General features: G+C 31.7%; 1 protein-coding gene and 1 pseudogene across 1 annotated transcript; both read left to right on the forward strand.

Annotated features, from left to right (window-relative positions):
• The first annotated feature begins 12586 nt into the window (after positions 1-12586).
• On the forward strand, positions 12587-45885 carry LOC118188455 (cathepsin L-like peptidase; annotated as a pseudogene).
• Positions 45886-57571: 11686 nt separating this feature from the next.
• Positions 57572-70522, forward strand: LOC118188458 (cathepsin L-like peptidase). Its single transcript, XM_085817913.1, has 9 exons — positions 57572-57727; positions 58988-59098; positions 60288-60437; positions 62078-62227; positions 62346-62469; positions 63249-63349; positions 64231-64391; positions 68580-68690; positions 70231-70522. The coding sequence occupies exons 2-9, from the start codon at positions 58988-58990 to the stop codon at positions 70328-70330; spliced, it is 1008 nt and encodes a 335-aa protein (XP_085674039.1). The 5' UTR covers positions 57572-57727; the 3' UTR covers positions 70331-70522.
• Positions 70523-72089: the final 1567 nt, after the last annotated feature.

The raw sequence follows: 72089 nt of genomic DNA on the forward strand, positions 1-72089 counted from the left end.
GACTTCCTTCAAAGAAGGTTCACTTTGATCTAAATGAGAGATGATTACTGCTCCTAAAAGAAACGGACTGAATTTTAGTCCGAAGACTAATCTTCAATGGCGAAATTTTCTTATTTCCTTTTGTTCCGAGTTTTCCCACCACAGGAATCTTAGGAAATCACGATCATTTCTTTGAACAGGTATTTGAAGAAAAGCCCTTCTAATATCTGAGATAATCCCTATTTTTCCTTGCCTAAATTCAATCAATCTAGGTATCAATTTAATTAAATTTTGACCTTTTGCTAAACAGTCATTAAATGACAAAAAATCCTTTTGCCTGCATGAGGCTTCAAATACAAGGATGTTTTTGTAAGAATTTATATTTAATTATAATTTTTTATGAGAGATTGCTGAGTTTTTTAGTTTAAATACTAAATTATAATGTATCATATTTACTCGCGTAATAGTTGCATTTTTTGCCAATTTTTAATTCTGTCTAGGTGCGACTATTATGCAGGGAAATCTACTACACAGTATTGTACACTTTTGATGATTTTTTTCTGCTTCAAAATGGGGATGCGACTCTACGCGAGCAAACACGGTATATTTAATCCTTGAAAATGAGTGAGAGTGTTAGTTCCTAGTTTCGGATGTGCATAAAATAAATGCATTAGAATTATATTAGTCTTTTCGTATGATAGATCTTTTCAGTGAACACACTTAAAAATCTTTTTGAGCTACGTAATTTGAAAAGTAAAAATTCTGCAATTTGCAAAATTAAAAAATAATATTTATATTTTGAATATATAAGGTGTATATAGATAGTATTTTTTAATCACTTTCTACTATAAAATAAAGAAAACTCTATTACAAAAAGGTATTAATTTCACAGCTTAAGTAATACTGTGGATTCAGTTGTGCAAATGTATAACATTTTCTTTTTGATATTTACATTGTAATATACAAAACAGTGTTAATCTAAGGTTCATGCTATCCATGGGTTAACAGTCAGTTACGAAAAATTAAATTTTGAGAGGTACAAAATTATATATTAATTTTGAACTGGGTGGAATATTAACATAACTACCCTCACATAATTTAAGTGCCAACTGTATTTATATGTTCAAGATACTTAAGTGTATCATTTTCTAAAACCATCTTCTTGTGCTTGCTAGGCTGATAAAATTCAGGCTTAAAAATATGTATAGTGATTATATTTTTCCGTTCAGTGCTGAAGAAAAATTTTTGTAAACGTAATTTAATGTATTTCCTGTTGTGGTGTAGAGAGTTATTATTGCAATAAATGATTCATGAAATTTCAAAAAAATACTGAAAATAATTCTAAAAATAAAATAATACTATATGAATTCAAATAGAAACCTTTAAAATTTTACTTATAAAGTTATAAATTTTCAGTGCGTGTCATTCTGGTTTTATGACGTATATTGAAATGGATATTCAATTTCTGCCAGCATATATATCGCAACTCATTCTACAGCGTTTAATTATAAATACTTGGGCATCTGGAGTTCTTGCCTTTACATAGGCAAATATTATTCTAACTGTCAATATCAAGTCGCAATATTCTGGTGACTTGTTGGATTATATTGCTGCATTGCAGTTCTTTGAAATAATTTTACATAGTAACGAAATTATAAATGTTGCATATTTTCAAAACTCAAAATACTTCCTCACTGTTTTGATAAGTGAACACTTATTGGCTACATGAAATAAACACAAGAATGTCTGTACAGGCAAATATTTAAGATATTTTCTGTTGTCACATAAATATGTGTATGATTCATAATTTAAAATTATTGAACTTTGAAATTAACTAAATCATTTGCATAGTTGGGGAAAGAGTTTCATAATTTTTATATTTTTTATTGCAGATTCAGACTGCCGTTTGTGAGTGCTTTAGTGTATCGTGCTCGTATCTAATCCTGCAAGTTGTAAGCATGTTTTTGCAACAATTTGTGTATTGATCAATTATAACAAAAATTTATATGAAGTCCCAACTGAACAACTACAGAGATGGTGTACAGGCCATCTATTTAAAGTCAGAATAATTCCTGTATTAAATTCAGACTATATAAAATTCAGACTGCAGAACACAGTCGAAGCAATTTGTAGAAGAGGAACAGTCAAATAAGATTAACAGCTTCTGTCTTTCACAGTATTGCTCAAAGTCACATAAATTTCACAGTATTAAAAACACATTAATAAATTAAGTTGAAATAAATAACGGGATGTAATTTAAAAGACAGAAATAATTTAATGTAAGAGATTTAGATTTAAAAATTTGCACGCACAAATGATTTATCAGATTTTAATATGGTTTTATTTCATAAATAACTTTGATTTTGAAGTACATTTAAACCTATAAACATGTGTGGATACTGAAAAAGTGATGGATATATAAGAATATTACAATTTTCAGTAAGTTTTCTTATTGAATAATAAATTCTTACACTCTTATGCTATAAGACTAGGGTCTAGTTTGCATTAAAATTTCTTTGTTAAATAAAAGAATTTAAGTAATTTCTGCAGCCTTTTTGTCAATACATTAAAGATTTTTTAACTAATTATACGTTCTCGCTTGCAATTAGAACCATCATTAAATCCCTATTTTATCTAATCATTTCCTGAACATTATCATGTATACAGATTGAACCCGTCTTTGTAACTGATAATTATTACTTGCAAATTATTCTCTTGCTGGTGAACTATTAACAACCCTTTCTATTGCTGAGTTAGGGTTAACAACCTTCGCTCTGGTTACTGCCTGCCTTACGGAAATCGGCGTAAAATCCTGGTACCTGGGCTGGCTGTGCGCATGCACGAACGTAGGTGGTGTGAATAGCCTCTTGGCTATTCGCACCGTCGGTGCGTTTAGCCACTGCGCCGTTTGTAGTGAATTGACGCGAAATCGCAAAACGAAAAGAATAGTCCTTCAGGGACAAATCCCTTTGGACTATTAAAAAAAAAATGACGAATTCAGTGCCGGCGAAATTAATTTAAATAAATTGAAAATTCAAAATGTGTTGCCCCACTGCTATTTAAGCATTAAACAAATCAGCACTCCCTATAGAGTTCTATACCTATGAGTTGATGCACTTTGTTGATTATTTTTTTGCCTTGTTTAATTATTAACGCAAACTGCTACTGCACAATGCGCACCAATCATTACGCTATAAAACATTGACTATATTTATTATAGAAACAAGCAAATTAACAGAAAATAATTTGAGTCGTAGAATCGAAATATAGAAAAAATTAGCATGCTATTTCAGGAAAAGTCCGATTTTTTTGTCAAAATACCAATGTTTGAGTAATGCTATATATAAATATAATATATATCCCAAGCCATGCTTTCTAGATGTAAAAAACGCAGTTTGAATTTCATCAATCGGCCCAGTAGAACGGGAGATATAGAACTGTCCCATTTTGTTTTTCGCAGTGTACAAACTTCATAAGGCAAAATCCTATCGTATGCTTTGACTCAGGCCCTCTAATTTCACGGGGAATCACCGCTAGCAAAATACTAAAGCCGATTCAGGTAATCTAAGGCTAGGCGTAAAGAGTACGGAGAAAGATCTGAAGTCGTTGCCAAAAAGCTCCCTCTTAACTTTAAGAACTTTGTTCTAATACAGGCATAGCCAAACTGCGCTCTTTGGTCCGAGCAGCATGAGATCGTTTGAGTTCTTAAATCCAACTCTCTTGCAACAAACATTTTTATTTTTTAAATATATCTGAAGTAATACAAAATATATTTTGAAACAAAATTTTTTTCAAAGAAATGCTTCTTTGTCAATCCGTAACTTAATTTACTAAATTACAAAATGTATATAATAATTTAAATGATTTCAAATTGATCATTACTAACCATTGCAACAACAAACAAAATGACGGATAATTTTGTTTTTGTGAATTTGCTCGATGGGCATATTGTCTTTAGTGCAAACAACAATTATTTGAATATAAATACCAAAATCATCTGATATAAAAGCACAAAATATATCTGCGATAACCACTTGGAAGTAGCACTCTATTTTATTTTCTAAATTTATTTTATTACAGGCAATTTTCCTAACAGTCGCTTATGATGCTCATCAACTACGATCCAGTGCCTCGGAAGACTGTTATTCGTAGGTTTCTACTCTTACTCAATTCTCAAATGACTTGCAGCCACTGATGCAATCTCTTTCAGGGACGGAAAGTGCTGTCCATGTAGGGCTGTTTTGATTTGGGGAAGAATTTGAAGTCTGATGGATTTATGTACAGGCTTTGAAACAGGACAGATAAGACTTCCTACTCGCACTTGATCAGCAGATCTGTTAAAACCTTCCTATGTACAGTTTTGCATTAAAGTTCAAAATAAGTTGTCCACCCCTCAGAAAATTAAGCCGCTTTTTATATACTTTTTCTGCTCAGGGTTCGCAGTAACATGCTATGCTTACACTTTTCCCATATAGGGTACTTTCATGGTAATTAGTCGGTAATCCTAAATAGAATTCTGTATTTACTTCAATTATGATTATCATTTTAGGGTCGCGAGGAGAATGGACTGTTTCTTTGTATTGGCAGCGATTTCAAATTTGGCTCAAAGTTTCTAATCTAAATAAAAATTTTATCAATAATTATTTTCGAGACAGATGTCTTTCACTTCAGCATGAACTCTTATTTCAATAAAATTGCATCGAGAAGTTAAGGATTCGTTAGGTACAAACTACATTTTTTCCTACGAAACGTTCCTCTGAATGCAGTATACTACTGACAATAAAATTTTTGTAGCTTATAGCATTCCTTCTAATGTTCGATGAATTTCTTCATTTCTAGCCAGCCAAAGGAGTCAGAACTGACATTTTTTGTCACTGTGGCTTTCGATTTCCTTGTAAGAATAGTTCAACAGAACTCTTAAAAAGTGATCATGACAAGTTTCAGGCAATACGCTGGGAAATGTTTTGGAATTTTACCACGCGGACTTTCAGTTTTAAATTGCGATATTTGATTTTCTACAGTCACCGTATGCAGATGCTTGTAGACTGCCTTTCAAGCACTTGGTCACTTCTAAGAGTCATACGTCGAAAAACTCAAGTAGGCACTTGCTTTTACCTTTTTCAAATGCAAATAATATAAGTAAATGTATACAACTTCTCAATTCATTAAATATTATCAGGTGTTAAAACATGATTTCGTGTAGGGAATGCAATTATTAAAAACTTATTGAAAGATTCGTAGCTGGTCCAACAACGAAACAATTTATGCTGAAATATATGAATAATTCTATATAAAAGAAAAAAAAATTACATGAATTATGAACAAAGAGCAGAATTCTTTCTTCAACTAATATGTAAGATCTGTTGAACAGCCATAATGTCTCGGGACCTTTAGTTTATATTAGCATTGGAAACTATTTCTTTCAATAAGCTTTGAAACGCGGTGGACTCCAAAAGAATATTAGTAATATTTGCATCCACCCAACAACACGAACCTATGCAATACCTTATGTTAAATTTTTCATCTGACAATACATCAGAAAATTCCATGATTAGTAAAAGCTTGATTCAGATATCTATCTGAATACTTCTTCCGTGAAAACATTTGTCCAGAATATGAGTGTGGAGCTTATTTTACTTACCTGATAATCCCATTTATTCTGATTTTTTGTTACACTTAGCCCACGAAACTTCTCTCTTTTTTTTGCTTTTTAGTATCCTAGCTAAAATAGAGCTCTTTGAAAGCTAGAATACTGAAGAACAGTATAGCGATTATTCGCTGAGTTCTTGTTGCATAAGAAACAACTCCAAAGAAGGCTTAAAATACCCTTTTATTCTAACTCATATAGATTAACAGTTGTCCTCCCCTCGGGCGTACAAGAAACTCCCATTTGGCTTTAAAACTAATAAATAAAATTAATCAGCCGAAGCTGTACAAAGTTTTTAAAGCGAGTTGGCTTTTATCTAAAAATCGCAGGCTTATATTAGCATGCACGTAATAAATACGGCCGTAAAATAACATGCTTTAACTAATAGCAACCACGTGGCTGAAAGGTACAGCCCGCTATCTTACTGAAGTGACTCAAACCTCAGCTTAAATATTAGTTTCTACCCTATTTGCATCAAGCCTGAATTAAAAACTCATTCTGATAGGAAAACGTGGGTGGGAAAATGAGAGCGTACAGGAAAGGTTTGTTAAAAATAAAAATAACTATTACCAAAACATTTGGAGTTTTTATGATAAAATTAATATTAGGGGCCCAAATAATTCTGATGAAATTTGAGAAAACTCGACAATATTTAAATTCAAACTCTTTTCAAAAGAAGTAAAACGATGTTAATTTTTTCATATCGGAAGTTAAGTATAACTTCTTCTACACTATCCATTTTATTTATAGAGGATGTAAGCAATCTTTTAATTTCAGACTTCTCTATCGGAACATTCAGCATTTTCACGTTGCTTAAAAGCAAGTGAAAACACCATTGTACGTTGCTTCGGAGCCTAACTACCAATTAAATTTATTTTCATTTACATTAACATTAAGTTTATTTTCATTTACATTAACATCAACAGCCCATTTCGCTTCTTTGTTATCCGAATGAAGATTTAAATTTCCAACATAAAATTCTAAATTTTCCTCAGAGTACTGGTTTAGTACGTTTTTTTTAAATTTTTGCTTAGACCGATAGCTTGATTTTTTTTTTTTTCATTTCATAGCTTTTACATTGATTTACTAAAAGATTTATCTTTTTACATCTATGAAAAATTTTTCCACACGAAAGACTGTTTCGATATTCATGAAATGTCCACATTTAGAACAAAATTTGTTTCTCAATATTGAACTCTTTAGTTATATTCTTGTTACGTTTTATTTGGGTGGAACCCCGTGCTTACAAGGTTATCTTTTACTATTTTCATTTGATAGGAATTAGTTACTTCTGAGATCTACAAAATGAAGAACATTTTGTAATGCCATTTCTTTTTCATGCAGTAATCTTGATCTCGCTGCATTGTCTCTAATACCGTAAACAATTTTATCTTTTATGAAACAATCTGTTATTTGAGCAAACTCACATGATTTAGCTTTGTTTCAAAGGTCAATTACATAATCATTTACGGTTTCTGACGCAGTTTGATTCTTGGTAAAAAGTAAATGACTCGTATGTAATATGTTTCTTAATATATAGTAATCTGCAAATTTTTTCCTTAATGTCATTTATTGAAATTTCTTACTATCTTCTTCATGAAATATATGATATATTTCAAAATTCGATTTTTTGAAACATATATTTCAAAACTTCGAATTCCTGTTGGAGAAAGAAAAGTAATAACGTTTACCTTTCCGTTTTATGATATAAGCGCTAGCTACTTCATAAATTTCAAACGACTGAAGCCTTCTTTTCCAATTGAAAGTAAAATTACGTCGACTCTGGTGGTTTCAATTTAAAAAAGAAAGCTCTGCTAACACCATGTGAAATAAAGAGTTATAACTTTAAAAATGTATTTATTTGTGTAACGCAGAATTATAAATGTAATACGGAACTACTAAGCTGATTTAAATTTCAAAATGTATTCTTTTTACATATTTTCAATCGGTTGCAATTTGCAGATTAGTAAGCTCTAAATTCTCAAATGTTACGTAAAGGGCTTCGAAAAAATATATAATCCATTTTTTAAGTTGGAACGGTGATTTAAAAAAAATGTTGTAGGAAACAAGAATCCTTAAAAGACAAAATGAGAGGAAAGGTGATGCTGTACAATATTAATCACAGAGAATGATTACAGTGCAGGGAATTTAAAAAAATTACTGTTACGGTAAATTATTTGGTTTCTCAAGGTTTTCCTAAAACAGGTTTTTATTATTTAGGTACATTTTTTTTAAATTATGATCCTCAAATAAACCTGAAGTTAAATTTTTAATATTAATTACCTTAAATTGAAAATAATTTAAATGCGAATGAAGATTTAATGTTTATCTACTTAAATTTAACTTCGACAAGAAATGAATCTCTGAGCCACTGATTTTGATGTTGTATTTCCTATTTCAAAATATTTTTCAAATAATGCTGTAGTTATTGGAATAAATAAAAGCTTCACTTGAATTTCTGAATATACGTGAAAATATCTATAAAACTTAAAATTACTGGTCTGAAGATGAAAAAAAATTATAAGTACCTATATGTGGTCATGTTACTGAAAATTATCGTTTGAGGGCACTTTTAAGAAGATATCTTCCCCAAAATATGCCAAAAATATAGTATTGAGGATAAAAGTTAAACATTTTACTTTAATGTAATAATAATAACAAGATGCGAGTTCTATAAATAAAATAATTTAACTAGTTAATGAGTTTTGCTAGGAAAATAATCAAGCTATTTATAATAAAACTTTCCACGTGTTTAGCTGTAAAATCTATTTTACTGTCTTTAATGCGTCACCATTTCATCATATCTAGCCTGAACCGTCTGTGATAGTTCGGCGGCGACGAGCTGTATGAGTTGGGAAACAGAATCTTGTTCACATTCTATCGTAATTTCTCAACACAGGGCGATAACGTGATCATCGAACGAGATGTATGAATCAGGATACTACTCACATACAGTTCGTCAAAAGTTATTGATCGAAATAATACTTGACTGCTTCTTACTGACAAAGAAATTATTAAAGAATTATTAAAGATAAAAATCTGATGTGTACACCACAGGACTTACTTGTACGGAATATTAAATTATACGCATTTTTTCTTGCATTTCGTTTAAACTTATTGGATTGAATTAAATCTACTTCGCCGACAGCGCATAAACCACAATAGAATAAATGCATTCTTTAAAATTCACTTTGTTTACCATAGCGACACTCTGGCGCTAGGTTTATTTAACAGTATTATATTTCATTCATATTATAACTCATAATGCACAAAATGTATATCATTTAAAGAATAGAATTATCTAACCGTTGCCACATGTTGTATTCAAATACTATAACAAAGCTAGAACTATGTATAAAAGAAATGAAACAAACAAAACGAAAAAGAACAGTTTTCACAGACGATTGAGTATTTCTCATTTAATTAATTCAGTTCTTACTTCGCGAGAAGGCAAAAATACATAAAAACTCAAATTATCTATATTAAAAATTACGAAGTAAATCTCAAACACTTATTTCCTCGAAAAAATTCCAGAAAGAATTAAGCATGATTTAATTGGCAATAATAAATGAATGCGTTATCTTTGTTGTTGCGAAGCTAAGTTTCTCTAGATTGGCAACAAATCCACTAGTCTCCTGTTTCAAATGTAAACATCAATGGCCGCCATTAAAAACAGGCTTAGCGGCAATTAAACAACTTTAAAATTGCTGATAATTCTAAAAATATTGCACACATATTTACTAAAGGCATAAAATCCTTAACCGAAAGATAAAAACAACATAATTCAATCATTTTTAAAGCAAAAAAATGTACAATTTACAAACATATAAGAGTAAAGAAACTGAGATCACTGAGCCGGGTAATAGAGTGGATATATTTATAAATATATTTATATACGTTTGGTGCGGCCGATTGCAACCAAAATACGAGGTGCACATCTACATGTTATAGCCTACATACAAAATTGCAAAGTTCTGAGGCTACTCGTTTTTGAGTTATGCGAGATACGTACGTACGTACACACGCCACGAAAAATTCTCTTCAGAATTAATTTTAAAGCAGTTTTATAATTCTTTCGAAGGAAAAGAGTATTTTATTCTGTCCTTGCGTACAGATATCACGCAAAAATATTGTTAAATTGCATTCAATAGAGGTCAAAATGGATATTTTCGTTGAAATATGTTGCCTGATACTTTTCGCGATTACAATACTTCCTTTTTACTTCGTACAAGGAAGTAAAAAAGAAAGAAATTATTAAAGAATTGACAAAGAAATTATTAAAGAATTAAAAACAGTTTTTAAGAAAGCTTTATTTCCTATAAATTACTATATCTGATGATACTTGACTGATCTCAAAATATTAAATTCAAATTTATAAGAATTTTAATTTGATGGAAACGTGTTCTCCGCAGTTTTGCGAATCATTTTTAGTATGGCGTGTTGTCACCTTTGATAGTATTGAAAATTCCACATCTTGCGTTTATGGAATTTATGAAACTATTAACTAAACTGTCACTTCACTCATTTGAGAGGTGTCAATGTCAGATACAGAAGAATCATTAGAGGCATTTAGTGCTCAGCAGTTCAACAGCTTAATGCAGTGGTACCCAACCTTTGGCCTATCGCGAGCACATTTTGGCCTATCGCGAGCACATTTCCAAAACATCAACATTTTCTTTAAACATATTTCCAATCTTATGTGATATTAATTTCTGAAATATTAATTTCAGCAAATGGGTTTGAGTTGAATAATAATATTGGTTCAACTTTATGGAGATCAGAGAAGCGGAGTTCAAAATTATTTTTCAGTGCATTTAGGTTTTCCGGCTATTTCTCTGTGAAATTTTTTCGTTTATCTGATTTATCCACAAATTTAACTTTATCTGAAAAGCAGTTACAGTCCCAGTCAATTGAAAAAGGATTTTTTCCTTACCCTGGAGATCTTCGTTCAGTTTGTTCAGTTTAGCTGTTATATCCGTGAGAAGATACAGATCGGATATTATTATCGTCCAATTCTTCATAACTTTCGTTTCCGGGTTCCAAAAACTGCTTTATTGGCGAAAGAAGTTCCACAAATCGTTGAAGTACTTTTCCCCTGCTGAGCCATCTAACATCGGAATGAAGCAATAAGATCCATGTTCGCTATCAAGTTCATCAGTCAGCAATCAGTTATTTAATAACGTCTTGCAAGATATCTCTTATGACTATAAATGCTTACCATAATTTAACAATTAAGAAATATAAATAAATGGTTATTTTAAAAATATTTTTTGTTCATAGTACCTAATAGGGCTGGCGAGCACAAGGTTGAGCACCGCTAGCTTAAGGTATCTCGCCCATGCTTAGTAGAACAGCTGGTGAGTAGGCTGACAGTTCCATTTGAAAGATATTTTCTATTTTCAATTATTCTGACAAAGTAACGAACGTGGATGAGTATTTCATCCATTAACAAAACATCTGGGTCAACAGCATCCCTGCGAAGCCTGGCATTGGGCTCCTCGACCATGGCCACAAACCTGTGACCAGTAGAGATGCACGATCCGCTCTGGAACCGATTGATTCCCTTTACTGAACGAATGATCAGCGCTCCGGCGAAAACGGAACAGCAGTTCTTTAACAGTTCACCGAGTTCGCTATTGTTGGGAAGCGTGCCAAAAAATTTAATTACTCTTAATGTAAACACTAGCCTTCTTTCCTTTATTAATTACGGGAAACGTCTCTGACGTATTTTTTTATGTCTGAATGTGTGTTATGTATGTATATATGTTTGCTTTCGGTTTTCTTGTATTCCATCTAGTATTTAAAATATAAAATATAAATAATACATAATACGTAAATTAATTATAAGGCAAATAGATACAAATATCTGCGAAAACTTATATCAATAATAAAATTTTCTTAATCATGGATATTTTTGTCTAGCGCAATCAGAAATATTCACAGAAATTAAGTTCAGGGTACTAATATTATTCTGGTTCCCATTTTACTATTTTGACTGATGCTTATTTGAAGATCATTAGCAAGAGAATATTTTATATCTGAGTTTCACTCTAGAAAATACAAGAAGGAATATGTCTAGTCACACTCATCTGAACTTTTTCCAGAAAATGGTAGGAAATAACAGATAGCATACAAAAATTAATTTTAATGTTTCATAGATCAGACTTTTGATTCGAACAGTACACGAGTTCATAATACTTGCAAAAATTCTGATAATCTAGTTCAAAGAAATAATATACAATGAAACTTTGTACAGTTTTTTTTTTAAATTCATCGATGACTTCGCTGCGATAGGATATATGGAAATTGTACACATGCATTCACTAACAAATTTAAATACTGGCAGGGCATTTAAAAGCAAACTAAATTGAAATTCACACATAAAAGCAATAACAGATAATTTTTCTTGCAAAATTACATTTTTAAAAAGCATGGTGGACTTCTAACAAAAACTCATAACATCAACTTACATACGTACAAACAGCATATTACGTACAACAGCATATTACGTACAAAAACCTTTAAATTGGCCTTAATTATTGAGAACCTTTTAAAACAGCAAATGCCCGAGTCTATAAAAATTGTAGGTTTTACAAAATCAGGAATTGAAGTTTGTTACTGAAGTCAACATGTGTAACTATTGACAAACGTAAACCTATTACATCTATCACAGAAGAAATAACTACTTTTTACAAGAAAAAAGATTCGAATTCGAGAACCATTTTGGTTTTATATCCATGCAGAACTAGAAATTAAAAATCTAAGCATGGTTTCATTATGATAGTCCAAAAGATTGGAAAAGATCATGAATTATTAGATAAGGTTCAGGAAAATATGAAATTGTTAAATCCTTGGGCACTTCAAACTGAAGTAAACTGATGCATAATGAGTTCAAGAAAAAATACCGTCCCAGATGCTTTACGATATAGTACTGAATATTTGGAATGCGACTAATTACAAATGGTTGAGCTGTATTCTGACATTTGCATGATAGCGCATTCAGGAGATTTTTCGAAGCCTTGTTTTAATGTATGTGAAGGTGAATATAAAAAGGCGTTCGATGAAAAGATGAAGGAAATTCGAATTGCATGGAAACAGGTATTGGCTTGAAACCAAAAATTTGAGATTAAACCGCCACTGACGACCAGCAGTCCTGTCTATGAGCTCATTTGCGTCTCCTATATAAAACTAAAATTTTCCATTTCAGGAATTCCTTTCTCTTAGAACTAAATAACTAAATAGAGACATCATCCTTGTTATGGTCACTTAGGATTAATTTTTAGGAACCCCTTATTAGGAAAGATTAAATAAGACGCGATTTATGTCTAAAGAATGAACTATTTGTGTTACAGAGTATTTTTGCCATTACCTAGCATGCTCTAAGGTCTCTCATCACTCTTCTTTAAGCTACAATATTAACTCATCGAAACTAAATAATTTATCAAACATATTTTAAATCAGAAAAAAAGCAGAGTTGTAGGGCAGAGTTAAGACAAAACGGCGTAAGGATACGTGGATATTTCTAAAAGGCCAGATTGTAAAGCATGTATTGTTTGGCTATAACCTTCTGGGAAAACACCTTCGTACTGGTATTTATAACCATCCATATGGCCACCTTTGCAGTGTAATGAAATTATGAATTTTACATGAAAGTGTAAAGTATTTTATCATGAGCAATATGAAATTCGGGCCAATCTCATCGATTTAAAAATAAGCATGCATATTTAAACATAACATTTGTTACTCTCTTTGAACCTGTAATTTAGCTAAAACCCGTTTTTAAAAACATAAATATTTGATTTGGGAAACAGTACTCTTTTATTTCTTCCGTAGTATCCTTCGTATTTACATTTTTTACATTTTTATGTGATTTTGTTTAGTTTTATTTCTATCAGGATGTTTTTAGTGTAATATCGTTTTATACTACCTATACTATTAAAATCTGTGTGCGTCCCTTTCTTTGTATTTTTGTTTGTAGTATCATCTCCTCCGGAACGGCGTGAGTTGAGTTTCGAGAGAGGTACCCCCAGTATTCCAAAATTCCAAAAATTTGTGGGAAGCGTTTTCGACCAGTCTCATCTTCGTACGACTTTAGTAAGCTGAGATATTAATTAAAACTCTGAAAACACTTATTTTAGCACTAATTTTTCCGAATGGCAACAGTCTCGGGAGTCACTGGAGGTAAAAATGCTTTATTTCGAAAAGTTTGTCACTCATCGCTTTCACATCATAGAGTTTGTTAATACGTTTGTAAGCTTTACAAAATATGAAATAAAAATAGCATTATCAAACATTAAATAATTTATTATTATAAAAAAAATCTGAAAGGTTTCAGATTTTAAATTACGTCCAAAGGCGCGTTTTTTTTTAATGTTTTGTGTGTTACCTTTATTTATTAAATATCATGTTCTACGTATTCAAAATTCAGTTCAACAGCAATATCGCAAAACAATTTTAAAATGAGCATATCTTCAGAATTTCCGATACACATTTTCGCGCGCTGGAGATAAAAAGGTTTCCTTCCCCCGTAGAGTGTTGCCATTGCTCGCTTTTAAATTGTTGAGTTTGTTAATAAAAAAATTCGTTAAAGTTTACAAAAAATGTAATAGATAATAAAACAAATTCCTAATTCTAAATTTGGGCTTCCAGATGCCCATATTCAGGTGGAAAAGTACGTTATTCAAAATTGGATGGCTCTAGGCACCGTTGTTTTATCACAATGCTAGACACATTTCATAATACAGGGTTATAATATAATACAGGGTGATAATATTTGGGGGCAACAATTTAAATAATGGTAATTGAATAATCTCGGATATTTATAGTGAATCGGAATTTGTGTGTGAAGTGAATCGGATATTTATAGTGAATCGGAATTTGTGTGTGAAGTGAATCGGATATTTATAGTGAACCAACGCAAAATGCCAAAATGAAAATCATAGTCCTTCAGGGAAAAGTGGCCGCTTTAGACTAATAATGTCATATTCTGATAGTGAAAAAAGCACGCGATTACATGTGACGTCATTGTATGTCAAAAATGTTTCGTTAATGTCAGTATTTTAAACAAATAGCTGCTGTTGGTAACTTTTTTTGTTTCAGGTTAGGATAATTGATACAGTATGTTCAATTATCCCTAACATTAAGGCGTTCTATTATCCTAAGTTAATTCTTTTATTGATATTGAGAAAAAGCTGTTATATTACATAAAATTTAAATCATGACGCCATATGTATACGCATTAACCTGAAGTGTCGAAAATTTTTGTTTCCTGATTTGGTAACAAAAAATCATTTACGATTTAGATGCTGCTCGAGATCAGTAAAATACTTCTTACAATTAGCAAAAGGCTTCTCAATTAGGATATTTTACCTTGGTTGTTGCTTAATTAAGCTTGGTTGTTGCTTGGAAAGAATAGACTAGTTTCATACATCTTGAAATGCTTTTATGCATTCTCCTTCAAGGTGCACATAGAACTTATAAATTTTGCTTTGGCAGCAGCTCGCTCATCTGGCGGGATTGCCCGATAGTCAGTATTGAAATAAAAAACTTCTTTTGAATCATTCACGCACGTATTATTTTTATTTAATCAACATTTAACAGTCAAATGAAGATTGGTCACATACACAAAATTAACAAACGAAATAACTTATTTCTAATACAACGCCTACTTCTTTATATTTTCACTGCACTTCAAAAGCTGTACACAATTACCAGGACGACAAGAAAACCAACATCAAGTTACAAAGGCGTTTGAACATAAATAATATTTAAATGAGCGAAAATCAAATTAATTGCTATAAAATTCATGAAATCAAATGCATATTATCTGAGTAGCCGTCAGATGAATGTATTAGAAATTTGTTTTTATTCAAATTACTCAAAAAATATTTATTTACGTAACATTTCCCAAAATTATTTCAATTCAACACCCTGAAAAGTTTGCATTAACTGATATAAAAGAAATTCAAAGCAACACATCGGAAGTTGCATCATCAATGATGACTTATTCCAATAAAGCCGGCCAAAGGGCTTCTAGATAAGAATGTTTAGTTTGGATTGTAGATTATTAAGAATGCATTATTGTGAGATTAGTTTTCTCAAGACAGAACTGTTATCAGATAATGTAACTAATAAAATATTTGTTTTTACAATTTTTCTCTGATTTTTGAAAAGCATTAAACAAAACAGTCTGTGCAACAGATTATTCAATTACCATTATTTCGCTTTTGGATCGCGTCGAATTTAGATCTTCTTAGGAAGTATATTCTTCAAGGTAAGCTCACTCAGAAATTATTTGAAAAAATGCATGATTATTCAAAAAGTGATTAGATGTCACACTTAGAGAATCAATTTTAAAAATATTTAATTTCCATAGTTAATACCTTTTCTGTTGATTTATTTCATAGAATATTCCTGTGTGGAGATATAAGATTTTATTTGAGTGAAATTACATTTAATAAGTTTTCTTCTTATGAGAAATAATATATAGACTATTACATCATAATTAAAAAGCTTGTTTTTAGCTTTTTTAAATGAATACTTATTTGATGACTTCAGCTTCAGATTCAGATCAGGACGCTTCAGCTTAAATGAAAGTATACGCATATTTAAGATTAGAAAATTAAGAATGGTATAAGGATTTATATTTACATTATTAATCTTCCATTATGAACATGCCCTCCCCGGGTTCATTAAACAATGCTGAATAAGCCAAATACTATTATTTAACAGGATGCAAAATTACAAAAATCCGATAAATATGAGTTACCTTGACATAATTTTCGAAAACGTTTAAGATAAGATTATTAAAAATTGCTGACAATTGTACTGAACTACACAGAATTAGTAATACATATAATTTTCCGCAAAATTTATTATAAAATATTAAAAAACCACTAATATACTTTGCACCGCGATTTGCGATTTTCAAAACTTAAGCATTAATACAGTAAGGAAAAAAAAATTAAGCAAGAAAGCAGTCTTGGAAAATTACTTTCTTCTAAAATTTTCTGATCTAGACAAATATTTCGGAGATAATTTGGACTCCAGTGTTGCAGAGATCGTCAAATTTATCTTCCCGTGTTAACTTTCTTTAAGCTACAACATTTAACTCCTCGAAGCAAAATTTGATTCATGTGCAATTAATTGATTACCTTTAAAACCGTACTGTTTTGATCTCTTAGTTTCAACTGAACTTATGTAATAAGTGCTTCAAAATATTGCTTTATGATTAATCTGTAATGATTAAATAAGACAAAAAAAGCAACTTTAGATTGACGCAGATTTTCAATAAAATTTATCGATTTGAAAGAGATTTGACAGCCTTCTAAATCGATGAGTTTTATTCAAAACCTACTCCAGTCTAAGACTGTTTATTTTATATCTAGGATATTAAGTTTTTAGTAACAGTTAAGACTTCAGTCGATTCTTTTGTTTGTAACGTAATCCCTCAGTCCAGACCATAGCACAAATTTCAAGGCAAGCAACAGAATTTAAACTGAAAGAACCTTAAACGGCATGACTTGCATCACAAACTTAGCAGAGCAGTTGCTCCCAACATCTGCTTGCCTGTTAAGAGTGGACCGAACACTAGTAGTTTGGTTTGGAACACTAGTAGTATTTCTCATCCAATTAATTCAGTTCTCACTTCCCGACAAAGCAAAAATACATAACATCTAATATCTATATTAAAAATATTAAAATTTGCGAAGTAAATCTTAAACACTTATTTCCTCGAATACATTCCAGAATGGATTAAACATGATTTAATTCGCAATAATAAAAGAAGGTGTTATTTTTGTTGTTGTGAAGCTTAGTTTCTCTAGATTGGCAACAAATCCGCTATTTTGCCAAGTTTGAAATGTAAACAAACATGTTCACCATCGCAAAAATAATTAGGCTTAGTTGCACTTAAACATCTTTTAAATTGTTGATAACTCCACAAACATTGCATGCAGATTTACTAAAGGCATAAAAACCTTAACCGGAAGCTAAGAACAACATAATTCAATCATTTTTAAAGCAAAAAGTGCACAACTTACAAACATATAAGAGTAAAGAAACCGAGATCACTGAGCCGGGTAACAGAGTGTATAAATATATATATAAATATAATACCTATATACGTTTAGTTCAGCCTATTGTAACCAAAATACGAGATGCACATCTACATGTTATAGTAGTCCTATATACAAAATTGCAACATTCTGAGGCTACTCGTTTTTGAGTTATGCGAAATACATACGTACGTACATAAGTGCAGACGCCCCGAAAAATTCTCTTCAGAACTCATTTTAAAGCAATTTTATAATTTTTTTGAGGAAAAGTCTTTTATTCTTTTAGTCTTTTATTCTGTCCTTACGTACAGATGTCACGCAAAAACATCGTTACATTTCATTCGATAGCGGTCAAAATGGATATTTTCGTTGAAATATGCTGCCTGAAACTTTTAGCGATTACAATACTTTTTACTTCGTACAAGGAAGGAATAAAAACTAAACACTAACTAAAATTTGAATGAACAACTAATTAAATAGATACTTTTTGTAGAATAAAGAAGGTCTTTTTGTTGTAGGAGGATTAAAAACGCAGTTTCAGTATGCAAAACTAAAATGCTCATAGTTTAACATTAGAATATATATTTTCTGAAAAACATTCATCCATATTTTCTACTGCTATGAAATCTCTTTAGTAGCTGATTTTACTTTATTTTGGTTATTATTTCAAAACGTTGAGCTGCATGTGTAATCAAAAAATTAAACTCTTGGAAACGAATTTACGACATGTTAAACTGAGGTTAATCGCAATGAAATACTGGCATAATTATATTCTATAATTTCTGAGGATTACTCCAAAAGCCGCAATCGATTACACCAAATGCAAATGTTAGTTATAAATTTCCAGAATCGTAATGTACACTGCGGGGAAAAAAAAAAAAAAAAAAAAAAGGACAGTTCTATGTCTCCCGTTTTACTGGGTCGATTGACGAGAAACAACTTGCATTTTTCATGTCTCGAAAGCGCGACTTAGGCTATATATCAGATTTATATATAGTTTTTTCTAATATAGGTATTTTGACCCAAAATCGGACCCTTTTCTGAAATAACATACAAATTTCTTTCCATATTTCGATTCTACGACTCAAATTACCAAGTTTTGTAAAAATCACACAAGTAGTTTTTAAAAATTAGCTCTCAAAATTTCAGCCCCTCAATGTTAATTGAGTTGGCATATATTTATTAATCTCTCTTTTTTATTAAATTTATTTGATACTTCCTTTCACATTTCGAAATTTAGGTCCATTCCAAATAAAATTCACCCATTTTTTATTTATTTTTAAAATTTGTATTTTTAAAAAGTTTTATAAATTTTTCAAAATTATTTTTGAATTATAATCTATAAAATTTTTACCATCATTTTAAAGTAGATGCATACCTGCAAAAAAAAATTACAGTTTTTTATTCAACATTTCCGAAGATATACGTGAATTTATATATTGGTGCGCTTTGAAATTTGGCATATTTGTTGAAAGTGATAAAACATCAAATGTGTAAAAAAAAAGGTAGAAACGAGGTGCATATTTTTCCTCTCCGGCATAATGGAAGGGAAAGGAAAATTGGTTGCTGCATATTAAGAAGTTCGGCAAGTGGCGAATTCTTGGTGGCAAGTGGCGAATTCTCGGCGAAAACTGAAAAAAAAAAAAAAAAAAAAAAAAAAAAAAAAATGGTGCCAAGATAAATTTCTCTGTAAATTTCGCACCAAATTTTACAAAATTTAATATCTAGGCATAGTTTCAGTCGTAGAATCGAAATATGGAAAAATTGGTATGTTATTTCGGAAAAAGTCCTATTTTGTGGCAAAATACCTATGTTAGAACAACGCTATATGTAAATCTAATATATGTCCTAAGTCGCGCTTTGGAGACATGAAAAACGCAATTTGAATTTTGTCAATCGGCCCAGTAGAACGGGAGATGTAAAACTCTCCCTCTTTTTTTTTTTTGGCAATGTTCCTGTTTTCGTAAACAAATCTATTTTTAATGTACAATTTTATGTAGTTATCTATAAATAGGAACATGAATGAATTACTATTAAAACTTGACAAAGTCAGATTATGATGTTTTTATTATTTTTTTAAAGTTATGTATAGTAAAATAAAACTATTTAAAATATTTTAAGGAATATGTTGTAGAACTCTATAATTTTTAGTAATAGTTACGTTAATTTGTTAGCCTTTTCTATCTTCTCTTATCCTCCTCCAGTTTTCTCGCCAGTATGTAAATCAGTTAGGGTAAACGAGAGTGTATTTGAACTGAAGAGCAGTGAAAAGCTTAGTTAGAACGTGGTTTCGGAATTATAAGCAAACGTCGTTAGTTCTAACACCAGTTAACTTTAAATCTCGGCTTGGCATTTTTGCCGTCGAAATTATTATCCTGTCGGAGTAGGTTTCTGACTCAACCTGTTAGGTTAAATTGCATTGTGTAATCTTGCATTCCTCTTTGCCTTTGAACTTAGTTGTTAAATTATCTTTTAAGACCCTTACCGCAAGTGATCGGTGACTGCGTAAGCGCTAAGTCCGTGCCGTCTAAGCTATTGTGTTTAATAAGATGGCTTTTACAACCTTCTTCTGTTGTATTCATCTTCGAGGCTTTGCGAAAGTCGTAGCTTAGATTTTGAAGTAGATCTAGTTACATTGTATGTTAGCGAAGAGGGCTAGATCCCACAACATATAAATTGTAAACATTTTATCATATAAAATATTCAGTTAAAAAAATACAATATAAAATAATCAGATAAGATAAAAACGAAACTTTTAATTTGAAAATTCGTCCGAATACCAAATACACCAAACTAAAATATACTTTTATTTAAAACTCATAAAATCATTAATGAATTAAAAAAGGAGAAAAATAATTTATCCCATAGTATAATGATAATTAAGGTATTAAATATCTCTCTTTATAGAATTCATCTACAATTTTGTATCATGAATAATAAAAGCGGGAGAAATGTATAAAGGTAATGGCTTTTGACAAAACAATTCGATATTTAGGCCCCGACTAGTTTATTTTTCGTGACATGAAACTGTAGACAAATTTTGCAAAGAGAATTTTGTAACGTTTCTTCCCATTACACTATAGGATAAATTATTTTTCTCTTTTCAGTTCATCAGTGACTCTATGAGTTTAAAATAAAAGCTTATTTTATGTAAAAACACTTCACACTTCTTTATGTTTTAAATCTTAGTGACCCATCAATCAGATTTTTCAATTGAAAAATAATTTTTCAGCAATGAATAATTACTCTTTTACTTTCAACAAATCTGTTGCATAAAATGAAAAAAAACAAATCCAGGGATTTTGCCAAAAAATCTGAAATTATGTCGAAATCTCCTATAAATTTCATTTAAAGATATTTCCTGCTGTACGTACCAATGTAGTAAACATTTAAATTCTGAGAGTTTTAGTTTATTCATTAAACAAAATTATGCATAAAAAACGGGTTCAGTATTAAATTTGAAAGAATCTAAATCAAATTTTGAAAACTGGGCTTCACCAAATTTGACCTAGATAGTTTGTCAACAAATAACTAAAAAAAATCGATGACAAACTTTTACCATAGAAACAAACACTATGAGTGAATTAAATATATGCTTATTAAAAAGTGTTTACCTTTCAAAATGAAAGAAAAAATAAAAATATAAATTAAAAAAAAATATTAAAAAAATCTGAAAGGTTTCAGATTTTAAATTACGTCCAAAGGGGCGTTTTTTTAACGTTTTGTGTATTACCTTTATTTATTAAATATCATGTTCTTTGCACGTAAACCATAAAATTCAGTTCAACAGCAATGTCGCAAAGTAATTTTAAAATGAGTATATCCTTAGAATTTCTGATACACACTTTATTTTTTTATCAAAAAATTATTATAAAAACGTTCATTTTTTTCCAATAGAGAGTTGCCATTGCTCGCTTTTAAATCGTTGAGTTTGTTAAACAAAATTCTTATACGTTATATTTATAATAACGAATAAGTTTTTTATAGTAAGTTTTACAAAACATGAAATCGATAATAAAACAAATTCCAAATTTCAAATTTGGCCTTTCAGTTGCCCATATTCGCAGTAGGATTACGTCATTCAAACTTGGATGGCTCTAGGCACCGTTGTTTTGTCACAATGCGAGAAACATACATACATTTATGCAGATTCTGCATTAGTTATTTTTTTACTTCCTTGTACGAAGTAAATAGGAAGTATTGTAATCGCGAAAAGTTTCAGGCAGCATATTTCAACGAAAATATCCATTTTGACCGCTATCGAATGCAATTTAACGATGTTTTTGCGTGATATCTGTAAGTAAGGACAGAATAAAATACTCTTTTCCTTTAAAAAAATTATAAAACTGCTTTAAAATTAATTCTGAACAGAATTTTTCGTGGCGTCTGTACGAATGTATGTACGTACGTGCGTACGTATCTCGCAAAACTCAAAAACGAGTAGCCTCAGAACGTTGAAATTTTGTATGTAGGACTGCTATAACATGTAGATGTGCACCTCGTATTTTGGTTGCGATCGACCGCACCAAACGTATATAAATATATATATATATATATCCACTTTGTTACCCGGCTCAGTGATCTCAGTTTCTTTACTCTTATATGTTTGTAAATTGTACATTTTTTGCTTTAAAAATGATTGAATTATGTTTTTTTTATCTTCCGGTTAAGAATTTTATGCCTTTAGTAAATCTGTGTGCAATATTTTTAGAATTATCAGCAATTTTAAAGTTGTTTAATTGCCGCTAAGCCTGTTTTTAATGGCGGCCATTGATGTTTACATTTGAAACAGCAGACTAGTGGATTTGTTGCCAATCTAGAGAAACTTAGCTTCGCAACAATAAAGATAACGCATTCATTTATTATTGCCAATTAAATCATGCTTAATTCTTTCTGGAATTTTTTCGTGGAAATAAGTGTTTGAGATTTACTTCGTAATTTTTAATATAGATATTTTGAGTTTTTATGTATTTTTGCCTTCTCGCGAAGTGAGAACTGAATTAATTCAATGAGAAATACTTAATCGTCTGTAAAAAACTGTTTCTTTTTTGTTTTGTTTGCTTAATTTCTTTTATACATCATTCTAGCTTTATTATAGTATTTGAATAGAACATGTGGCAACGATTACATAATTCTATTCCTTAAATGATATAAATTTTGTGCATTATGAGTTATAATATGAACGAAATATATACGTTAACTGTTATATAATTGTTGGATTATAATTAATTGGATTATATAACAGTTATATAATTATTATATAATTATTGGATTATATAACAATTAACTTAACTTCCGTTATAGAATTATTTTATAAGTTAACTGTTATATAATTATTAATACTGTTAAGTTAATCTAGCGCCAGAGTGTCGCTATGGTAAGCAAATACTAGAGTGAATTTTAAAGAATGCATTTATTCTATTGTGGTTTATGCGCTGTCGGCGAAGTTATTGTTGATGAGATGTAAATAGGCTACCACATTTGGTGCTTTAACGCGCATTGGGTGATACCTCCCAGTTAACAGAAAAGCACCACTAATTTTCCTAAAATTACTAATGATATATATAAACATTGAAGGGCCGGTGCGGATCGTGCTAGGCATTCTCTGCAACTGGATCTCTAGAAGAACAACATAAGAAGAAAACCGGAGACCTTGTTTCCTTAAGTGAACAGAACCTTGTGGATTGCTCGAAGTCTGAAGGTATGAAGGAGACTCTTGAATAACTGCATTTCATTTATAAAATTAGAGTTGATTTTTGAAGACCAGAGGAGGGATACTAAATCCCTTCTCTGAAATACATTAGCAAACATTCGAAATATGTTCCAAAATTTACATTAGCTAAAAATATCATTTATTATTAGAGCCTTCCAATAAAACAGGCTTTTACAAATAAAGACAAGGAAATTTTAATTTTCATTTTTTCTCAAAAATATATGTATCAATCTCATCAACTAATATACAACAAACAAAGAATTAAATTCTAATATTCAATAGAAAAAAAGTTAAATATGGAATTTTTGATTTTCAATGGCAACTTTCTGACGAAATTTTACCATTCTAATAATTTCGATGTTTCATTAAAACACTTCCTCGGATTTTCAGTAAAACTGCAGTTTGCACAGTTGATCCCACACCTTAAAAAAATCTGATGTGGACACCACATGAATTCCATGTATAACCTATTTAATTATGCAAATTTTTTGCTGCATATTATTTAAACTTATTTCCCCGAATTTCATTACAGATAGTTCAGGTCGCACTTCGTGGACAGAAAAAACACAAAAAAACTCAAAACATCTTCATTAAAAATTGTAATATACAGAAAAATCTAAAACACCAAATAGAGTTAAAAACAGTTAAAAAATTTTACAATTAAAATTAAAGTTTAAATTAATTCAAATTAGGCAGAAAACCAGATTTTTTTCGGTGCACAAAACTTTACTCGGCAAAAAGACACTGAAGTTGGTGCAGAAACTGACTTCATTCACTACGCTACTAAGTTTCATATGTAAATAAATGGCGAGTTGTTAGGCTTAGTGGAACTTAAACAACTTTTAAGTTGTTGATAATTCCATAACTATTGCTTGCAGATTAATTAAAGGCATAAAAACCTTAACCGGAAGACAAGAACAACATAATTCAATCATTTTTAAAGCAAAACAGTGCACAATTTACCAACATATAAGGAAACAAAACTGAGCTCACGAAGCTGAATATTAGAATATATATATTTATATACTTTACTAAAAAAGAAGGCGCACAGCTACATGTTACAGGAGTCCTGTGTACAAAATTTCAACGTTCTGAGGCTACTCGTTTTTGAGTTTTCGAGATACATATATACGTACGTACGTATAGACATCGCAAAAAAAAAAAAAAAAAAAAAAAAAAAAAACTCTTCTGAATCCTTTTTAAATCCTTTTTGCAACCCGTTTTGAGGAAAAGAGCCTTTATTCTGTCCTTACGTACAGATGTCACGCAAAAACATTGCATTCGATAGAGGTCAAAATGCATATTTTCGTTGTAATATGATACCAGAAAATTTTCGCGATTACAATACTTCCTTTACTTCGTACAAGGAAGTAAAAAGGGATAATATTCTATCCTAGTACAAGAAGAGGGAACATTATAGCTTCTAGTGTGTCAAAAATAAATTTATGTGGATGAGAAATTTCCAGCGATTTTGTTATTGCGAGGGAAATCCAAAATTCTAATGATAACAGAAAAAATTTTAGAAGGAACGGAAGACATTTAATGCAAATGGCTCGCATGCATAGGAGTAAATGTACTAAAAATGCCAAATGTTGTAAAAATACTTGGTGATCAGAAATAATTAAATATTAAATCGAATTATAAATTAAATTATACCTGCTTTGTGTCCACAGTAGCCAAAGGATAAAGATTCACAATTCAATTACTTACCCTTTCGTGTAGTGCCAATGACGTTTACAATCGAATCAATTTTTATTTTCTAATGGTAAGTATAGCAATTGGTACTTATCATAAGAGTGAAAAAAAAATAGTTAATCTGCTAATCAGAAAAAGAGGTTTTTTGCAAGATCGTCGTTCTAAATCGTAACTGCATGCATCGTCTTAAATAATTTTCTTTTCGGCACCTGATGAACGGAAATTTAACTAGAATTCAATATGGATGGGTAATGACCATGATTTGCTGTGTCGCTCTGTACAGTCAAGTATAAGTCAATCTCTTGCCTCTTGTCTTGATGTAACATGGAGCAAAAACTTGCATTCCTTATTCTTCGAAACACACGAAAAGGTTTTTCCGCTGCCACGAAGTAGAATAAGTAATTGAAGTAAAAATGTTAGCCTTGCTCTCACAGTAACCACTAAGTATCTACTGCAGCCACTCCGTTAGTGTCAGCTGTTTTACCGCTCGGCAGCCAGTCGTATTGCATCTCTGAAATTTATAATTACGTTAATTTTGCTAATTGCAACTAGAGTAAAAAATGACTACTTTTCATTTTTTTACTGTACCTCATCTATGTTATATATTCAATCCTTAATCAGCGTAAATATTATCATTAAATAGTGTATTGTTTGTGTCCGCTAATATAACGACTGTATGAAACATTTTTCCATAGTAAAATGATTTCCAGAATTTCTTGTATACTGACCTAATTATTCAAAGATTACAATTCAATTAGTTCTATTTAATTTTCATGTTCAGTTACTGTGTATTGAAAGGCAAAATATATTCTTTCACTTGTTATCTCTTCATTCAATATATATATGTATATATTTATATGCTATTGTTGCATTAGTGGATCATATCAGTACCAAGAGTTGATATTTTTCAAATTTTCAAAATTCTCAGGTATTGCGCTATGTTTGAATCTTGTTATTTTTACACGTTTTCAATGTTTATCTGTCCAATATTAGGAGTTTATTCTTTTACTGTTTATTTTCAAATTCAGTAGATTTATATATCTATTTTTTTCAGAAAAACTGAAAATGACCTGGCTTGTTAATCAACGCTTACCCGAAAATATATACTGAGTTAATGTTTTTTAGATACTGATTTTCATTCTGTGTCTAACGTATCATATGTCCATTCAGATTAGAAATCCAAATAATATCCTTGATATAAGATAAACTGAATGCTGTCAGAAGTACATAAATATTGTAAGTAATATCAAAAACACTCGAAGATCGAAAAGAAAATTACTACTATTTTGATCTATCAATTGTTCTTGGCAAACACATTATTTGCCTTTGCCGTTATCTGTTATTCAATAACGAAGAATATGTATGTATGTTTCTGTTATTAAATAATGAAGAATCTATCTGTATGTGTACATGTATGTAGCCTCCTACTGCGAAAAAACGGCGGCACGTAGAGTCATCAAATTTTAAACGCACTTCACCCAGACATGGTGTTTCGCCTAAAATATGTGCCCCTCACAGTACGAACTTTGATTTTTTTTTATTTTACACTATTTATTTAATTATTTTTCACTTTGCCCCTCACAGTTCGAACTTTGATTTTTTTTTTATTTTACACTATTTATTTAATTATTTTCCACTTTGTACGAATTTTATGAACTTCTAATTAATAAATTAAGTGATTAAAAAGTAATATGTTGCCCTTCGAAAAAGCGTACGACGTTTGTCTTTCAAATTTAATAAAATAACTTAGAGATTTAAAAGAAATATATTGCTATTGCCTGACATAAAATACTTTTATCTTCCACTCCTAAGTTTGTTACCATTATGTGAAGCATAGGATATTTAATTAGTCTTTCAAATTTAATCTCTCTTTTATTGATTATTAAATTAAGCGATAAGAAGCAAAAAATGTAGATTCAAAAATCTATTAATAACCGGACTCATGAAATTACACTGGCTAGACTCCTTAAAATCAGTATATATATTTTCTTTTTTATAATAACTATTTTAGGCTACTGGATTCGCAAGCAGCTAGTAATAACAAGGAAGAAGGGGCAAATTGAATTCACCTGATTTTAAAATATAAACATTTTATAATGCAGAAAAGTATTAAGTAAAGGAGTGAAAGATGTTTCTGTTTTAGTTTCCGAACAAATTTCTTATATTACAAAAATTGCATTAATTTTCATATATATTGTAATATTTTAGCAATAAATTCCTGAACTTAAAGCGATCAAGCGCTTAAAGTCTTATGACAGTACATGAGCAACACTATATTTGTACGTAAGGCTTTATAAAAAAGTCTTATAACCATATTAATTACCAAGGCTTTGTTATGTGGGAGTAAGATAAAAAGGTACGAAAACACTGTATTTTCTCAATAGCACTATTATTGCTTTGTCCATAGTTGGAAAATTAATTATAGTTAAAAATTGTAGATATTTTTGGAGATAGATGATTTTTAAAAATATTTTAGAAAATGTTTTGCTCTTCCAAATAAATGTTTTTACATAACATTTGGAATTAATTAATAAGTAAAAACAATCTTTTGTACAGAGTTTGAATTTTTTTCTCCCTTCAAGTCATTTTCTTTAAATAACTTATTTTACAAAGCATATGTACTAAAAAAATTAAGCTGCAATGTAATTTTAAATCCTATTAGCGTACATTAACTTAACCAAATGCGTAATAAGTTTTGGGAATCTATATATGAAGCGAAATGCGTATTTTTTAGGCAATCTGGGATGCCGAGGTGGCATTATGGAACTAGCTTTCGAGTACATAAAGCAAAATGATGGAATTGATACTGAAGTGTCTTATCCGTACACTGCTGAGGTAAGATTCAAAACTTCTCATAAAATTAACAATCGTTTACAGATACCTAAGGAAAAATATATTTTAATTTGTAAGCAGTCAAAGAATTTCCACTTTGAATCAAACATTTTGCGCCTTCCTATATTCTACGGAATTCGATATTAGGGCATTATGGGAAGCAGATGTCTTTGAAATTTGAAATTTGAATGCAGTCCTCTTTATACCATTTTATACAAACTGCTTCTTTTTGTTTGTTTGTTGGGATCAAAACTTGACATTAATTTTTGACCTTTTTCTACCGAAACGAATTTCTTGAGTTTTGCACACGAACATATTGGCAATAAAATTTTTCAATGAGTTTTTTTAAATTCATTATAATTTTTTTTAAATTTAAGTGTAAGTAATTTTTTAAAATTTAAATTAAGTGGCTTTTATAATATTTTTCGGCATATAACTTTATTTAGTGATCAAATTAATAGGCGTAGAATTTTGGTCTTTACACTAACGTTATGTACATTTTATATTTAATACCTTTTAAATAATAATACTCTTTCTTATATTTTTATACCTCCTTGTTCATACCATTTGGAATGATATGCAGGTTACTGGAATATGGCAAAATTGACGAGGGAAGGAATGTCTTCGTGGAAGGCCTTTCTAAGGAAAACTGAATCGTATTCAAGTTACACGCGCAATGGAATACAAAAATTAACGTTTGAGTATTAAATCGAAATTCTTCCTCGAGTATTGTATGTTATTTAATAAATCCGTATGAACAAATGCTTTTCATATTTGAATAGATATATAATCATTCATGCTTTAAGCTAAACAGAAATTAAGGTTAAATTATGCGAAACAGAGAAGAGCGTAACAGAAAATTTCAACAAAATTTGAAGTTTGACAGTTAGTTCATTTTAATGAGTTGAGCAATCCTGTTTAAAATGCATGCTTATTAAAAAAATTGTGTTTTGAAGCAGTTTTTATGTATAAAATGTTAAATAAATCATGGAATGAAGCATTATTTATAACGAAATTAATTTCAATGTCAAAGATATTTATAAACTGAAATTCAAAATTTATTTTTGGTTTATCATTTGGAAAGATTCCTTCCGAATTATTTTATGTAAGATGAAAAATGCATTTTTATGTCTTTCAGGAGGGAATATGTCATTTCAAGAAAGCCAGCATAGGTGCTACCTGCACTGGATATGTTAGTGTTCTTTAAGCAGATGAAAGGGCTTTGAAGAAAGCAGTTGCAACTATTGGCCCCATTTCTGTTGCTATTGATGCAAGTCCACATAGCTTCTTGCTCTATAAGTAAGTAATATTTCTAGAAAATTAATCGAAACTATCTCATTCAGTATCCATTCTTAAATTTATGAAGAGTCTTCTTCCATCATTGAAATTAACTGTCGATCTTTCTAAAATTCTTCCTCTAAAATGTTTCCTTAACTTCCTGAAAATACCATATTACTTACCTTAAATTTGATATTAGAAATTTACACTAGTCGGAAATAGTGATGATTAATAAGTCTTTTGTTGGCTGAAATCTTCTCGTAATTTAAATAATGACGAGTTTAAACTTTAATTGAAATATTTTTCAGTAATTGTATTTTGAAATATTCCTTATCTTCCGAATAATCTAAATAATCATATCAAAAGTAATAATTCTTTTCATTCTTAACCTTCTAGAAAATTCTGTGCAAGGTGCTTTTGACAAGGATATTCATAAAAGAATAATAAACTATTCTTAACGTATACTTTATCACTGATTTCCAAATTCATGATGGCTAAGGCAATAAGGGAAAAATAACAGCAAAAAGTGTCAATAACCAGACGTTAAATTACATCAATTTATTTAATTTCAGTTCAACAACGTTGACCAGGTATCTCATTTATAGCGTGTTTCGTTTATAAATTTAGTGTCATAAAATATAATTCTAGTCGTACACTCAGGCTAGGTTACTTATTTCATTCTAGGTTAATAAAATACACTTGACAGTTTCAGCAATTTTTATCTAAACGCCTGATGTAAACAACAGTCCTTCCAATTTCTAATTTTTTTCGTTTGCAAGATTTTTAATTAAATTTTTATTATTATGCAATTAGACAAATGGAATTTCTAAATAAAATTGAAATTAATTATAAGGCCAAACCCAACTTGGCTTAATCAAATATAGTAATCTCAGAACACTAAATGAATACAATAGAAATAAAACAGCTAAACTTTTTACTATTAACTTCGGCTCCTAGTATAGAATTAAAACTAACAGAAATTTGCTTTTGCTACTCGCGGGGATGAAAGAGAACACGGCATCATCTTATTTCCATTTGACAAGTTCAAATTATATTTTAGCTCACGAGTCGACTAGTTTTAGATACAAACTGCTACTTATTGGAAAAAACAAAGGAAAACTCACCAACTGATAGAAATATCACTCATGTCGATCATAAGGGAAAGAGTTTTCTTCTTACTGCCTACCGAAGTTGCCAGTCCTTTCCGTTGTTATGTATTGATCTGGTTTCAAGGAAAATTAAGATTGCTTATTCTATTCCATGACAGAAAAGACAAGCATTAACGGATAAGCTGCAGACGACGGCAAACAGATAAATAACAAAATTGTGAATGAAGAATCTTTTTGCCTTCTGTGTCTGTAGTAGAAAGTCAATGCTTTCTACTACCTTAATGAACCAAATCGTTTTTGAGCCGAGTGTCTCACTTAGAGGAATCGACGCTCCTAAGAAAAGGCTTCGTACTGGGCGCGATTGCCAAACTAGCCAAAAGAGCTAAAATTGGAGAAGTTGAAATTTATAGTATAAAAATTAGTATATGGAGACGAGATAAGCAGTAGCGTTAGAAAAAATATTCCTTTTATTAAGCATGACACAATTTTATTGTTTAAATGGTCCTGGATGTGCTAAAATGTAAGCAGAATGTCTGCAAGGCTATTATGTTTTAAAAGACGTTTTTAAGAGACGTGAGTCTTAAGAAACGACTGCTGTATTTCCGCTCTGTGAAGGAGAGCAGAATAAAATATGTTAGTCGCATTTCTCAGAGCTAAGAAGTAAAGCGCGATGCATAATTTTAATACTTGGATGCTTCTAACTAGTTTGGAACATAAATATTTGACATACTTGCAAAAAGATGTAAGGTTTGGTTGTGTTGGAAGTCGGTTTTATTTAATAAATAGGTCAAGAAGATAGCAAGGAGTGGTAAAAGGGGGGAGAGAAGAAGGGGAAAAGGTTAAGTGAGCTTCCCGGAGAGAGTTTGGCAAAATGAAGAAGAAGCGTCAGAAAAAAAGGTTGTGTGACATAATAGGAAGATAAAGAGTGTTGAACACAGTATTAAGAACACAGTATAATTCTCGAGATGCAAGAGCCAGACTAATTAGGAGAAACGCGAATGATAACTGGTAAAAAGGTATGTAGTATGAAAGGAACAGAGACCGAAGCAGGAATGTGATGACCCACAAGAATGTCCGAAATCAAGGAAAAATTACTGAAGGTGTGATGTGGCAGGCCAGCCCGGCTCTCCTGGCAGACTCTGTGATCGTCGTAATGTGATCTTTATTGGCTGTGCTTACTAAAGGTGTATCGGCTTCGTGTATGATGATCAGATAAATTTATATATTAGTTAGGAATTTTAAAATGGTGTTTGAGACTGTAATTTAGGCATGAAGAACAATGCAATGTGTAAATCCCCTGCAACGACTGTGCGATGATCTGTGTTCCTTTTCTACTATGTGCTGAGTGTGATGAAATTGAGATTACATTACCCTTTGAATGATGATCAACAGAAATGCTGGTCGAAACTATTATTTAATGTGTGATGATAGAAAAAAACGTGAGCACGTCTATTCTAGATGCCTAAATGTGTAATGTCTAAGAATGAACTCAAATTTTAAATCCTGACTACGTCAAGTTATTTTTTTATACGACTGTTAACGAGTTTGGGAGGGGGTATTATATCGCACCAAGGATTAGTATATCTGTATCTGAGTAAATTTAAGGGTCATCGTTCGAATACTTTTTTATTATCTTACATCTTTCTAAAAAATGTAAAGATATTGATCTATGCATAGTGAATATGAACTTAAAGAAAATATAAAAAATGAATATTTATGTAGATATGCTTATACGTTTCTCTCACTTTTAAACTTTTATTCAAAACTATTTAACCATTTATGCTCCAAATTACTTTATTTTAAAAAAAAGATTTTGAAACTTTTTTATTATATTTCTTTACGAATGAGAAACATCTGACATTAAATTTTCAAAAAAAGCTTTTGAATAATATCAAGATTTGATTAATAAGTTTTGAAACATATTTTCATTGTTTCTTTAGAATTGAAAACTGGGGCTTTAAAAGTTCCTTTGGGATATAACTGAGCGATTTTGTTGATGGGACTTTAATGTCCCTTCGGGAAAATGCTTAATATCAAGAGCTGTGCATATTACCTTAATAATTTGACTAATGACTTGTGGATCACTATTCAAAATTAATTTCACTAGCGTCCGTATTTTAAGGTATATTTAATTAGAAATAATTCTAAAATGTTTTTTAAGGAGGCTAGGTGTAAGAGAATTATTTCCACTCGGTTTGAAAAGTAGATTACAATTACTAATAGAAATTTATTTTTTATTTTAATCGTACTCCAAGTGTATGATTATAAAAACATCAAGTTCGTCTATTTCATTGAAGAAGCTTAATTTTACACAGTTTTGAACCCCGCATGATATATAATTTGCATCATTAATTAATAGGTATGTTCACAGGACTTGACATTTTCATCGACACATTTTTTTGAACTATGGAAAATTAATTGCTTTCCTTTTAATCTGCAATGTATTTCTAACATCTTAATGGCTTGATGATGGCGCATTATTTAGCTCATTTACATAACCTTAGTTATTCTGCGATTACCGGTCTATTCTATATTTTTTATTTTTAGCTTTATGTAAAATAATTATATCTTATTTATATAGTCTATCTGTTCGGTTAGGTTAGGTTATTTGAATATGACTAAGTCACGAGGAATATCTGCCGAAAAGAAGGAATACCTAAGAGGAGGACTTTCTGTAGGAAACTGGCTCGTATTCACATTACACACTCCGAAATCGACGAAAACAAACGATACTACTAGCCCATTTGCTTGGTCTCAAACCCAAAGCAGATCGAACTATTAATATTCAGTGCACTAAACTATTCGGTCACTATTGGGGCTTCTGTCTGATCGGAGCAAATGAAACAGTAAGAATACAGGATAGATTTTTAGCATAAGCAAAAAACGTGATAATTAAAATACACCTTGGATAATATTTGTATTTACTGAACACACTAAGTAGGCAAATTTCATTTAGCTTTCAGAGTACTGAAGTTCCGACAGCTTAAACAAAAATTAAATTGTCTAACCTAGACAAATATCATTGCATTATGAGTGCGGTGTTTATTTCTTCATCTGTTTGATTTTTAAAACTTCCTCAAGAATTTATTCATGTTATATCGTGTTTTTCAACTTTTAAGATGTCTTAAATATTACAGTCATTATTAGAGCTCAAACGTGTTAATCGAAATTTAGCTTTCCTTTTAAGTTTTTTAGCCCAAACAGCGTCTGCCCAGAAGGGCTACTAATGCCGTTTTGGCATTTTGCGTCAAATCGCTACAAACGTCATATCACTTTTCAAATTATTGTCAGGTGATGTTAGAACCCTGCATTATATTTAAAGAAATTAAATAATGATGAATTTGCATTAATGTAGGTTTGTTTCTCGCATTGTGATAATACAATGGTACCTGAAGCCGTCAAATTTTGAATAACGTAATACTGCACCCGAATATGGGCATCTGGGAGAATTTGGATTTTTTTTTTTATTATCGATTTCATATTTTATAAAATTTTAATGAATTTTTGATTAACAAACTCAACGATTTCAAAGCGAGCAATGGCAACAGTGTACCAAAGAAAAACATTTTTATATCCAACGCGCGATACTAATAAAGGTTAACACACAAAAATGTTAAAAGAAGGCCCCTTTGGGCATAATATAAAATTTGAAAACTGCCTAAAAGATTTTTTTTTTTTACTTTTGTTTATTAATTGTTAATTCATATTTATCTAGAGCGAATGAGAGAGTAAACATAAGGATTGTGATACAGAAAAGAAGACTAAAAAACCACCTGTTTTACGTTTAAAAAAATTACGTTCAGAAAAGTTAATTTCAGTTAATTAATTTTAACATTTCTCTTTGTATGACCACATCTTTGCAGATCATAAAAAACAAAGTTACGTTTCAGATTTTTAATCAGTATTGCTGTGCAGTATTATTAACAACTTGCAACATAATTTGACTATATCAATGCATGCTCAAAGAATGATGATTATTTCACAGAGGGGGCATTTATGATGAGCCAAAATGTAACAGTACATTTCTGTACCATGGCGTGCTAAATGTTAGATATGGATCTGAGGATGGTGGTGATTATTGGCTTGTTAAAAACAGGTAAGTTTCGAAAACATACTGCAAAATGGATAGATTTTAGCCATTTTGCAGTATGTACGTTAAGTAAGATATATATATATGTACTACTATATTTCTCATACTTTTGTGTATTTTTCTATTTTGTGGATTCTGTACGTATATTTATCAAAATTGTTCAAGTATACTTGGTAGTGCTATAGCATACTGGGTAATCTGATTTCTATAACAATGCTTCTTTATTTAAACTTTGAATGCTTTAATACAATGAGATATGTAGTTGTAATGGGCTGATGATTAAAAATTTTCAGATCAATAAATCTTATACTCTAAGCTCTTCTTCTTAGAAAATCTAGAGCAAGGAAATCTTAAAAATACAGTTAAAGCTTGACTATCCGGAAAGTCCGGGAAATTTTGAATTCAGGATAAGTAAAATTTCCGTATAACTGAGCATATAAACAACGGAATTTAGAAAAGCCGAATCAATGGGGAAAATTTCGGCTCTAAAATTATAAAAATAATCGATCTTTGTCACCAACTTGAATAACAAGAGGCTACATTTAAAATTATATATGATTTTGGGTGTAGAGACATTAGGTATTTTTGGAAGCTGGCAAGATTAAAACATAGCAACCGCCTTCGCCGGGAATCGAACCACGGACTTTGGGAACACCGGTCCAGCGTGCACAACCATTACACCACGAAGGCACGCCGAGAAGGTGGGAGAAATACCTTATATGGGAATAAAAATAAATAAATAAATAAATGAATTTGAGACATAACAGGCGACTTACTTCGTAATCCTTGAATTTGAAAGTAAAATATTTTCTTTGATTATGAAGTCTCGCCGAACATGAAAGTGTAGGCGAAGATATCGCCAATCATTTCGGCAGAAGTTTAAACGCAAGGATCTTCTTTATTTAGTTAGATAATAAAGAGATAAAATTACAGATATAGCATATTAAAAACTTAACTTCTAACTTATTTATAATTTTTTATTTTGCATAATGATTGTTTATTCGTTCCTGAAGTCACGTTGTTAGCAGATGGAAAGTAGACACAAACGTTCGTTACTGCGTTTATTCGGCCGTGAGAAGAACACGTTCGTACAATAGATATACAGATACACTGGTGTGCAAAAATTAAGGACGAGACGGTTTTTTCAATATAACTTTGTACAAAAGCTTTCCAAATCAACACATTTAATACCGTAAGATCCCCAATACGTAAGGACATGAGTAATGTAAGCAACACTTACTAAAAGAGAAATCGGAGGGATAAAAAGAAGCTTTATTGAAAAAGTATCATGGAGCGCAATGAGACTGAAGGCCGAAACATCCCTGTGATGGATGTCCAGCAAGAAACATCCGGTCTTTAATAGGGAATATGATCTCCCCTGACTGCTAGGCAGGTTTCACAGCGTCTGCCCATGCTGAGAATGAGGGTGTCAATGAGTTGTTGAGGCATTGCTGCCCATTGGTCTTGCAGCGCCAATCGAAGTTCCGGAATCGTTACTGGTGGTAAGGTACGAGTTGCCAAGCGTCTGCCTAGAAAGTTCCGTACATGCACGATGGGATTGAGATCCGGAGATCGTGCCGGCCAATCCATACGTTCAATATCCTCACTCTCTAAGAGCTGTTCGGCAGCTACTGTGCGATGACATGGTGCATTGTCGTCCATGAAAAGGAACTGCGGACCCATAGCGCCTCTAAAAAGACGCACATATGGAAGAAGAATCTCGTTACAATAACGGGTCCCGTTGACTGAACCTGCGTCGAAGATGTGAAGGTCTGTACTACTACCAAGCATGATGCCTCCCCAAACGAGAACACCGCCACCTCCATACCTGTCCCTTTCAATGATGTTCGAGGGATGATTGCGGCTTCCCCGCTCTCTCCAGATGAGTATGCGATGAGAATCGCTATTCAGACTGAATCTGCTCTCATCTGTAAAGAGTACTCGTCCCCATTCATTGTCTCTCCAATTCTGGTGTTCCCGGCACCAGAGAGAACGCCTTCTCCGATGGGCAGGCGTTAGAGGTACACACCGTACAGGGCGTCGTGCAAACAGACCACCACGGTGCAGTCGTCTGGCCACGGTAAAACGCGATATCGGTCGTCCAGTCCCTGTGTCGTGTGTCTAGAGATTTCTCCCGCTGTCTGCCGCCTGTTTCTTCTGGCCTGTAAGGCAATATACCGGTCATCTACGGGTGTGGTTCCTCGTGGACGACCACTACTAAACCCACGGATAGCTATTCCTGTAGTTTGAAATTGTCTCCAAAGTCGTGAAACGATGCTGTGAGCAATTCCGAACTCTGCAGCCACACTTGTCACACTGCGGCCTTCCTCCAACTTCCCAATGATTCGACCTCGGGTAAAAGCATCCAGATGTCGTCTAACAGATTGATTATTCGCCATTTCTCGCTGAGGCAGCAACTCGGTGTGATTTTAACTGCTATACGGCGTGCAATCTCTTTGCCAGAAATACTGATCTTACACTGACAACATGCTTTATACTACTCAGACACTCCCCCATTACGTCTGCCTGCATATCTGCGCATGTGCTACAGTACATCACCTTACTTAATCTCCTGATTGGTCTTTCTGTCCGCTCTGCCTCTTCGTTCAGCTGATATGCTAATTTTTCGACTTCGTCCATAATTTTTGCACACCAGTGTAGTTCGGCGCTCGCAGGCGCCCTCTCGCAGAGAACAAAATCAAAATTTACATAAGGCGCGAACATGCCGCCCACCTTAAAATACTCTTTCAACATTCAGTGGTTAAAATTCAGCAAATTAAAAAAAACACAATACAATATTAAAATCATGATATAATACTTAATTTATAATTCATGAATTAAAACTCAAATTGGTAATGGACAAAATTTTGTAATATTTCTTTTGACCATGCCATCTGAAGTCTTAATAGTCACAACCCTAACAAAATATTGAAGACCAGGATGTAACTGGGTAATTCTACATATTTTCCATTTAGTTGGAGGTAAGTTATCCTCCTTTATGAGACACAGATCATTAACTTGAAGATTTTTAGTTGGCAAAAGCCATTTTGGTCTCTGTTGTAATCGACACAGATATTCTTTGTGCCAACGCTTCCAAAATTGTTGACCAATTTTTTGAATATGTTGCTATCTAGTGAGATGAGAAACTTCAATGTAATTTGGTTCAGACATGCTTGTTAATGATCTACCAATAAGAAAATGACCAGGCGTCAATGCTGATAAGTCATTTGGATCATTAGATAAACTTGTTAAAGGTCGCGAGTTAAGAAAAGCTTCTATTTATGTGAGAAATGTTTCAAATTCTTCATATGTCAATCTTGCCTCGCCAACTACTCGTTTTAAATGGTATTTTGTTGATTTTATGCCAGCTTCCCAGAGTCCACCCATATGTGGCGCACCTGGAACGTTTAGATGCCATTTAATGCAATTATCAACCAAATATCTACCAACGTTTTGGTTATAAGTTGCAAATCTAGCAAGCCTTTCAAATTCCATGAGCTTGCGTTTTGCTCCAACAAAATTGGAGCCGCAATCACTATATATACATCACTGCTTTTGCCTTTGCGGGAAATGAACCTCTTGAGAGCTGCAATAAAAGCATCTGCTGAAAGATCTGTCACTAATCCTAAGTGAATAGCTCTTGTCGTAAAACAAACAAATATAGATATATATGCCTTGAATGACCTAGAGCCTCGATCCTTATTTACTTTAATTTGAAAAGGACTTGCGTAATCCACTCCACAGCGCAAAAACGCAGGAGCAGGGTAAACGCGACTAGACGGCAAATCGCTCATCAATTGATTACTGACAGATGCTCTAATTTTGCAACACTCTATACACTTCCTAACTAAATCTCTGATAACAGCTCTACCATTTATGATCCAATATTGTTCTTTAATGCAAGATTGCATAAGTTGTGGACCTGCATGCAAAAGTATTTCATGGTAATGTCTAACAATGAGATGAGTTAAAATGTTCCTCTTTGGAAGCAAAATTGAATGCCTAAAGCCATATGCAAGGTTTGCATGTCGCAAGCGACCGCCCACCATAAGAATACCTGAATTATCTAAAAATGGATTTAAAGATAAAATTTTGCTTGTACAAGATAATGATTGATTTCTGCTTAAAGTGTTAATTTCATTCTTAAATTCAACATATTGCATTAATTTAATTAACACATGCATAGCTTTAGTTAATTCACTAGTTTTTAAAAATCCATTTACCCGATCTTCTGAATTTCTACAGTTATTTACAAACCTCAGACATAATGCTATAACACGTTTAAGTTTGGTGAGAGAAGAATACTTATAAAATAAATCATGAGCGTCTGTCAAGTGACTGACAGCAGCTGTTGGCTGTAAAGCACATCCTTGCTCTGGCACAGAAGAATAATTCATTAGTGGTGTAGATAATGATGGCTGAAAAGGAAATAAATCATACAATAAATCTGAACCACGTAGCCACAATGAAGTAACCAGTGCAGATGATGACACACCACGAGTTGCAAGATCAGCAGGATTAGCATTTCCACTCACAATGATGCCACTGGACAGGAAAAGATAAAGTCTGGATTTTTGCTACTCTGTTGGCGACGAAGGTCTTCCATCGGCTTGCATGAGATCCTATCCAGGCTAATACAACAGTGGAATCAGTATGAAAATAAGCTTGTGATATAGGAGTACTTAAAGCTCTACAGGTGAAATCCATCAATTTAGTCAACAGGAATGCCCCACAAAGTTCCAATCGGGGAAGTGATATGGTTTTTACTGGTGCAACTCTTGTCTTGGCTATCACCAACTGAACATTGATTTGTCCAGTATCTAACACAAAGCGATAATAAATTGCAGCGACGTACGCCTTCTCTGAGGCGTCACAAAACCCGTGCAGTTGAAACTGGTTACCTGATTCAACCAACAAGAATCGTGAAATTTTGATACTTTTAATAAATAACATATCTTCTGTAAGTTATTCAATATCTAGAGGAACCTTTTCATCCCACTGCAACTGATGTTTCCACAATCTTAGCATGATCAATTAATATACCGAACCGTGATCGGTGCCAACCGTTCAAGAGGGTCAAAGGTCTTTGCGATTATTGAAAGTAATGTTCGTTTGGTTAAGACTTCAGGATATGATGAATTGACTTTGAATAAAAACATATCTGAAGCTGGATGCCACAGAATACCTAACGTTTTTACAGTATCATCATTGTCTATGTTTAAAGAAACATTCTGGATTAATTGAATTAAAGACTTCTTTGTTGTTAGAAGCCCATTTTCTTAGAACAAATCATGCACGTGACAACATCTGATTCAATTGCATTTGTAATTCTATAGTTTCAGTAACTGAACTGGTTCCGGACATCAAATCATCAACGTAGAAGTCCCTAAGTCACGTCTTGGAAGCCAAAGAAAAATTAGTTGCTTCATCTATTGCTAACTGCTGTAAACATTTTACCGCAAGGTACGGTGCTGATGCAGTACCTTAAGCAATCCTGGTTAATCGAAAATCCTGAATTGGTTTATAAGGTGAATCGCGCCAGAATATTCTTTAAAAGTTTGCATCTTGTAGTATATTTTCTCTATGTCTGTAGTTATAGCTATTCTGTGAATTCTGAAACGAATAATTAATGTTGTTAGATCAGTCTATAACTGTGGACCAACCATCAATTTCTCATTAAGAGAAATACCGCTGGAAGATTTTGTAGAACCATCAAATACTACTCGAAATTTATCACCATTTGTATCCGGAACTGAATGGTGCAGAAGGTAAAAACTAGAATTAGCTGGAACATCAATTTCATTTTCTGGAATCAATTCCATATGACCAAGTTGTTGATAGTCCTCCATAAATTTGTGATATTGACTGAAAAGATATTTATTCATAATAAATTGACGTTTAGTGCTTTGTAAACGATGTACAGCAACATCCCTTAATGACCCAAGTTCATTGCTAGATCTACGAAATGGAAACTTAACAACAAATCTACCTGTTGAATCACGAGAAAAATTCCGCTTGAAATGATTTTTACACTCAATTTCTTCTTCTGTGTAATGCTTTATCTCCGAAATTTCTTCCAATTTCTTAAATTTTTCAAGCCGGAACCGAACATTGGTACAACTAGCATGATTAGATACAATTGTTTGTGATACACTTTTAGTCTTGCCGATAATAACCCAGCCGAATATTGAGTTTAAGGCTGTTAACGAATGACCCGGAACAGTTAAACGTCCATGAAGCATTATCTCGCCAAATACATCTGCGCTTAAAAGAATATCTATTGGGCCAGGCTGTAAGCAATTTGTATCTGCCAACCGCAAATGTTTGAAAGCTGTCAAAACAGACCTATCAACTTGATATTGAGAAAGATCGCATGTGATTCTGGGCATAGTTAATGTATTAACTGAAATGCTTGCGTTTTTATAAAATGGAGATGTTACTTGTAATTGAACTGAACCTGAAACCTTTCCAATTTTTTGCGAGCTCAGGACATTCATACTTATGTTTGCACTCAGTGGCGTAACTAGAACTTTTGGGCCCCTATTATGCAAAATCTTTCTTGGGGGCCCTTTAAAAATTTACAGTATTAAAAAAATATAAAGGTTTTAGATTTTAAGAGTCAACCAAAAGGTTTTGTTTAGGTCTTTTACGCTCTCGCTGAGCACGCAGTCTACCAGTCTGCTGTTGTACTCATTCCTGCTAACCGGGTTTTTTTATAGCCCAAAGGGGCAATTTGTCCAAGGACTGTTAATTTCGTTTTGGCATTTTGCGTTTATTCACTATAAACAGCGAATCACTTTTCAAATTGTTGCCACTAAATATTAGAGCCCTGTATTATGTTTAAAGAAATTAAATAATGAAGAATCTGCATAAATGTATGTATGCTTCTCGCATTGTGATAGAACGGTACCTAGAGACATCGAATTTTGAATAACGTAATCCTCCACGGAATATGGGCATCTGGAAGCCCAAATTTGGAATTTGTTTTATTATCTATTTCATATTTTGTGAATCATTTATGAATGCTTCACAAAATATTAAATAAAATTTTTATTTCTTAGTACGATGGATTAAGAAACCCAACGATTTCAAAGGGAGCAATGGCAGCACTTTAGAGAATAAAACATTTTTATATCCAGCGCGCGAGACTGTCTATCGGAAATTCTAAAAATGAACGTAATGTAAAATTTAGAAAGCTTTCAGATTTTTTTTTTTTTTTTTTTTTGTCTTTATAGCTTTATTATTAAGCATCGTTTTCTTTGCACTTATGCCACATACAATTCAACACCAAAACCACAACATTTTTTAAAGCTGAATAGCAGCATATGTTTAGAGCTCTAGATGCAGTGCTATTGTTGGCATATATTTTTATATTTAGTTTTTTTCCAGTTTGTACAGTATTCAGTTTTCTTAGTACGATGGTTAACAATTTTTTTTTCATAATTAAGTTTTTATGTGTATTTATTAAGTATCATGTTCATCTAACTTACACGATATAAAATTCAGTTCAACAGCAAAATCACAATATATTTAAAAACAGCATATTTATATTCGCTACATTATTTTTTTTAAAACTAACTGCATAATATAGTTATCATAAAAAGGAAAAAGTACATAATGGTTTTAATGAGTCTGTTAATACAATTTCATAAAAATATTGAATACTTCTAATTAAACATGTCATGATTTTAAGCACGTTTACTTAAATCAATCATATCAGAAAGTAGTAAAAAAATGCTTTCGAGAACTGTGCTTGTTGCTTTTAAAAAGCTTAATTTATTTTTCAGTAACTTTCAAGATTAAATATGAAAGTATCTTAGGTCCCAATCACATTATGTTTCGGCTACGCGGGACTTGACGTCAAAGGGGACAATTCTCAGAACCCGCGCAATTCCGGGAAATCCACGTAGCTAGGTTACCATTTTCACTTACTACAAAGACTTGAACGCCAAACACTAATTGGTTATCACTCAGATTGGGATCACGTGATGCTTCAGAAGCAGAACTTTCGTCTGATTGGTTGTCTCTACCCAGAACAGAGGTCGAGCCGATACATTCACGGTGAGGTTTGAAAAAATCCCGCATAGCCGCAACATTGTTTCCGTAGCTAGGCGGGACTTCGCTTCAGGCCGGGCTCTTTTTTCTATGAATCCTCCAGTTTAAACCAGTGCTACCAGAAATCTCGTTTCTCAGAAACGTCCCGTCTATCAGGAACTATAGCCATGTGTGATAACCTTAGGCTTTACTGAATAGCAACAGGCTGACGTGAGGAGATAAAAGAATTATTTTGCTTGTAGCAGCGGCAACACAATGCTTTCATAGAGACGACTTTGTTAATAAAAATTAAAAGATAAATAAATGTGTTACACATTTTACGATTGGCAGCACTCTCATGCGCTGAGATAAAAGTGTTCTGTTTCGAGCAGTATTGCCACTGCTCCTTTTGAAATTCATTGCAGTTTGCAAAATATGAAATAAATGATAAAACAAACTAGAAATTAAAAATTTGGGTTTCCAAGGTGCAAATTTTTGGGTGAAGGAATACATTATTCAAAATTTAATGGCTGTATGTACCCTCGTTTTTTTAAAATGCGAGAAATATACAATTCAAATCTTCATTATTTAATCTCGTTAAAAATAATACAGGGCTATAATATGTGGCGGCAACAATTTTATAAGAGATACGCCGTTTATAGTGAACCAAAGCAATGCGTTTTGTAGTAAACTGTAATAATCCCTCATATTGATGAATTTAATTTTAAGTTTAATACAAGGGCGGATTTTTTTTGGAGTTGGTTAATGGAAATGCCAGTAACAGATTAAATATACAAAATTAAACGTTCCAAATGATATGTTTTGAAAATTGAAAACTGCAAATAATATACCACGATTTCTGTTTTAATTTGCAAAGTCCATTCCAAATTAAGTACCAGAATCATACCTAGCTACTTCTTTGATTTATGTTTCAAAATATATCTATTGATTATTGGATCTTAATAACAAAATATATAGAAACAAAATAATACACAAAATAATTACATAAATATAAAACAATAGATTAATATAAAACAGTTTAATAAGAAATTATTATACCTATTTTCAGGCATCCTGTAATTTAATTCTGGTAATTTTATACCTTGTTACATATTTTGTTCCATTCATGTATGCCTATATACATCTAGGTATATATATATATTAACGATTTCATATTAACTAATGCGTATATAACCAAAAATTACATCAATAATGTATTTTTGAGTATGATTAACTTCATTCTTAAGAATATTCTGCAGTCTAGTTCGCGTTATTTTATAAGTACCGAATCAAAAACAATTAAATTTTTACTATCGCAATTTAAAAAATCGCAATAAAATTAATACGAAGATTACACATGTTGATCTTGTTTCTGCTTGTTTGCTCTATCTAAGTGAAAAAGCTGCAAATGACCTATTATTCTTGTCTTCTTCAATGATTCCTTACTTTTTCCAAGCAGCAGTTAAATACCAATCTCACTTAATAACGCGCCCTCGACGTCATCCAGGCGAATTTTTTGAAAAATGTGGGGATGGTCATAATGTTTTGGCCAGTCAGGGTATATTTCCATCTGACGTATTCATTTTCAGCCTGGAATTATTCATTGCATAAGTATTTGTACTCTTGTTCGCTTTTACTCATGTTTATTTCCCCCTTCCCAAATTATTGCAAACTTGATCATCGAGGCAAGAGCGTCAGTACTTCCTTTGTGTCTCCTCACTGGAACACTCACTATATAAGTAGATTCTGTGAATTTAGCTCACTGTATTAATAAGCAAGTGTGTAGGTTGTAGCAAGTAGTTCAAATAAGTTTGTGTTACGTGAATTATGTACAGAGTAACTGTCATCGCAAGTGATATATATTTAATGCAAAGTATTGTATACATAGCTATGGTGCCAAAGTGAAGAGTATACTGTAATCGCAAGTGTTCCTTATCTAACACAATGTAAAGTATTTATGTAACACAGTAGTTATGCATTTTTTTGTATATACTTATATTCCAGAGTTATTAATCTAATATTATTTGAACGTATTGGATGTAAAATTAGCATGTCACAAACGGCCCTATATGACCATGTTCTTATGTTTCTCTTTCATTTCAATAATTACTGTGGCCCGGGCAGCTGGATGGCACCGAAACATATCGGACGCTCTGGATAATGGTGGACGTGGTGCTGTACTGATTAACCACTATGGTAAAGGAACACTGCCCACGTCCTCCGTCACTCACTCACTCACTGAAACATATCACACAATTTGTATACTATGAGGTTTCACAAAACTAGGTCATTTGAAGGTGCTAGCAATAGCGCTAAATTTTTAGTTCTGAACTAGAATAATTTAGGTATCCAAGTATCCAACTTTAGATTTCTTCTACCTCACCACTTGTGTGAAACTTAAATTAAAATTATGCAACACAAAATTACCAGTCACTTGGATCTGGCTGAAAACTGTTCTAATTATAAGCAATCGGATTTCTTATAACATTATAACAGAGGCTACAAAGCCTACGATGATTGTGTTTAATTTATGTAAAAGTATAGAATTGTTGGTGATATTTTAAACCAAAGGATAAACTGCATGAGAAGCAATACCACACTGATTGTGCTTGTTTCTTGACATTTTAATGTAGCCATTTTCTCCCCAGGAATTTCCCCAGCTAAGACAGTCAAGTTAAACTCCAAAAAATATGAAAAAGCATGCACACACTCACACACACCACACACACACACACATATATAGAGAGAGATATACTCAATTAAATGAGACAATTAAATGAGAGAGAGATATCACACACACCACACACAAGGTTCACTTGAGACCACAATAGTTCTTTAGACTTTGCGTATCAAATCTATATTTACCTTTTCTATCTAGCTCTCGACAAGCTGTGAAATCGCCTAGAGAAAACCATTCTCTAGGACTGCAGAGTCAGCGGGAATATTAGAAATCTCATGTTAGCTATGCGCAATTCTTCTAATTTTAAAATAAAAACTTATTGCCATTCAAATCTACATAAATTTTGAAATGAGAGAATCTAATGGCAGAATGAGGCAAAACAGGATAGTGTTGACATTTGTTTGAGAAACTAAAACACAATGAAACACATTTTATGTAAATTTTTATAGGAATTTTTGAACTTGAGATTAAAAGAAGTATAGATTCAAATCGCAATATAAACAAACTTCTTTTAATTTCATAGTATGTATTAAATTTTATATTGTTCTTACTATTATATATATATATAGATATATAGATATATCTCTCTCTATATATGTGTGTGTGTGTGTGGTGTGTGTGAGTGTGTGCGTGCTTTTTCATATTTTTTGGAGTTTAACTTGACTGTCTTAGCTGGAGAAATTCCTGGGGAGAAAATGGCTACATTAAAATGTCAAGAAACAAGCACAATCAGTGTGGTACTGCTTCTCATGCAGTTTATCCTTTGGTTTAAAATATCACCAACAATTCTATACTTTTACATAAATTAAACACAATCATCATAGGCTTTGTTACCTGATTTATGAATTAAATCAAGTGAAATCTGAAAGAATGATCGTATGCATTATATTTCTTCTTTATTGTATGTTTTGTCTTACAGAATAATATTTATAATATTAATAAAATTTCATTTTCATAATGACTGCTCATTATTTTATACGATACCCCAGGAAAAAACGTCGAGTGTGCCACTCGTTACATCACGAAGGCACGCGGAAAGGAGGGAGAATATACCTTATAAAATAATTTAGGCTGAGTTATCACATATCAGTTTGAAATGTAACTTCTAGTAACTGAACTAGAAATTACTACAAATTATGATAAAAGTAGTAGTGTCAGGACTTGTATTTCTCTTGATTTGCTTTGGAAACATGAATGGTCCTGAATAGGAACAGGGAGCTTACTCAAGCTATGTTCAGGAAGGTGTGAAGTAGACAACACAAGCAGGAAGGGTATACGAAACCCTTTATTTTCAATACTTTACAGGTATTTCCGAAACTTCAAAATACAGAGACCAACCACTTGTGGTTTGAACGTAAGAATATAAAAACTGCTAACTAAAACTCTAACTAAAAGCTAACTTTGAATTAGTATACAAATAGTATACAAATGCCTAGCACTAAGACTGGCCTTTATTTAAAAAAGGTACGTATGTTGTACGCCGAGCTGCTAAAACTAGGATACGTCTACAAATATCAAGAGGGCTAAACTTCTGGTCTTATAGGCAACCAACAACCGAGTGAAAACTCGTAAAACTACAGTGGCAAGCGGCTTGCTTCCTAAAACTCCTTCTCTCTCTCGCTTGGCAAAAAGCCACAACTTAAGTACTTGGGCGTTAGCAAGACAATTTGCATAAACAAGTTAAAGCATTTAATTCTGGCCAGAAGTAGAAAATAAGAAGTGATAGTACAGTTCTAAAATAAAATAAACGTTAGTAAAACTTAGGATCCTTACAATAGAACTAAAATTTAATCACGAGACTAATCATTGAAATAAAGACTAGTAATTACACTAAAAATTATGAAAGTAACTTATTCAAGAAAAACGTTTAGAATCTCAGTTAGACCTTTATTTTTTTGCAAATAGTGGTACAGCAATATATCTTTTTAAAATAGACAATTTGTAAAAATATTTTCTGTTTTAAATTAACAGAAGTATGATTATTAGAGCTCTAAATGAAAAATGCGAAAAAATTAGAATTAATATCTGTATACGTGCTAAGAACAGTAGATTGAAGAATCGATGATAACAGGTAGGTAAGATTTTTTATTCACGAAATAATTTCGTGCACAATGATGACAACTTTGCATAGTTCCGAAACTTAAACAGCTAAAGAACACTTTTAGCAGGTCCTTACTTTGTTTATGAGCCTTGTGTCTATATAGTGCTTCTTAGTTGATTCAATCTTTCGCCCAAACATCCTTTGGTAAAAATATTGCAAATTTCTAAAAGTCTCACAAATGTCAAAAGAAAATTTTCTAAGATGCAAATGATATAATAATTTCAAGAACAATTACATAGCATATGCCACATAGACAAACATCTGTTTTGATAACATTCGCGCTTTCGACTTCCGAAGTTCGCATCTTCATCGAGTCGTTAACGATACGTGGACGTCTATTTCAAAACCAATAAAGAGGTTTGTCGAAAGAGATGAAACAGAGTAAGAAAGCACAGAGAATCAATTTATGTAATCATGTTCAGTAATATATAATTCCGACAACAGCCATAACGTTAGAATGTTTCTAAATTATTATCAATGCTAAACAACAAATTATCATCACTAATTTAGGTATTACTTTATTAACTTCCATTGAAAACAAATTGTAACTAAGACTCAATGCTTATGTAAATTATAAACATTATCTTCAGAATGATTGCTAATAATCAACACACACATATTCTGTAGCTGTATTTAGTTAAATATATTGCTATCATAAGTTCTTACATAATTTTATCTTATTAAGTCTCTTTCAGAAAACCTTATTTTTTTAAAGATTATTTGTTTTTCATTGAAACTTATATTATTTGTTTTTTAGTTAAGCTTTAACCAAAAAAAGTCTTTCAAAAAATGAACTATAAGTATGATATTTACGCGGCAGGAGAAAATTTGTTTGTAGATCTTTATTGAGATCCTAAGTTCGAGAGATTTTTTTAATGTATTAAACTGAAACTGGTGTTGTAGCTATTACATACTCTCACGTCGAAAGAAACATTCCCGCGAATTTTCATTTTCGAGATATTCCGATTAATTGACTTAACACTAAAACCATTTCTTTGGAAGAAAGCTACGAGGAATATAACTTTGAACGAAATATCTTTATCTCGATTGTAAAATTTCCCGCGTAGCTAGGCAGGGCTTTGGTTCCAGAGAAACATGTTCCGGCTAGAAACCTTCCAATAGTAGGAGTACAGCCTCAGTTCTAGGAATTTTCTCTTAGCCTCACACGTTATTAGATGTGAAAACTCCATTACCTAGCAATAATACAGTTTTCTTCTCCATTAATTTATACTCTTATCAACAAGCAACTCGAATCCCTTTTTTTTCGGCCCAGCTTTTGGCTGAAGTCAAGTTATTGTATAAGAAAAAAGGCAGAGGCAAAAGTCAAAAGCAAAACTGAGCAAAAATACCGTCTGAGATTGTGGTCGACTTAAAAGATAAAGGGAAGAACTTCAGATTATGTTGCAATCAGGGAACATTTAATTAGGTTATTTAATTATGGTAAATCACACGAAAGCTCTTTACCTAATGGGAGGGATGCCTTAAGTAGATAGCCCCTTTTGGTGAACTTTCTAAGGGAAATTGGCTCGTATTCACGTTACACATGGGAACAACGGAAAACAAATATCTAACCACAATTTCAACAGGGTTCGAACCTGGATCAAGCTGCTAACATTCAGAGGTCTTAATCACTCGGCTACCAATGAGGAAAGGACTGCTCTGCTATTTCAAGGAAAAAAAGCATTTTTCTTAAATTCTTCGCAATTTTGTTTTCGAAAGGCCGAAGCTGAAAATAAAATTAGGTAAAAATTCAAATTGAGATTGTGTTGATTTAGAAGAAATCCTTTTATTTTGCCAGAGGCAAACAAGAAATGCTCCGCTCCTTAAAGGAGTAAAAGTATTACTACTAATTTTACAATGCTAAAATTTCAGAGTTTTCTAAATCCCTGTTTTCAAAGACGGTGTTGTTAATAAAAAAGCATTTAAATTCATCAAAATTTTAGGAACACGAAAAGAAATTACTACTTATCACTAGATTATTCCTAATGTTAATTTAAATAATAATTCATGCAGTTCTAATTTTAATTGAGGGAAATAAAAGCCTTACTTGAAATTCATTATAAATTAATTATTATGATTCTAAAACCAATAAAAGTGACCAAACTGTTGTTTTATACAAAAGTAGACATACTTGAAGAGTCACAAAACTTATAAATAAAGAACATACTGGTCAATATCGAGATACCCGTCAATTTACCGTCCATTGTGTTACCGCTAAAATATTTCTTTGCAAGCTATTTCTATTAGAGTAAACGACTGTTCCGATTTCACAGAGCATAAGATCTTTTTTAACGTTATTTTTTACCAGCAGCAGCCAGTTAACTGGACATTTTGCTCTTAATTTATTTAGGCTTGTCTGCAATTATTTCATTGGAAGAAAAAAGGAAACTGAATTTAGTGAGCATAAGCTATTTTACTAGTATTAACACCATTAGTATAATTAAATTTACCGTAAGAAAAATCCGATTTCCTTTAAAGTAATATATATTGAACTTATTAATTTGGTATTTTAATATTTCGTTAAATATTTTTGTGACAGCTGTTTTATATGACGACAATAATGTATTTTAATTTCGAAATTGCTGTCATATTTTGATGGCAGGAAGACAAATTAGGTAGTTTTGAATAACAGAAACATGTTTTTATTTAATTGTCTTCAACCTATATGCTAATTTTTACTAATTCAAAGGGGATCCCAAGCTAAAATAAGTCAAACAGAATTGTCTAAATAAAATATATCTCAAATTCTAAAAATAATTGCTTTTAGGCCATAGGAAAAATTACAGAGCTTATTGACTCGAAAATTTACTCAAATGGTATTTGATTACACATTTAATATTTATGAATTTTCCTTAATTTTTTTTTCTGGAACTCTGTGTTCTCCAACATCAAAGCAGGACTCCTTGCACCAAATGAGAAACTGAAGAAAATAATCGTCTGGAGAAAGTGTGTGTGTGTAGAAAAAAAAGGCAGGTATTTTTCTTTAGCTTTTGAGTACCAGAATATTTGACCCTGGTGGACTACAACCAAACTTTTAATAAAGTATTACATAAATACACTTTTTTAAAATAGACAATTAGAACTAAACTTAGTTAATAATCTTGAATGCGTTAGTAACAACTTTAAAGAGTTTATCTTTATCGTTTGTAGGAACCCTATAACAACCTGTGAATCGTTTTTAAAAACTTTAAGATGAATTACACAATTTGGTAATTGCCTAAAGACGAAGAGGGAAGCATCCAATTTTTCCAATATAATGGAATTCTTCATAAAGTTAGACGATATTCATATGGCGGTATTAATTATATTCAATATATAAATTTAATTAAGACGATCTTCGATACGAAGAGGTTTTCTCACGGGTGATTCATCACTAAGATGGCGGTATAGTCTACGATCATGCAGAAAAAAGAAAACAATGCTGACTCAAAACCTGGTTCGATGGATCACGCGTTTCTTTTCTCACTGTTCTACGGTTTGTGTATGTATGGAGTTAAGAGTTAATGTCGGCTGAATATTACGAGCTGCAGCTTCAAATGAACCGTATTAGGACAGTCAATAGGAACAACTATATGACGGAGGCTTGTGCTAATGCTTTGTTTTTACGGAAAAAACAAAAGAATGGAGGAGCCAAGAGAGTAGCTGAAATAGACGAAAGTCTTTTTCACTTGAAGAAAAAACAAGGTCAGGAGCATTTTTCCACCCTATTGGGTTTTTGGTGGATTATGTCGTGAAACTAAAGAATATTTACTTAGTAAATTCTCAGATAGAACACCAACCATTTAAATGGTCGATAGAGGAACATATAGCTGATGGTAGAACCATATATTCCGACTGTTGTAAAGGCAACAAAACTAAAAAACTGAAGAATTTTGGATTATAACATTTTACTGTCAATCGATCATATAGTTTTGTGGACCCCAAAGCTGGATGAAACCGGAAAAAATCATCCGAACTCGCAAAGGCAGGTTGATAATAACAATAGATGTTTTTGTTTTCTTTTTGCGAAAACTAATATCGAGGATCAGCAGGATGCTGTTCCCATTTCATAAAGAGAAGATCTGTTTTGTTGTAGTTGGACGTTGCTGCAATCATTCCATTGGATAAAAAAGGGAACTGAATTTAGTAAGCATAAGCTATTTTGCAAGTATTAACATCGTTAGTACAGTTAAAAAAAGAAGTTCCTATAGCGACACTGTAGACTTTTTTCTAATTCTTTTTTCGACGCTATACTGTCTGCATCAAAATAAAACTTAATAATAATAACAAAATTCTTTAACAATATACAGCTTACGATTGAAATTGAGTAAGATCCTGGCTTTTTGAGATTGTAACAACCGGTATTATGTTTCTTTACATTGGGAAACTTATGTTATATATGACTGTCTTTAACAGATGTTTCAAAATACATATTTCGAATAAAGCATTTTTACAATCTTTACATGATTTTGTATTATAGGTAGGAATGAATACGTATTTCCAAAGACAAAAATATTTGAATTTGAAGCAAACTTTAATGTTTTTTCAATGGCGGACCCTCAGCCGAGTTCGAATTGGCCACTACTGAGGCGAAAATTGGTGGTCACTTTATTATGGCTGCACCTAATAGGTGGCCACCTTTGCCTCCTATGAAGAAATGGACAGTTACAACCATGCCTTCTCCGGGATTGGAACTCGAGTCCTTTGGTGTCGTGCCCAGACGGTATAGTGCTGCAAAGACGGTATAATGGTATCGCAGTCGGCTCCTTTAATCACTATACCATCTGGGTGGAACTTAAAGTAAAAATTTAAATAAGGGAATCTCTTCCAAAACGTTACAAGGAAATCTTTCTAAAGTTCTAATGATTTCGCTCTTCTTCAAGATTCCCTTAAAGGAAATGATTGATTTTGATAATCAGTACTGATATTTACTAACATACTCAGATGAAATACTGGTCATTATTAGAGAGAACCGCCTATAGGAGATGTTAGGTATGAAAAGTTCCATTGTATTTTGACGTAAAGAGCTGAATTTACACAATTTAAATTTGATTAGAAGAGGTTAGTACGAAAATACTTTATTGATAAAATTTTTAATATTTTGGTGAATACAGATATGATATTTTACGAATTCTTCCGTTATATCTTTTTGCTTGTCTTTTGTTTTTTAAGGTTTAGCGTTTCGTAAAAGTTTTCTGCTTTAATCACCAACTATTTGTTATATTTAATTATCTAGTATTGAAAATATTATTTGAATGAATTAAAAAAACCCTTCTTTTATAATAGTAAAAACCACGATAAAAATTTCACCCGATTTCGTATTATATATATTTCTGCAATCATTAATACTATTTTATAGAATAACAAGTCTACCTTATTTGCTTTAAAAACATTTTGCCGCAAATAACAACCGTAAGAACAGCAATGTTTTATTTTGAATATAAATAATTATTATAGCAACAAATATTAAAAATTTTAGATCATCTGTAGTCATAATGAAATAACATTAAACTAAACGTTTATTCATAGTTAATAAAAACAATCTGCTGAATTCATTTTTATTTGATTTATTCAGGCTTATATTATCATACGATGACTGAATTTCGCATAAAAAAACATTAGGCAGATAAAATGTTCTGCTGACTGCATTATTGCGTTTATCTGCATTTAGCCTGTGATGGTTTATCTTTCAATGACGAATAGTTGCCCAAATTGCATGCTAATTCACTTTCTCCATTCTGAATTGTCTTTAGTGAGATTAAAAATAAACAACTGCTTGACATCATTCGTGCATATTTTTTATCTCAGGTTTGCGTTTCATGACCAGCATAATCATCGAAGACTGAACTTCAGTAATCATTCTTTTAATGATAGGATTTTGTTGCATCCGAAGACATGATATTTGTAAATTTACACTTTTTGCATATTTTTATTTCCGAAAGTGAAAGTTATAAATTTTAAAACAGATTAATTTTTAAACATATTTTTAGTTCCATTTTAGTGTTCGTCATATTTTTATGGCCTTTACATATTTCAATTCAGTATATATATTGTATCAATGTATTCAGTACATATATTTTTTGTATCAATGTATTCAGTATATATATTGTATCAATGTATTCAGTATATATATTTGTATCAATGTATTCAGTATATATATTTTGTATCAATGTATTCAGTATATATATCGTAACAAGTAAAATTTTATATTTCAAATGACACAGAGATACCACCCTGAATACTGAAATAGTAGAGGTTATGATCATTGATGGGTTGGTTAGTGGTACTTATTACCTATGTCGACAAAAAGAACTGTATATTATCACACGTGTCCATTTTCTCCCATTATCATTTGAGTATATCCCTGGGAATATATTCCGAGATTCTTATACCTCTCTTATCAAATAAAGAGCTACGTAAGAGGAATTTTAGTTTAGTTTTATTTATGTGATTAAGGCAAAGCTTCGACGGCTATCTGCCTAAGGGAAGGGATGCCTTCGTAGAGGACGTTCTAATGGAAAGAGGCTCGTATACACCTTACACATGGAGAAAACCTTGAAAACGATCGTGCAGCTAGCCAGTTTGCGGCATTCGAACCTGGCACCGAGCTACCAGTGTTCAGCGACTTTATTGCTAGGCCGCTGGTAGGCCTGACAGGATTTTCAGACCGACAGCTTTATTCCGCTCTTAGTTAAATACTTTGCTTGGCTTATCAATGATTTATAAGCTATGACTACTTTTTCATTCAAGTTTGCTTAAAATATTTCAAGATGCAAGTTTCAAACTGAGTATTAGATTGGACATTCAGCTAATCTGTCAGCCATTTTAAGAAATTTAACCTCTGCACCTTCCGGTATTCCTAAAAAAAAAAAAGGATTTAAGTAGAAACTATCTTGCAAAAGTTCTTGAATTACTTTTGAATTATTAATTTACTTTTGTAAGGGATTAAATTCAATTCAAAGTAAACGTTTCTGAGATAGTTCAAACTTGTTTAAAAGCGTTTTATTACTATAATTAGATTTTATTTCAACTAATTTAAATTGTGTTGTATAATGTGTAACGTTGCGCGCCTCCAACTTGCACGCAACCAAGGGGTGACTGTGAAAACAGGATAAAACACAGAGTCTTGTAAAGAGTTTAAGTCCCTTTTTATTCAACGTAATAAATTACAATTGCGTGCTCTTGACGCTTACAGACGGCGCCAACTCGGCAGTTAAATAAAAATAATAACCTGAAAAGAAACTAAAGACAAGACTCTAACTACGAGGCTCTCTAAAATAACTAACTCACCGCGTTTTACAACACCGCTACTAATTCAGCAGACTTGAAGCTCACTTGAACGATTAACACTACTTCCCGCCAAGCACATAGGCCGAAACGCGGGGTTCTTCAATTTCTCGCTAACTACCTCCGCGCTCGTGAAGTAAGAATATCACACGCCGAACTCGTTTCCTTCCTATTTAAATCATAATACTTCCGCTGATAATTTGAATCCTTGCGCGTTCTACTCAAATTTACATATTCTGGCATTGGCAGTTCCAGGGGAAAGTAAGGCTTGACAGGAAAGATAGTTTAAACTTAAAATAAATGTTAGTTAAAATAAATATAAACCCTACAAATGTTTAAAAAAACGAAAAGACATTTACTCAAATACAGTGTAATTTGGTGATTTGAAAAAGAATTTCCCTCTTAATTGATACTCAGTTATGCTTTACTTTTTAAGAAAGATGACTATTTCAACTTATAAAATTATAATATCTAAGGACATTTCAAGTTGTTTTTGACTTGAACTGCATATTCCATCAGAAAATGTAATAACTATTTTAAAAAATTGCTTATCGAAAAGCATATATAATTTCTGGAATTCGTTGTAATTTATACACACAAGAAGAGACTAATATGCACAATATTTAATAAACAGAAAGCTTTCGTTATCAGTTGTTCTAGAGAAACTCTCTGTCTACATAAATTTGATACCACCGAATTGTACAATGGATACTTAAAAATTGTTGCGTCATGTTGTTTTACTGCCTGCTACTCGCGGACTTTTGTTTGTACTGATAAGTGGTCCTTATATGTTTCAATTCAAGTATAATAAAAATGCTTATTTAAAACCTTCGAAGGAATTTGTCGTATTTCAAGAAACGAACCGATGACTCGCTTTTCAGCCTATAGGATCTGAACAGCATTTTCATTAACATTACACAGTTATTACCCTATATGAGTAGTTCTGCATTTTGACTTTGAAATTTTTTAGAAATGTCTAACTAAACCAGATAACCACTGAAAATGAAAAATACAGTTTTTGGCTAATTTATACGTAGGTCATGACACACCTAATCAAAGATTAACAGGCTGAAGAAACCGAAGGGTAGCTGATCTAAGGATAAAAAAAGAGAAGCTTATAAGTTTATTCGTATGCTAAACGTTTTGGAGGCAAATTGTTACGTTTTAGAGCCTAGTCTTAGTTTACAATGCCGCAAACTTATAGTTAATGCAAATTTGGGTTAATATTAAACTATTACGTATTTAAGATTTCATTCTTTTATATTTCAAATTTCAGGTAGCTGTAGTTTTCTTATTGTTGTTAATAATTTAATTTTTATTCATTAATATTGTTACTGAGAGATTACGGTTAGGTTAGGTAAGGTTATTCGAGTACGGCAAAGCACATAAGAGCTCTCTATGAGAGCACGGATGCCTTCATGGGAGAATTTAAGGGAAACTAGCTCATATTCATATTACACCTGAGAAAAACCACAAAATCCCACCATGCAACAGCCCATTCATTTAGGATCGAACTCCCGGTATTCAGCGGTTCTAACCACTCGGTCATAGTGAGACCCCTGAAGAAGTACAAAGGATATTAATTCTTAATCCCTTAACTTAAATCCTAAGCTTCCCATAAATTGAATTCAAATTACATTAATTCTTAATAAAATTTCAATAATAAACAACTTATTATTCATATTAAAATGAAGAATCAGAACAGTATTTCTCTTTGCAAATGTGAATTGCTATTGCTGAAACACGCAGCAAAGTAACATTTACAGATTAAGCAATCACTTCAATAAATTGAAAAATTAGTAGATTTAAAATGTGATTTAAAACCATCAATAATTTTCATTTGAAATGAACACACGATTAGGATTATTTTTTTTTACAGTTTAAAAGTTTAATTAATTTGGATTTCCGCTCTCATCTGTTACATATATACATTTAAACGTTTTTAACAGGACACCTAACAACATATCTTTGAATAAACAAAAAAGATAAAAGTAAAAGTTTTTTTCAAACCAAATTAAGATAAATAAATAGTTTGTTGCATGCCGAAGTGATTACATCTCTTTCTCCAGATATTCAAGAATATGCACTAAATTTATCTTTGGTAAAACAATAATCAACCTGAACAACGATTCACGTTGTATTCTTCTAATAATATTAGAATGCTAAATTTTCTCAAGTGTCTTCGGAACATGTCTTATGCTACTATAACCAGTATTACAGGCATTATGTTACTATAAAATATTAAAAGTATAAATATTTCCGCAATCATCCCCTGCTGTCGCTTTAGGTGGTAATATATTACTGTGAACTTCTGTTCACCGATGGTAAATATTCTGTCTCTTTTGCAGTTATGGTAGGGACAAAGAGCGCGTAATATATGCAAGAGCTATTTTAGCTGTAAGTTCTTTATGTTTGTAATTTAAATTTAGGATATAAAGTGGTTTTGAAAAGTCTTTTTTTTTATTTAAGTCCATCATGTTTGTAATTTAAATTTAAGATATAAAGTGGTTTTAATAATTCTTTTTTTTATCCATGAAATACCATTTTGCAAGAGGTATTTTTAAAACACAAGAAAGAATCTAATATAAACTCCTTACAGAATTTAATACATCTTCTATCCTGGCAACTACAAAGGTTGACTCTCAATACATGATGATGAGGAATATAAATTTCGAAAATGTTTTTTGAATTCAATAAATTTTTACTCAAATGTTTTAAAGAAAAGATTCACTTTATAACTTTTATGCATATACTCGTAGATTAATTCCTTTGAAACATGCGTGTGATTATTGTAAAAGTTAATAATTAGCTTTTGCTAGCAGAACAATATAATTCTAAATAGTTTACGAAAAACATCATTTATCAGAATCAAAGAAGCTGATAAATTTGAGACAGGTATATTGAAGTTTGCGAAAATTCACGTGCTGCACGAATTATGTCACAAACAATCATGAGATCTAAAACCAGACTTCTGTCTGGTTTTAGTATAGTATGATAAGCTAGATAGTGTATACAGTATGATAAGCTAGATAATAATCAATGATAACACTTTATTTCAAGAATTTTGTTTCCGCGTGTCATCTTGATATTAATATACGCATGACAATACTTCTATATACTATAAGAGATTTTAGATCCTATATATACCGCTAAATTCGTCAGTTTTTCATCCGTTATCCACTATCCTTTCTTCGTAAGGTAACCAACGGCTAAACAGATATTTTAGGTGTTACTGATTCATCTCAAAGTAAGTAAAAAAAATCTGTTTGATATATTTACCAGTTCTATTGATATATTTTGTAGTACTTCGTTTTGATCCTTCTTCTTTTTGTCGTAAATGCGTTTTAAAAGTGAAAGTTTTTTACCGCTAATTAGACGCAATTTTCTTTTTTCTGGTTCCGTGATGTAGAATTCCATTTTCTTCCATTCTGAGCTACAGTTTAAAAGCCTAACCGTTATTCTGCAAATTTTATTAAAAGAAACGCTGCCTATTTCATTGAATTCAAAATAATGAATATCTATTAATCTATATTTTATAGAATCATGTATTCAAATTCGAATTTAACATAGATAACAAATAGAACTCAATTTTAAATTAACTGAATAATCACGTCTTAATCAAGCGATTAGAAAGATAAAAATTATTAAAAAGTTATACAAAAACCTATCAAGCAATCTAATCCATTTTTAATTGAAATTATACTTATTTCTTGTTTAACAAACTAATTAACTCAGGCATGATTAGATAAAAAAGAAAACTTTGTGAATTTCATAACATTGAATTTTATCACAATAATGCAAATCTGCATTAGAAAGAATCCCTACAACCCTGTAATGCTCAGGCAAATTTACTCATATATAAAATTAAGCTTTAAAATTTTATTGAAATTTATCTTTTGAATTCATAGTTAGTTAAGGTACAGTATGGTGTATTTTTCATGTATTTAGCATAATAACATTGTAAAGCATAGGGAAATACAATAACTAACAGTAATAGATATATTTTTTTGTATGGAAAAGTGCGAAACATTGATGAAAAATAGTTGAGCTTTAGAGGAAAAGAGCTACTGAGCTATTTCAGTGTCAAGTTATGAACTGAAATTCAAAATAATAATAAAAATACCTAATTTTTTAATACTTTTGAATGACTTTATGTCTTTTTCTGTTTAAACTATTTGTCTCAAAGATTAAAATATACAGATGACAGTTCCAAAATATATTTTATGTTATTCTGGAATATGGCTAATAAAATATTTTCATAGAACATTGCTAAAATCTGCTGCTTGTAGAATCAAAGCTAAAAATCTGCACTCGATAATGACTGAGGTTTTCTAGAGTTAATAATTCTGGAAGATTTGTTTATCTCTGAAAGAGAATTATCATTACAATAGTTTTCATCCAGTATCAAGTGAAAGAAACATATTCCTTAATGTAATACATATAATGTTTACACAATTTTAGAAATTTTACTAAATTTACAAGTTTTACAACACTTTAATATTTTCAGATGACAGTTCCAGTTTCTTACTTTGCTGTTCTTGCCATCGTTGTTCTGCAGTCTATGAATGCAGCTACAATATTTGACCCAGATCTGGATATTCACTGGGAAAACTTTAAGGTAAATAGCGTTTATGTATGAAGTTTGGTTAGCATATTTACTAAAATGGTTTGATTTAAAAAAATAAAAAGTAATAAAAAAAAACTGCAAGTGAACCCGAATTAAAAATTGCTGGACGATAATTCGTCACCACCAGAATTTGGCGATTGGATTCTCTCATCCCCAGTCGCCCTTTAAGATTAGGAGTGTATAATGTATTATTTTCCCTTCTCTCCTCATGCCTTCGTGTTGTAACTGGAATCGTGTTCTGGACGTGTATTCGAGAGGTCCAAGATTCGAGTCCCAGCGAAGGCAATGCATATTTTCACGTCTCTTGATTCAAAAATTCTTAATGACTCTACAACTGAATTTTCAGAATTATCACTAACTTTATCGCGCGTTTCTTCATCTAATTCGTATTATTAAATATAAAATGATTCCTAAAAATACGCTTCACACAGTTATATAAGTAATACGCACAAAAGCTTTATAATAATAAATAAGAATAAAGCATTTCCTTTACCACAAGAAAAGGCTCTGTGGAAGATCAACGACTATAATTAATAAAGTATTCGTAAAATCCTGTTTAAAATGTAGAGAAAATTAAAATCTTCGTTATTAAAAATATTATTTTATGCGAGACGTTTTCTTTTAGAAATTCCTCCACGAAGTCATCCATTTTCTTAGGCAAATAGCCCTAATGTGCTTTGCCGTAATAAACTTAAGCAAACCAAATCAGACAACCGGTACAAATTTCCCTCTAAAGAAGAACTTCATTTTTCATGGAAAAGATTTTCCCGTGTCTAACTAGTAGTCCCAAATTGTAGAAAATGCTTTCGATAAAGAGCATCTAAGGCGAGAGTGTTACGGTCACGTGACCTAAACGGATTGAAAACGTTAAATATATTTATTACATAAGAGCAGCAAAATCAGTAGCTATGTTTCTTTATTTATATTTATTATATGCAATAATAAGTCATATATAAATAACAATAATATTTATTAAATAGAATAAACCGTAATTTTATACATAATTTTATCAGGCACTAAAAGCCAAAATTTAATTTTAAGTTTTATGCATTAGTTGGCATATGTTACTGAAAGTGTAAGACATTGAAGTAGATTATCTTCCCTGACATGTGACATGTGAGAAAGGAGGATGTAATAAAAGATGAGAACCACTGTCTTAATATAAAATTAATTTTTTTAGAGAACATTTCAAAAGCAATACAGTGGATCCGAGGAAGGAGCAAGACGACTCATCTTTGAAGGTCATGTCAATGACATCGTGAAACACAATCTGGAATTCGATCTTGGAATTCACAAATACAGAAAAGGACTCAATAAATTTGCTGATTTGGTAAGTACGACTGCGAACATTCTAAAACTTTCACTCATAGAATGACAGTAGACAATGAAGAGTGAACCAATAAAGTGAGCACTGAGTTTACCAAACGTTAATAACTCTGAAATAATATTTCTGCAAATGTCTTATTTGTCTTATTTGTGACTCTTAGTGTTTTTTTTTCAAACGCAATTGGCTTTTTTTTATTACACGGTATTTAAAACTTTAAAACTGCCAGGATATCAAAACTTGAATAATAAGGAATAATTTCAGGAAGAAATGCAATCTATGCAATTTTACTACGTTTTCACTTGAAAATTTCTTTTCCATAGATATTTATATTAATGACATTTCTCCAATACTTAGTTTACCATGTTAAGCCATGAGAACAAAACAGAGCTTTTTAAATTATTTTTATTTATTTACTGGCGATAATAAGCAATTTAAATGGAACTTCAACACATGAATTAATAGTATGAAAAACATTCATTACAATATTTAAATGTAAATAATAAATGTTCATTTATGTAAAGGAGAATATGGTTCACATATTCAAGAAAATATTTCTCAGATGAATGCAGGTACAAGTTATTAAGAAAGCAAGCAAATAGATTCATAACCAGAAAAAAATTCTGATATATTAAGAGGAGTTACGGAAAAAAATGGAATCTTCAGACAACTTATAAATCTTAATATCAAAGTTAAAAAATTTGTTGATGAGTTAATTATTGTAGATATTGCCAAATACCTTCTTTCTGAAGTTGAAAATTAGTCGAATATAAACAAATTACATATATGCCAATACCATAAAATTTCATTAGCCAACTTAAAATTTGCTGGATGCGTGAAAGAATATGCCTGGAATGATAGATACAAAGATGCCGATAACCTCGTTAAAAAGCGGTTACTAAACCCAATTCAGAAGTTGTAAACAATGTCCAAAGCATATGTAGAAAACAAAGCAGTCAAAAAACAAGAATGAATGAAAATCTGATACCCAGGTCAGAAGAACTTATGAATTAATTAATTATAATAACGGAATAAAATGTCTCATTAATCTACGTTTAAATCAATTGGTATCTGGACACGACACCTTCACCACCTACATGAGGGAAAAACCTCTTCCTTAGACAACTACGTTTGGAGCGAAAGGAGCAGAGGTGCTTGCGCGAAATAGTACCATCTTTTCTCATGTTCGTTACTACAAGCACATCACAGCATTAGACAAACTACGAAGGAACTCGAATGTCAAACATATTTTATTAATGCTATGAGCTCCATTATAATATTAATAGTATTGTGAAGTACAAGTCTTGGCCTTGTTTTGAAGTGCCTTTCAGAACAAGATCAAGACATATGGGGGCAAAAACTATTGCGGAACTAATTCTTAATTTACTAGGTGCACCCTTCAAAATGGTTACTATATGAAAATGATTTAGAAGGATAGTAGGAAGCCGCTTTTGGATGTGTTATGTAATCAATAGCATCACGTAACCAGTACCTCTGTCAATATATGGTAACGTACTGGTTTGCCATTTGCTTATCCCTGACCTGGCTTGTTAATAGAAATTAAGAATAATTGTCATTAGATAATGTTTCATATTTATACATTTTCAATTTTCATTAAATTTCAAATTTCATTTTATTCTCTATAGAGCTATGAAGAATTTGTTAAAACGCTGAATGGATTCAAAGGAGCAAAACTGAACAAATCAGTTACCACATTTATTCCCCCTTCTAACATTGATTTACCAGACACAGTAGACTGGAGGCAACACGGCCTTGTTACTGGAGTTAAAGATCAGGTCAGTTTTAATATATTAAATAGATGATGTCATATATCATGTGTTAAAAGAACAATTCCACTATGATATCAAAATAAAAGTATTACGCTAGAAAGAATTTAAAATTATTTAAATGTAGGGACTATGTGGATCTTGCTGGGCTTTCTCTACGACTGGATCATTAGAAGGACAACATAAAAAGAAAACCGGAAAACTTGTTTCCTTGAGTGAGCAGAACCTTGTGGATTGCTCTAGACCTGAAGGTATGAATTTCAATCAATTTTTGAGGGATCATCTATTAAATGTTTGGCTAGAAGGCAAAATAACATGTATGCTGTTGAAACTAAAGGAAATTTTGTATAATTCTCAAGGATAAAATCTATTAGAGTAAAATGCAGCTATTAATCTCAAGGATTTAATCTTAAAATGCATAATTTTTAATACGTTTCTGAAAATACGTGTTCGAGTAACACAGAGATGCTCACAATTAGAATCTTTAACATACATATATTTTTAATATCTCAGGAAACATTTTAAGATGTATATGTTGATTTGTGTATGAAAATAAGTAAATACCTCACTGAAAGAAACCATTGCTATGAATATTTTTTAATTTCACTTACTATAACGAAACATTTTTTTTTGCCTTCATTGTTGCAGTTTAAAGAGCTACTGCAATTTGTCATAAACTGAATTGAAATGAGGAATACGGAATTATACATAATTTTGTAAAATATGTAAACAAAAATTGATAACAGTGCAGCCGATGCTGAATTTTACAATACTGAACTACAGACAAATTCCCCAAAATTTTTTACATATCAGCATATTCTCAGTATGTCGTAGCTCATTCATATGGTGTACTTTCATGCGCTTATATTTATTATATTCGCATACATGCCATAATTTCGAAATCGAGCAGATCCATTTCACATTTTTCACACACGTATGAATAATCCTCTACTTTCTCTTTGCAAATAAAATACCAATATTTTATGTTTATATACAATTTATGTGTTTTTAAATAAAATTAATGTTACAGGTAACGAGGGTTGTGAAGGAGGCTTAATGGATGAAGGATTTGAATACATTAAGGAAAATGGCGGCATTGATACAGAAGAGTCTTACCCATACACTGCTAGGGTGAGAAGTGATTAGTTACTCGTACATGTAAAGAATTGCATATACAAATATTTTCAAGTTATTTTAGAGGAAAACAAGTAAATTAATTTTAATAATCATCAAATTCTTTCCTTCCATCTAGTATTTTCTTCAATATTATCTATAGTTTATAGAAATTTACACAGAATGTTTCATATAAATTAAAGTAATGCAAAAAGGTATCTGAAATTGTTTTTAGTTTTAAGGAAATAAATTAAAGTACTTCTTTCAAACAATAGCGATACGTTAGCTAGCTTAATTAGTTTTTAAACATGGAAATATATGTATATATTGATTAAATTAAAAACCAAATGGTTGAAGGACTTTGAATAAAGAATTCAGTGCTTTTGCGGCTAAGATTATATAGATATCTTTAATATTTTAATTTAATTACTATCCACTAGGAACGTTATTCCAATGTATTGTAACTTAAATAAAGTCAATTGAATTAATATGCAACTAAACGCATTAAGAAATCCGGAAAAAACGTCAAACTGGGCTGATGAATAGTAACCTTTAAAAATGTTATTAATGTTTACTTGATCATTCAAACTTTGATCCATACTTTTGACAGAGATTAGATAATGCATTTTATAGACTCAGTAACATTTCAACGCTATGTTGCGAGTGTAAAAGCAATACTTGCATGTTTATGCTGGCGGTAAATTTAAATTAGAAATTTTTTTATCTTAGTTTTTTAAGCTGGTAAAAGCGAGTTCTCTTTAGTAGGTACATGACTACTTGCACACTCTAAATTTTGCCTTTTTAATTAATTGTTATTTTTTGCTCATTTGACATGAAACATTCTTATGAAATATTTTGAAGCTATCACATTAAATTAAATTGTTTCTTTAATTCTGAAGGATGGAACTTGCCATTTTAAGAAAAGTAGCGTAGGAGCAACCTGCACTGGATATGTTGATATTAAAAAAGGTGATGAAAAGGCCTTGCAGAATGCTGTTGCAACTATTGGTCCGATTTCCGTCGCTATTGATGCCAGTGAGCCAAGTTTCCAACTGTATAGGTAAGCTACTCCTTTTCTTATTCAAACATTTAGTATTTTCTTTGTTACGGGCTAAGTGCTTCCCTGATGAGTACTGAGGTTAGTGACGCTGAATGTGGTTAGTGGCTGATTGTTGTGCCTGTGGGCCTAATCTCGAATCACGAAGAAGGCACTGACGCTTGTAAATGTATATCTGACGCTTGTAAATGTATATTGTCTGTGCAGCATCGAGAAACCCAAAATACTGGCGAGCCTAAAAGTCTTTTCGAGTGGTTTGGTGATAGGAAAAGGGGGACGGGAGACACTCGGAAACTGTCTCCGGGATGCTTTCGATCAAATTTGGGGCGAATATGCACAGCTAAGTCAACTGAGACAATGTCTGCACAGCCAATGATGAAATTCTTTTGTCCCGCCCGTTTGTAACGTCACCTGTTACGGACTACGTATGAGCTGCCATCTAAGGACAAGGAGACTTTTTGTTCTCCTCCCTTCCCAGCAAAGCCTATATGATTACTATACTGCTATTTCGTTTTTCTTTTTTTCCCCTAAGCAATAACTTTCTGCTAAGGCGACGCTAACAACCAAACTTCGTACACTTCTGACTCAATGTGACTAAAAGGCACCCACCGCAAGTTCTTTCGATGTTTCATCACCCCAGGTTTGATTTTAATGACTGACGCCTACTTTTCAACTTCCCATTGCTTTAACTTTTAAAACCATTGCGATGGACATCCATACATTTCTGAAATGTTCTGCATTTCTTTATTTGCTACTTATGGACTTAAACATTTTACATTTAGTATTTCTCATCGTTTTGCTTCTTAAGGACTTGACCCACTCTCTACTTTGCATATCGTTTCAATAATGCTATAATAAGTATAGCATTATTGAAACGATAAAGCAATGTAACATAATGAATGAACTTAATTAGATATACTAAGATAAAGCTTCGTACCCAAGTCTTGTGGTCTACGGACAAATAAGCTGAAATCTACAGGTTTTCATTAAATGTGAAAATAAGCTAACTTTAATTGGGTTGCTTAAAACAATATTTAATATTCCCAATAAAATATATTTATTGCTTTTAGGGCAAGTTGCATGTATTTAAACTAATTAAGAAAATTTAAATATTTTTAGTGATCCTGAAGAAAATGAATAATACATGAGTGGAATACCGTTCAATCAACTTTAGTTTTATTAGGAATCATGAATGCCGGGAAATTATGATTCGTACGTAGTTACAAATTTGAAAAGAAGGCTTGTATTATAGTTGTCATTTTATGAATTTTTTAGGTAAATATATGCTACAAGAATTAGCCGGTAAATTTTACACATTGTCACCTCGAAAGCATTACGGCTTCAGTTTTGGATTGCTATACTTCATGACTGTAAAATTGCTAAATATATTACTTGTGTAACAGAAATGGGGTTTCTATCAGTAAAATTCAATTTTTAAATTTTAAATCTCATTTTCAGAGCATTATTGGTGCCATTTTAAGTGATTTTAGGTATTCTGCAATACATTTATTTTAAAGGCTTCTTTTATATATTAGCATATATAAAAGAAGACACATTAAAATGCTTTTAAATAAAATAATAAATAAATACTGTACAAAGTCCGTAATCCGGACTCGTCAGGACTTCGGCGATTCCGAATTAGTGGTTTTTTCCGAATTATAGATCATCAATTTAAATCTGGTAAGATGGCATGCAGAAATTATGCAATTAAAAATACGAAACCGTAATTTCTGAAATAAAGAGCAATTATGATCTAAAGAGAATCAAATTTTACAAAAAAAAAAAAAAAAAAAAAAAAAGCTTACTATTTATTTGTTTACTTTATTAAACATTTCTTTCAACGAGCGCATGCGTAAAGCATACATTACGCATAGTTGAAATTAGAAAATGTCAACCAGAAAACTATTTGATGTGTATTCGTGATAGTTATGATGAAGAGGAAATTGATACGGAGTACATCGAGATGAAATACTACACTTGATAAGGAATTATAAGCCGAAAAAAATAGACATCTGCCCTGACGATGAGGACAGTGCTGACAGACCAAGTTCCAGTTCATTGCGCGCCGAGACGTTTTCCCTCCCCCGCAGAGCAGCGTGAAATTTATAAACAGATTTCGGAATGGTTAGAGAAATAAATCATTAAGCCAAGCTGCTCTGATTACGCAAATAATATCGTGCTAAGTAGAAAAAAATGCGTTTCATTTAGACCATGTCTGGACATAAACGACAATTAAACCTGGTGAATCCCTTTTCGGATATTTAATTGCCAAGTGTGAAATAGCCACTCGCGGTTCTGTAGATGATTCATCAATTTTTGATTATGTAATCAATGGTATACCCGATCAGAGTAGCAACAAAATTATTTTTCATGGATGTGAAACTATTTCTCAAGCGAAATTAAAAATTTATGAGAAAATCCACGTTCCAGATACGAAGAATAAAGGTTATTCAAGTACTAACACACAAAATAAAGCACGCGCTATACCTAATATGAATAAAGAACTAAGGTGTTATAACTGTGGAAGTATAGGGCGCGTAATATATGCGCATTCTTTACGCCCATGCGTAAAGCATACCAAAAATGTAAAAATGTTTGTGGCTTTGAGGTCCGGATTATAGATTATTCCGGATAATGGATTTCCGGATTGCGGACTTTGTACTGTAATAACAAAACAAAAAAAAACCTTTTTTTAAAATATTTAAATAGCTGCTGGTCATAACTACATTCCAACTTCGCAAAATCGGCATGCGACAATCATCAAATTTGCATGAAAGGCACTATACGAATGATTTGGAGAAATAACAGACATACAAATAATTACAAATGATTAGTGCTTGAGCACAGTGGAGGTATGAGTAAAGTCAGCTTCATTTTATACAAATGCAGTAACTGCAAGGCGGAATCTAATATAGAAATCGCATTATGAACGTTCATTGTTTGAATAAAGGTTGTAAGATTGTGTTCAATCTCGTGTAAGAAGGAGAAACTCGTACCAGTACATTTCGGAATTTGATCACAGCAGGATCGTGACCTATCAGGATTATGGTTTGTCGTTCCGGGATAATGCTGCCCTGTTTGCCAGAGTTACATGAATGTCAGATGATTCCGAATGGAATCAATGGATATAGGATAGGTGACCAGATTTCAACATTCGTAAGGCGGAACACCATTGACAGGGAAGTGGAGTTCTTCATTAAAAATTTGGTCTACATAGAATAACTAAAATTTTCATAGAACGCAAAAATAGTATTTCAATATATTTTTTTTAACGTACCATGAGTTAGGAACTTTGCTCAATGCAGAATGGCAAGTTTCTGCATGAATAGTGCGTTTGTCGTGCCAAGAACTGTCAGCATGATAATCAATACCGCGGGTTCCGTTAACGTTGAGTCGAGACAGGCTTCTCTATAGTTTTATGATGACCGACGATACTGAACACAAGGGTGGCACCACATCTTCTTTTCAGATGAATTCTGTTTCTGCCTACAGTATCATGATATTTGTATTTATGTGTGGAGGCATCAAAGGAAACGAAAACTGCCAGTTTGTATTCGTGATTGTCACTACGTGATCGAATGAGGTGCCCATTGGGCATACATCACAGTCACAGTTCGTATAGTCGTTCATGTGGCCACCTTTAAACTTCTAATTGTTAGGGCTCGTAGCTGCGCCCTATCCCCGAGAATTGCTTAACGTCCGTTTTCAACAAGATAAGAAAACGACCGCAAGTTTTCTAAGCGGTCCTTACCTTCCTCGATTCAGAGAGTGTTTGATTGTTGCCCTGACTAGCAGGTTTTCCTGATCTGGCACCTATTCAAAACACCTGGTCATTAGCTGCCGAGAGGCTGGCATGGAACTGTCAAAAAAGTGAAGTTGTATGGAATGAAGTACCTGTATCTGTCATCCAAGGTTAGTTCAACTTGAAGTCCAGCCGGCTGAAAGCTGTTGTTGTTACGCAGAGCGTGCAGAATTCCATACATAGAAGTGTACTGAATTCTGCAGGTTCTGTATCTCAAAGCACTTGCAAATTTAATTTTGTCTTCCCCCCGTTATACTTGTATGTGTATAATAAATATTCTTCTCCTACTGGTGTTTTTCCTTAGTGTAGCAATTCTAATAGCCAGCGGTGTATATTTGTAAATATTTTATAACATTTCATTCCGATTACATTTGAATTCAATTCTTTAGTGGTGGCATATATGATGAACCAAACTGCAGCTCTCAGACACTTGACCACGGAGTTTTAGCTGTTGGTTATGGTACTGAAGACGGAATTGATTACTGGCTGGTGAAGAACAGGTAATTTAGAGACCATTTACCCAAAAATATATAATAAATAAAATCGAAATAAGTTGTTAAATTAATTTTAAAATACTAAATGAAAATTCTTAGAAAATATTCTTTGAAGTTGTTAGCTCACAATTTTTTAATAATCCCAAAATTATATCATTTCTGAATTTTAAAATGCTTAATAAAATGAATGCGACATATCCGTAAAATTCTTAACTTAAAATGTTATAGATGCAAACAAAAACGTATAAAGAACTGACGCCTGGCTATCTGGTGAATGATGCAGTAGCTGAATGGAGTTATTCTACTTATAAGTCAGCACCTTAGTGCGATTGAATAGCGTGAGGAAGAAATGCTAAATCACAGGAAGACAAACAGAAGCATTTGATTTATATAAGTTAATTTAATAAATACAAGTACAGCTTCTTAACGCTGGCATGTTTTCTGAATTATTTTTTTTTAACTATAGCAACTTCTGTGAACCTGAAAATCGTTGTCTTGCACACGTATGAGATATAACCTCAATTTATTATAATGGTATGTAAATTCGATGAATGTATTTATATCAGCAGTGCTTTAGAAGCGAGTTTATTAGCAATACTCTAGAACCGAGAATTTTAAGTTGAATCTAAAAAAAGCTGAATTATTTTTGTAGATGCATTTATTTGAAAAAACAGCGCTGCGATCTGACCAATTACTTTGCCATCTAAAAATAAATTTTTAATTTCTCCGTAATGTGATTTTATCAGGTATACAAGGCATGCAAAGATATCCTGGCATTTATAGGGCTTACACGTTTTAGTTAATAGGCGTCACGCTAGTATTATTTGTTACGAATAATCCTAGTTCGAAAGCTTTCTAACAGAAGCAGTTCTATACTTGCTGTGCTACAATTGCAAAAATCTGAGAAAATCTCAATTAGCTACCCCATTTAACTTTATTGAGAAGCTCAATTGCTACTATTACTTACCTTTTAGCCTCTCGATTATTTATGGGTGCTCCATTGCACAAGCAGAAAATAGTCAATAATAGTATATCTTAAAAACTTCTTATAAATCAATAATATAGTTCCATAGCTTATTTGAAAGTTTCTATCTGTACTACAGTTTTTCTAAAATAAAGATTTTAATTCAAATTGAAAATACAGCCTCTCTGTTTTAATTAGTGAACATTTCCAGGAATGGAAATGAGAAAATATTTTATGTAGGTTAGGTGTAAGCTAGGAAGAACGAAAGAGCATAACTTCGACTAAGAAACGAGCTTTTCAGAAATACTTGTTTTTCCTTAATTTCTGCTGTTACTTATATAATTAAATTATGGAATTCATAATACTGTTAGGAATACATTTTTTAAAAATAATTTTGTGAAAAATGCGTATTTACAAATAATGGCATCAGATTCAGAAATTGAGATATTTTAATTTACGTTTCGTATTATTGAAACTGTAGTTTTAAATTTAAAGAAAATCATAACTTATAGTTATTAAAGATTCTTTTTTTAGTACTTCAGTCCTACTGATTGAGTAATTTTTGCTATTAAATTTTTTCAGTTGGGGAACTTCCTTTGGTGAGAATGGCTACATCAAAATGTCTAGGAATAAGGATAACCAGTGCGGTATTGCCACCCACGCCAGTTATCCACTAGTGTGAGCTTTCAAAGGACATTTAAGTCCTGAAAATGAACTTTCGCGTATTTATCTCTCACCATCAACCATAATCTTAAAAATAAGGTTTTTTATTTCATTTTCAGCAAATGCTTAAGAACTTTATTGTATTTTAGTTAGATTTCTTTTTACAATTTACATTGTATTTAAATAAATAAATATGTATTTTAAAGATAAATTTTCAGAGTGTTGCTTATTTGTATAAAATATTTTGAATGTCTTAGATTATTTCCTTATGAAATTAAATTCTCTTATGTAAGAGGCTTGACATAGATTTTATAAAATATCAGAAAAATGAGTCAGTGACAAATAACTTCTTGACACAATGACATAAAACAAAAACTGACGCCAAAGCAACTCTATCCTATTTTACAAGGAATACTATAAGCCTTACCAAACTTGGTCAAAAAAGCAGATACATGGACGATAATGAAGATTTGATAACAACATTATGAGGATAAAAAATATTCCTGATCAAGGTTCTCCATTACGAGAGGTGACTAAACATTCTAAATACCACATAATTAGGATGTTTACATTATGTTTTAAGTAAAACACAATTACTATTAATATAAAAATATTTTATGCAGTTACAAAGATATTTTATTAAAGCAAATATTCTTGCTTTCTTACTGTTAAATATCGAACTAAGATTTGGAGAAATGCGAAACTTAAATTTTTTATGGTTTTTTGTCCCTATATTTATCAAAAGTAAAAGTGCGATCCTCATTGTAAAACATGAAACACTAAAGTTGACCCTTGTATGAGAAATTCTGACCGAGATATTTATTTTCACAATTTGGCAGTTTTGTCATGTTTCTCAACTTGTTTGGAGAGATTGTTTAAAAAATAATTTACAATAATTCCAGTTTGATTATTTGAATTTTAATGCCATTCACTCATATGTTTTCGTGGTTTACTATTATGTTACATTCTTTAATTTACAGTTTAATTACACTTGGCACCCAAAAGCATTTTCACGCAAGTAATTTGCAAGTTCGTAAACACTAAAAATGCTTGCGATGAATTTTATTTTCAGTTTATTGCAAATAGCATATCCATATAAATTATCTTAATTTTTTGACAAGAATGGGATTAATAATTTAAATTAAAAGTAACACAAACTGAAAATCAGGTCTGTTATCTGATGCGATCAAAATGCGGGATAGTTAGAACAACATAACCACTTATAAAAACTTTCGAAAATCAAACTAAATTCGTTATCATTTCATGTTTCTTAACATAATGAATTCAGGTAACAACACATTATTCAGAGTCATAGTCTTGCGATATATGTGATCATGATAGGTCATGCGATATATGGGTTACAGCCGAAAACATCGCGGCAAAAACATCGCAGACGAAAATGTCGCGGAGAAAACAACGCAAGGCGAAAACGTCGTGCTACAAAACATCGTGGGAGAAAACATCGCAAAGAGAAAACATCGCAGTTCGAAAACATCGTGGTACAAAACATCGTCGTCGAAAATAAAGCGGTTCAAAAACATCGCAGTTTATAAACATCGTCGTTGAAAATATCGTGGTAAAAAATAAAGTATCTACAAATCATCGCATGACGATAACATCCCAGACATGCTTTTTTCAGGCATGCTTTAATAAGTGTAAATGGATATTCCCATAATGATTTGTGAGGGCAAGATGGAAAGAAGGATAATTTTTACTTTCATATTTTTTATTAATTAATAAATTTTTGCTGAGAAAATAAAAAGGAAACTTAAGCATAA

The sequence above is a fragment of the Stegodyphus dumicola genome, chromosome 6 (genome assembly GCF_044657685.1).
Source record: "Stegodyphus dumicola isolate Sdum_Otavi_A_Nest chromosome 6, ASM4465768v1".
NCBI lineage: Eukaryota > Metazoa > Arthropoda > Arachnida > Araneae > Eresidae > Stegodyphus > Stegodyphus dumicola.

What these genes read in the sequence shown, in the direction of transcription:
- LOC118188458 (XM_085817913.1), top strand. Translation starts at nt 58,988, where the DNA reads ATGACAGTTCCAGTTTCTTACTTTGCTGTTCTTGCCATCGTTGTTCTG. An exon ending in CCAAGTTTCCAACTGTATAG is followed by an intron (nt 64,392 to 68,579) that starts GTAAGCTACTCC and finishes TCAATTCTTTAG; the next exon opens with TGGTGGCATATATGATGAAC. An exon ending in TACTGGCTGGTGAAGAACAG is followed by an intron (nt 68,691 to 70,230) that starts GTAATTTAGAGA and finishes AAATTTTTTCAG; the next exon opens with TTGGGGAACTTCCTTTGGTG.